Source organism: Rhinolophus sinicus, chromosome 1, assembly GCF_057876585.1.
Source record: "Rhinolophus sinicus isolate RSI-liver-muscle chromosome 1, RSI-T2T, whole genome shotgun sequence".
NCBI classification, from domain to species: Eukaryota; Metazoa; Chordata; class Mammalia; order Chiroptera; family Rhinolophidae; genus Rhinolophus; species Rhinolophus sinicus.
The window spans coordinates 88145862-88217046 of record NC_142501.1 but is presented as its reverse complement, the minus strand read 5'-3'; the positions used below and the strand labels follow the sequence as shown (position 1 = coordinate 88217046).

The 71185-nt window shown below is 48.1% G+C and overlaps 1 protein-coding gene across 13 annotated transcripts; it reads left to right on the top strand.

The window, feature by feature from the left end:
* The first annotated feature begins 29671 nt into the window (after nucleotides 1-29671).
* LOC109438633 (very long chain fatty acid elongase 1-like) lies at nucleotides 29672-60469 on the top strand. Of its 13 annotated transcripts, none has more exons than XM_088801261.1 (7): nucleotides 29672-52345; nucleotides 52997-53183; nucleotides 56430-56493; nucleotides 56937-57156; nucleotides 57271-57593; nucleotides 58259-58373; nucleotides 59623-60469. In XM_088801261.1, exons 2-5 carry the CDS (start codon nucleotides 53094-53096, stop codon nucleotides 57407-57409), a joined length of 513 nt encoding a protein of 170 aa, XP_088657387.1. In that variant the 5' UTR covers nucleotides 29672-52345; nucleotides 52997-53093; the 3' UTR covers nucleotides 57410-57593; nucleotides 58259-58373; nucleotides 59623-60469. The 13 variants fall into 13 exon arrangements, 4 of the variants coding, with proteins under 4 accessions (XP_088657387.1, XP_088657391.1, XP_088657389.1 ...); XM_088801265.1 differs by having other exon boundaries at nucleotides 29672-53183; nucleotides 56937-57034; nucleotides 57139-57156; XM_088801263.1 differs by having other exon boundaries at nucleotides 29672-53183; nucleotides 56937-57034; nucleotides 57139-57238; nucleotides 57446-57593.
* The last annotated feature ends 10716 nt before the right edge of the window (nucleotides 60470-71185 follow it).

Genomic DNA, 71185 nt, shown 5'->3' with positions numbered 1-71185 from the left:
GGAGCTGGGCTGCCATGAGCAGCCAGAGGTCAGTATGGGCTGCCATGGGCTACTGTGAGCGGCCGGCAGCCAGCGTGAGTGGCCGGCAGCCAAGCTGCCATGAGCTGCTGTGAGCAGCTGATCAACTGCCTCAGCTCGGTGGAGCGCAAGGCTCAGAATACCACCATGGGCCAGGGGGCTGCGTCCCACAACTAGACTGAGAAACAATGGCTAAAAAAAATAATAATAAATAACCAGGGGGCGGGTGGGGGCAAAAAAAAAAAAAAAAAGAAAAAGAAAAAAGGAAGATTGGCCCTTTCTGCTTCACATCAAGGCTCCACTTTGAAAAGCATGGGATCCTATAGAAAGGCAATATCTTCGTCTTTAGTCTTTTAGGTCTTTGAGTTAGTGTCTTTACAGTTGGGTTGATGAGTAATGTTCTACATCTACCCCCCTCGGGAGACCAAGCTCATAGTTTGTTGACTAGTGTTAGCAATGTTGTCAGAGGCTATGGAATCAGTCCTTCTTTCCACAAGAACTGAATCCAAAATATAGACCTATTGCCCCTCTCATTCTAACTTCCCAGGGTGGATATGAGTGAAAGGGTGGGGGTTGTCACTATGATTTGGAGCCAGGAATGGTAACATTCTGCTATGCTGCATGCAATCTGCACTGTGAAAAACAGTCCCACCCCAAATACTGAGAAACGCAGCTAGGACGTCACAAAATCACAGAGCGATAGAGATGGAAGTCCCTTTAGAGGCCAGGATTCCAATACCCTCCTTTGATGGAGGAGAAAACCTCCGCCTGGAATGGGAAGGTGTTTGCTTAAGGTCATGCGACTAACTAGTGGCAGAGCTGGGACAGGGCCCCAGCCCTAGGGTTCTCAGTCCAGTACTCCTCTCACCATGCCTCCCTGCCCTGTCAGGCAGCAGAGGGACTGACCACAATGACAGGCCCTCCCAGAGCACGGACTGACCACAGGAAGGCACTGGAGTTGAGCCAGTATGTGCCCCCCTGCGCTCACTGCTGCCAGGACTGGTTTGGATCTGCTGCTTTCTTATCAGTGGGTTGGCTGGTTTTGTGAAGAGTTTCTTCCTCCCTCCAGAAAACATTCCCAAATAACCCCTAGGCTAAGGTGCAAGATGAGTTAGCTTAATGAAATGTAGCAGCTGAGCCTGGGATAGAGGAGTGGGTTCTCTTGGTGAGTGCCCCGTGTTGTGTGCACTCGTGGGAGGATGGAGGGCTCTGGGTGAGTGGGCGGCAGGGGTCAGAGGCCTGTTCTTAACTCTGCTGCTATGTGATGCTGGGCAGGCCACGGAGGTCTCTTGTTCGTCTTTCTTCCTGTCCCCTGCCTCGGGCATTGCAGGTATCTGCTCTTCCCAGTGAGGGGCTGGAGCTGGTGGGGGTGTCTAGATGTATCAGTCAGTGTCCAGGCAGGAAACTAATGAAAGGAATGTTTTCTGAGCAGGTGATCAGGTTAAAGGCACCCAGTAGTGTTGGAGCCCCTTGAACTCCCTCTTGTAGTCTCCTGTTCCTTCCAGTGAGAATCCGAAGGTGGCTGGTTCTCTTCCTTTTCCTCCTCCGAATTCACTCTCCATGCTTCTCCACCTGCCTGTAACCCCAAGGCGGTAAGGAATACATCACCTGGGTCACCCACCGTGCCTCAAGTGAGGGCAGCAGGGGAGGGAGCTGGGAGCGTGTTCCCTGCTGAGTTATTGTTGGTTGGCCTGTTCCTACCAGGTGGCCCTCTCCACACAGCTATTGCTCTGGATTCTGGGAACTCTTCTTTCCCTTCATTGTTTCAGGACAAAGGTTATGAGGGATAGAATCCTGTCTCCCCAGGGAGCACAGAGTCTCCCGGGTGAGGCATCGGCACCCCTCAGGGATTACGGCACATGAGAAAGCCTTGCAGAAACAAGAAGTGTAGTGCTGAGGTCCCTAGCTGGCCATGGAGATGGCAGGAAAGGTTTCTCAGGAGCAGAGACACTTCAATTGCATCTTGACTAGATCCATGTGCAAGATTAGTCCCGAAAATACAGGCAGAAGGAACAGCACATGCAGAGGCACCACTGCAAATGAAAACGACAAGGCACCGTTAAGAACCATGAGTTCTTTTTTGATTGCAAATATGAGGGGACAGAGTCCCAGAGAGCAGTTTCCAGGCTCTCGGCCTCACGTGGAAAGGTTCTGGCTCGGGTAGTAGACGGCCATCAGCTGTAATCAGATGGCCATCTGATGTGGCTGGGTGGCCATCAGCTGTTATGGGTTAGCCATTAGCCACTAATATACCTCCCGTGGCTACGCTAGGGGGTTGGCTGGTTGGGAGAGGAGCGGATTGCAGTCAGCAAGTGGGGTCAGCAAGCACGCACGACAGATTGCTGGTTGTGTGGCTCCTACTGCTTGTGTCTCGCCCGCTGCCAGTGAGACTGGGGTGCAGAACACCCCTCTTTGGGGTATTGGCGGATGTTTACTTTTGTGTCTCGACCAGTTGCCATCGAAAATATAGTGGTATGACTCCGCTATCTATGGCTCCATTGTTGTTCATTTTGGGCCTCACCAAATCCTGCATTTTTGTGCAGGGAGTAGGAGCTGAGACCCTGCATTACAAAATATAAACCAAACTCAGTGTAGTTATAGACCAAAAAAAAGTGCTGGTTCCAGAAACTAAAATGTCCAGAGGCTGCAGGCATGACCGGTTTCAGGTACTGAAATGTAATCACCAGGTGTCTGTCTTTCTCTCTGCCCATCTTAGCTGTGCTGTCTTCTAGGTCAGCTTGATTCCTAGGCAGGCTTTCTCCACTGCAGAAGGTGGGCAGGAGAAGGAAGGGAAATAGTTCCTGTAACATCGGGCTCATGTGTTTCTTTTGACTTGTGAATCTAGAGAAAGATACACACTTCTCTCCTAGCCTCTGTATAGCAAATATGAGAAGTTAGTCCTCCCAACTGGGATGAGAAGGAGAAACATGGGCCAGGCCTCTCCTTGGGCAGGTTGCAGGCCCAGCGTCAGTACACCTGGACCACAGAGAGAAGGTTCTCACAGGAAAGGGACACTTATTTCCTGAAGAAGAGGACAAGGCAAAGCATTCTGGGAAGACCAAAAATATAGCTTCTGCGATCCATTTTATGGGGTATAGTTGGGGAGCAGCATGTGTACGGGGGGGAAGAGGGGCATGTGGGTCTTGGGAGCTGAAGCTGAACAGAGACTAGGGTCCCGATGATGACCTCTTCCCCGTGGGCAATGGGGGCCCCTGGAGTGTTTTAAACAGTTTTCTTAAAAAACGTTTAAAGACTTAGTCGGACTTGTATTTTTGAGGTATAATCTGAAAAGCAAAACCATTCTCCACTAAAAAGAAAATATCTTTAAAAAGCATATACTACTTCCTGAGGCCGAAAAGAAATGCAATTGGGATTACCTGCTATTTAAGTCTCCCTGCTTCACTCCCTTCCCAAACCTCCATTGTCTAAAGACAGAGCACAGGGGCTGACTGTGCATGTTTTCAGTTTGCATTAGAATTCTTACGTAGGCAGGGCCTGATACTTTTAATTTAGGGCTTGAGGGCCAGCCAGGGCTAATGTGTCTATTGCTGGGCCGGGCTCCAGTTCAGCCGTCTCTATGGAGCCAGAGCATTTGCAGGCAGATCCTGGCTGGGACACTGACAGGCAGCCTCCCGGAGCTGCTGCCTTCGGTCCCCGCCATGGACCTGTGAGTCACACCAGGCCCTGTCACACGTAAGGCAGGCGCTAAGCCACACGTTCTGCTCTCCTCACAGTAGGCAATCGCTACTGACACTGTCTAATTGCACAATCATTTTTCATTTGTCAAGACCCACCTGTCTCTGTACAAAATAGAGACTGACAGCCAGGTGGGGGTGGACATTTATCAGCGCGGGGGAAGCACAGACGTTTTGCTAAGAGTGACTGTTGGAGTATCAGTAGCAGAGACTTCTGGAAGAGCGGTGGCAGGGAGAACGGCTAAGGACTTAGACTCTGGAATTGGACTGCGTAGGTTCAACTGCAGACACCAGCCCTTACTGAGCACGTGACTTGGGCAGGATGCTTTAACTTCCTTATCTGTGAGGTATGAGATAACGGGACCTACTTACCTGTGTCCGGTGAAATGGAAGGATGATTATACAACACTGAGCACCGTGCCTGGGTCAGTAAGTGTTAACTCTTACCAGTGTCACATTTTTCTGGCCTTTTCATTAGATAGGTCCCTCTTTGTGATGAGCTCTGTCCATGTCACTGGATGTTCCTCTTCTCAGGCCCTGGGCTATCAGTGGGTGGTCGGATTAGGTGGGCCAAGCCTGGACAATGTTGGCAAGAAGGTTTCTCGGTGGCCTTGGCCTCTAGGAGCACATGCTCTTGGCCTTCTCAGAAAAGACTTCCTTCTCACCACAGATTTCCTGCCAGTCTGGAAGAAGTAGAGATACTTACAGAGCTGAAAGGGACATGTGGGTGATTTCGTTTGCAGAAATAGTTGGTGTGCAAATATTTTCACAGGTTCCTTATTGATTGAGTCAGGCACAGATTGGAAACCTCAGCATTTTAATATACTGCCTCTCCTGGAGTCCTGTGCATTGAAAATGAATGGTGTATTTAACCCACAGTGAGTTTTCATGACGATTTGTTTTTTTATTTTTTATACTAGTGTGACTTTAGATAACTTATAAATGATCTGTCCATCCTAGTGTGGACCAATTGAGAACTAGGATCTCACAGTAGGAAAGGTGTGTGTGGTCCTATGGTTGCATGTTTTACTGATAAAACGGAACGGGAGGACAAAACCTGACTTGTGGGCACGACGGGGCTCCCCGATATTTTCAGTCCTGAGTTACACTTGACCGTGTGGTCACAGGCAGAGCTGGACACACCCAGCCTCTCCCACAAGGTGAAGTCTCTCACCACCTGGAGAAAGAAGGAGAAAGGGGAGGAGGGGCACATGTGCCCTCATCTCGTATCAGCATGCCCAGGCCCAAACCTACTCCTTCTCAGTAAGTGGCACTGCCGAGCCCTCAGTTGCTCAGGCCAGAAGCCTTCAAATCTCCCTGACTCCTCTCTTCCTGTCTCACCTTACATCCCATTCAACAAGAAGATATGCTGAATAAATCCCAGTAATCTCCCTTCCAACCACACCTCAGCTCCACTCCCACCTTCGCCTAATCCAAGCCGCCCTAATTTCTTGCTTGCGTGGACAACCCAGATACCTTCCCAACGGCTCTCTGCTTCCCCTCTCACATCACGGCAGTCAGGGGGATGGTTTAAAACTATAAATCAGATCGTGTTATTCTTCTGGCCCAAACTCATAGTTTCCCATCAGAAGCAAAATCTCAGCTCTGGCGTCTTGCCTCTGAGGCTGTCATCTTGCCTCTAGGGCCATGAGGCCCTACCTACTTCCTTGACCTTTCCTCCTCCCACAGCTCCCTGCTCACCCTGCGTCAGCCACACTGTCCTTTTTGGGGCTATGTGAGCACTTCAAGCTCACTCTTGCCTCAGGACCTTTGCACGTGCTATTTCTTCTCTGGTACATTCTACCCCGTGATGTTTGCTCATTATTTTATTCAAGTCACTGCTCAGCTGTTGCCTCCTCAGAGAGGCCTCCCCTGACCACTCTTTCTAAAACAACTACACTCTCTGTTACTCTGTTTGCCTTTATCTTACTTTTTAAAAATCACTTATTACGCCTTGACATTACATTATGCATCTTTAAATGCTTGTTTAGAACTTTGTTTTATTTACTGCTGTTTTCCAGATGCCTAGCACAGGGCCTGCCATAGAGGAAATCATTCCAGTAGCCTGGCAAGTCTGAAAGAGGAAACCCAGAAGGGGCAGAATCGCACTGCTCAGGCCCTTCCCCCAGGCTCACTTACCAGTTCAGCCATTCCCCCTGTGACACCAAGGCAAGAGGAAGCTTCTCATTCTGACAGTTCAGAGGGCAGCTTGGCATTGTGGGTATTGCTACAGGCCCCATGTTACAGATGAGAAAAGCCCAATTCCAATTCCAACTTGTGTCTCAGCTCTTAAGCTCTCTGCGCTAGTACCTTTTTTGGCTCATGTACTCATCATAGCTTTTCTCTTCTAATCCTCATTACAATCCTAAGAGGCACACATTTTACAGTTCAGGAAGCAGGTAAGAAAGGCATTTGGGGGTTTAAGTGATGTCCCCAGTATCGTACGGTCTGAAGTCACAGAATTTGGATCTAGGCGGCTTGTCTCAAAGCCTCTGCTCCTCATCTACTGCCACTCGCTGGGGAGCAGAAGCCACCACCGGTGCAAAGATGCCCAGTGCTGTCGTGAGGACAGTGAGATGCAGGCCCTGTGTGATCCAGTGGGCGCTTAGTGGGCACCGGCTATGGGCCAGCTGTGCTAGTTCCTGGGGATACAGGGTTGAAGATGACAGAGTCTGTGCCCCCAAGAAAGTCAGTCTAGTAGGAAACACCAGAGTGAAACCCAGCAATTTCATTACAGTGTGGTAAGTACTGCAAAGTACTGAGCCCAGGAGGGAATGGCAGGTGGGAGGGACACTTAACCTGGTCTTGTGAGGTTAATGGAGGCTTCCAGGAAAGGGAACCTACCTGGACAATGGGAAGATGGGTGGACATAAGCCAGCTGAAGGGGCCAGGCGAGTGTGCCTGGCAGGTCTGTTCTGAGAATCCCATGCAGTTCACTATCTTTGGACTAGATTGTTGAGTGAAGGAGTGAAGACAGGTGAGGCTAGAGGGAAAGATATACTCTGAAGGGCCTTGAGTGACAAGTGAGATAGCTGAGCAGCTGAGACCCTGTCCTGTGGGCAATGGGAAGTCTGACTGACTTGAAGAAAGCAGGTAATGTGATCAGACCTGCCTGTGAGACCGACCACTCCCGTTTTAGTGAGGAAAGTGAATTTGAGAGGGAGCCAGAAAGGGGGTAGGACAACCAATCAGTTATGGGACCACTGCAGGAGGGGAGGCCTGAACTAACATGGTAGCTGTGGGATGGAGAGAAGAGGAGAGATTCAAGAATGTGAGGCAGAAGCCTCAGCTAGCATGTTGGATAATTCTATACTTGATAATTTCCAGGCAAGAGGCACTCGTCATAGTCTAAAGAAAATATGGACACAAGGCATAAGACAAGCCATGTGTCTTCACGAGAGCACGATGCAAGCCTATCACAGGGGCTTCAAAGGTGCAATGACCTCCCCTTCCCTCTGAGTGTGTTCTCCGAGGAGGAGCCAGCCAGCTGCAGCCATGCTGTCACTACTGCCAGGCTGCGGCCTCCTGCTGCAGCAGAGTTGGTCTACAGCTGTGGGCCTTCCCTCCTCAGTCTCAGCCCGTGACTCGGCAGAACTCCGCAAACCTTCTGCCTAGCATTTCCCTTCTAAGCCCTCTGACCCATCATGACTGGTGTTGAGTCTTCCACCTTCCTTTTAGGTTTCTACTGATGCTTTCAGGAATCCCAGGAAATTCAGGTTTCAGAACATAGAAGGGTGGGAAGAATCTGCAGGGACTCTGGAAATACAATAAAAGAGAAGTAGGAGAGGGAGAATTACAGCAACATTCCAGACTTTTTTCTTGGCTGCAGCAGACTGTCGGGATACGGCCTGAGCAGGATGGATTGCCTCTTCAGACTGCTTTAATTGTCCACTAGCAAGGTTGCATGGATGAACTAATTAATGATTGCAAACCTTACAAATGCAAGTCTTAAGTATTCGCAGGTGTGACAAGCTGTTCTTTGTTTTCCCTAATTGAATTGAACCACTCCAAAGCTTTTTACATTATAGTATAAAATATAATAATCCAGACTAAAGCAACCAAAAAGTGTGGTTTATTTATTTAGTTCCTCAACTGAGTAAGAGTGGACTTTTTCAAAGCTGGTTATAGAGCATCTGTTGGGAAGTGATGGGAGCCAGTGGAAAATATATGCCCTTTCTTCACCTCACCTCGGACAACTGCAGGGAAGGCACCTTCCCTTTTTCCTCCTACTCCCCCCACACACACCAAAGGAAAAGTAAAATGTAAATATCACATGCTCCTGTAAATATCCTTCCTCATTTATTTTGAGAGCAAAAGGTCATTCTCCACACTGCAAAAGCAACCTTGTTTCTAACACTTCTGGCAGAAGAAACTGTTAAGAGACCCAAGTTTGAGTCCTGTCTCTTTTGATTAAGGCTCTGCCAGCTACTTAATCTCTCTGAGCTCTCAGTTCTCCATCTATAGTGGGGGAATTATAAGAGTCCTTGTTCAAAGTGTTGTAAAAGTAGAACAAAATAATGTACATAAAAATATTCTGTCTGGCACATGGTAAAGGCATCAAATATAATTAATAATAATAGTGATGGTAACAGTCACAATGATAATAAAATATAATAAAGACCTCAATACATTTTACTTTGAGATTAAGACATAAGTGGTTAGTTCCATTTTAGAGATTGGAAAATCAAGGCTTCTGGCCATAAGTCAGCAGTGACTCTTAGAAATGGGGCCGGGATATCCTGGGAAGGGAATAGCTCCACTCTAAGCCCTGCATACCCTGTTCCCTGGTCCTGGGCTCATTCACATTGCCACAGCATGGAGGGGAGGGCTGTGGATTGGTCCCTGATTAAGAGAGGTAGAGCACCAGGCCACTTTCTAAATTGTAATCTGAGACGAACTCTAATGAATCAAGAAGGTATTGATTTCGCCCGTGAGATATATGCTATCTGGAATCAACATGCAACAAAACAAGATTGTGTGTCCTCTCCCCACAAAAGTCTCAAGCCTGTCCTGGGCTGAACAGAGTGGCAGGGAACGGTTATCAGCCCTTTTGACCTGTGCCTCTGCTGCCTCCTGCTGCCATGGTCTGCTGAGGGTACGTTTTCATCACCTTGCTATGGCCAGTGACTCCCTCTCCAGCTGCTCAGCGCCTACCTGATTTCTTTTGATTCACTTTCTTATGCCCTGCGATTCCACGTCTAGTGTCCTTTCCACGGCTCCATGCTGCCTTGTGTTGTAGAAACATTTACTTGCTCAAGATCATGAGTGGCCAAGTTCCCAGTCCGTTGCTCCATCCATCAGGGTAACATTCAACTTGCACAATCAACTTCTTTAGAGCCATTTCTCTGCAAAAGCCAACTGCTCCTTACACTGGGCCCCCATTTAAAGATATTCCTAAATCTTAGAGGAGTAAGGAACCAATCGAATTCTATCACCTTTTCTGTATGTGCTTTGACCTTCAGTGACCTTCAGTGGAAGCTTATGGATGGAAAACAGTTCTCCCAGTTTTCTGACTCTTCCATTTAGTGACCCTGGACTATCAGCCCAATCCACTTGTGCTATATGTTACAACCACTGTTCCCTGCAGGGTCCTCATCGGAGATGAGAACTGTGACTGTCAAATTCCACAGGAAACTTGTGGGGCTGTGAGGATGTTCAGTAGGAACCTCCATAACCATCTCTTCTCCATGCGCCATAATCCCAGTGCTTTCCGCTCATCCTCATAGAAGTCACCTCACAGCCTCTTGCTCACTTCCTTTCTCTTCTTCAGACACTGGGCAAGTGGCCTCCTCGGATACAATTTTGGAGTGACATGGCCACTGGGAGTCTCACTTAGTTCTTATACTTTAATGTACCTGAGACTTGGGACGGGAGCTTGTCAAAATGCAGGTTACAGGCACCCGCCCTTGACACTGATTTGGGAGTTCTGCAGCTGAGGGCAGGAGGCTGTGTTTTGGATCAGCTCCCTCACATTCTGGAGCAGGGCTGGCTTGGAAAGCAGCTCATACTCTGAGGAGTGATTTTCAATGACTGTAGAGGACGGCACGGTTTCTGCCGCGTAGCAGGACACAATAATTCTTGTTGGATAATTCCAGCACAGTGGACTGATACTGAGAGATTTTTTTTAAAGTTACTTTTCTATTCCTACCACACACAGAAGAGGTTAGTTTTCACATGCTCCTAAAAGACAGTGGGCAGAGGGATTTTACCGCAGGTCCACTGCTGGGGAAACTGAGATTTGGTTACCCATAGTATGTTAACTTTCGTAAAGAACGCTGTATGGCACGGCCTCAGCCTCCGTGCAATAGGCTATGTAACTCCAAAATGGAGTACCAAGATGCGTTAAAGCTAACTTCCACCTTCAAGAATTTTGTCCCACATGTAGGAACAATCACTAGCAATATTGCTATGGCATTTCAGTAAAAAGGAGGTCACATTCAGTTGGGGAGTCTTGGAGGGCTTTGCAGAGATGGCAGGTATGAGCTGAGGCTTACAGGATGAACCTAATTTGAGTCGGTGGGAAAGGGGCGTGTGTCCTGGGTGATGGTGTGCGGTGGAGCAAAGCATGAATGTGAGAAAGTAACTGCTCTAACAACAGTGAGTCAACTGGCATGGCTCACTTAGGAGGGTCAGGAGAGGAGAAAGAGCTAATACAGAGGCGTTACACATATATAATCTTCATTTTCATATCAGTTCTACACGAAAGGTAATTGTGTTCACATTATATGGAAAGAAGTTAGTTCAAGATCACACGGCCAGCACAGGGCAGACCTGGGGTTTGAACCCAGCTCTTGTGAGTGGCCAACCCACTGCCAGGATCCTCACTCAGTTCCCCAATAACACTGCTTGAGAGCCCTGAATGCTGAGCTTAGGGTTTTGTATTCAACCTCCAGATAATAGAAGCCTTGTAAAGAAGGGTCTAGAGGCCGGCTTTCATCCCAGAAGTCTGCCCAGATCTCTCTGCCACTCCAGTATTTCTTCTGGAACTGCTATCCTGGAGAAAGCTACAGCCATACCATTTTGACCTGTCAGACCCTGTTGGCTGCCTGTTGTATGTAAACACAGTATCATGGAAAAGCAGGTGGAGAATTTTACAGATTCCTTCTTCAGCAGCAATTGTCTAATTAATATTGTCACCAGATGGCCCAGTTATCTTATCAAGAGCAGGCAAGTGTCAGCAGTGTACGCTTGTGTGTGTGTGTGTGTGTGTGTGTGTGTGTGTGTAAAAGTTGTTGAAAAATCAGCAGCTTTTCCATGTGAACAAAGCCTGCATTTCCAGCTGACATCTAAATGCCTGACATCAGAAAACCTGGGGCAAGGATAACGAAACTTCCTGCTTATAAGTAGCCGACTAAGAAACTCCTTGCCTCCGTGGGGAAAGAATGGCCACGGTTATCGCTTTTCATCGGGTATTTTGTTACTGCTCGCCTGCACAGGAATTAGTGGTGAGGGCACATTTCCTTCCAGTAATGGATTTGGTAGGACTGTTTCCAGACAGGGCAAATGGAACAGGGATGACTTCTGGTTCCTCAATAAAATGTATTCCTTCATTGTGTAAATGAGATACCAGTTTCCAAAGGACTTTTTTTAGTGCTTTCCAAATTGACAAAGTATTTTCCCATTTAATTTTCACAAGAGTCCTGGAAGGTCTCTGTAACCATCTCCGTTTTGCAGACGAGGGAACTGGGGCTCCGAGACACTGAATGGCTTGACCGAAATTTAAATAAGTATTAGTGAGTGTGGGTGGCACCACGAGAGTTGGTATTATAAGTTCTTGTATGTGTTCACACATTTGCTTGTTCATTCATGCTTTCACTTGTTCATTGATTCCTTCAACATTCATTGAACACCTACTATGTTCCTGAGGCATTGAGTTTGTTGTGAGGATCCAAAGATAAAAATGTGCAATACTTTGAGCTCTTTAAATAGAATGCCACTAAAAGAGGGAGCAGGTCAATGACTTCTCATTCTTTGGAATGCTAATTGGTGTTATTTCCACTCACATTTAAATACAAACAAACAATATTAGGAATCCATGAGTCTTCCAGCCAGTATTCCAGTTCCTAAAGATATTTTACTCTCACTGATTCATCTGCACTTTGGTTGTTCTATTACCTGCCCTGGGTCAATACTTGCCTCAGTTCAATATTAATTACTTCCTGGATGCAGTCATTTCCTTTCTCTTGGTTCCTGAAAAGAAAAATTTTAAATGCATCTGAGTGTTGAATCTACATCAGATAACTCTTCTATTTGAATCACCTCCAGAAAGGTTGTCCCCCACTTCCCTTTTCCTAGCCTTCTTGGCAAAGATGATTTCAGTTCACATGGCCATAATTTCCACTTTATAGAATAAATTTTGCTTCTTCTTCCTTGCTCTCCTTTTGTTATTAATCTGTGCCTTTGATATGACACACCACCCAGTGCCCTGGACTATAGGTATATGCCTATATGTTCTATCTTTACTAAATGGGAACTTCTCTGAGTGACAGAATCACAATATATTTATCACTAACTACACCCGTCACAGAATCTAGCACATCCCATGCTATGTTTAAGGGTCTCAATAAAACATTTAAATTGAGATCTTACAGCGCCAAAGCTCATCTCTCCAAGAAACCCCTTTTCAGGGGCACTGAGCAATCCCCAAGTGCCCTCAACCCCAAGAACTGCCATCTTAACCATGTGCCACCCACCACCACCTGACCTGAAGGTTTGTTTTCAGCAGCCCATAACCTGTCCGGCTGAGCATTTGCTTTTCTAGTTCCCATTTGCCTTAAACACTTTTGAGGTCCTCAGGCACTTTGTTGAATAGAATTCCTCCTACTGGGAGTTAGGTTGGAATCTTTGAGCAGAACATCAGGGTACCTGGCCAGGTGACATCTGAGGGTCTGTGCTGGTCAAGCTGTGGTGGATCTGTGTCTCCCAGAGGCCATTTGTGTGGATGTTGAGTGTTTCCTCAAGAGAAGGGAGGGGAAAGCACTCATGCCTCATAGAAGGAGAAGAAACTCAGGGAGGAAGTGGGATATGAACTTCTCATTTCAGAACAAAGACATGGATGGGATTCAGGATCTGGCTTGGGTGCTGCCTGGGAATGCAGGGTGCAGAAGTACTGCATTTGGTTAAGCAGGGTCATGATTTTTATTGCACTGTTACTCAGATATCTCAAAAGGTTTACTCTGATATGTGGACATGTTGAGTCAGCCCCTCCCATGAGTATGCCAAAGCAGACAGTATGGGCCCATTTGGGGACAGTGCCATTTGTTCTGCAAAAGATCTTCCCTTTTGGGAAAGCTTGCCACTGAGGTTATTGGAGTTTGCCAGGTATCAAGAATCTACGTGCATCTTAAGCTATTTGAAGTGAAGCTGGTCTAGAGAAGCCAAGTTTGTTACGACCTTTGGAAAGTATTGGCTTGTAGTGGAATCACACAGAGCGATGCTAAAGAAAAGAAGACCGGGACATGGGCCTCTTGGAAGAGTGTTACGTTGGAACAAGACACTTAAGCCCTCCATCCTTCTGTTTCCCCATCTGTAAAGAGGAGACATGGTTTCTAAATATTCACATATCTTTAGGGGCCCAGTGGGTAATGTCATTGAGAGAAGTGGGCCAGGCGTAGGCCAAAAGGAGTGAGGAGAACCGTAGGTGCAGGACCTGCATAAGGGCTCTCAAATTAAAATTCTTTCAAGCCACCAGTTTTCAACCTCTGTTCTAAAGTGTGTGAGCTTCTTCTTGAAAGAAAGGTAACATACAAGTCCAAGCTGTTATTAACATTATCATCAGTCACTTAGTCAGTAGCATTACTTCATGCTCCCTATGGATAAGGTCCCATACCATGTGCTGAAAAAGAATACAAAAAATTTTACCATGTGATCCCAATTTTTGAGGATTTACGTATTTGGTCTAATTGTGTAGACAGATGTACATTCATTCATTCTTTCTTTCAAACAATATTAATCAGACATCTACTGCATGGCTACCTCAGGGCACAGTGGTGATCAAAAGCACAGGTTACCCCTGTGAAAGATCCTGAGGGACACCATGAAGACTAAGATATAGGCCTTGCCCTCAAGTGGCTCATGTGCTGGTGGGAAGACAGAGACCCATATGACCCCCATGCCAGGCATGAGATGGTAGTTGCTGGAGTGGAGGCATCAACAAAGTTCCACGTCTGATATGAGGAGAGCAGAGAGGAAGGGGGTTACTCCTCTAGGAAGGATTAAGAGACTTTCTAGATGAGGTGATGCCTTCATGAATCTGGATTTTGATGGGTAATGAGGTTCACAGGTGAGTGGGTGGGGGTGGGTTTTAAGGAAAGAAAAAGATATGAGGGAACCAGAGGTGGAAGAGGCAGGGAGGAGGTTGTAGCACTGAGGATGCTTTATGGGAAATAAGGCTGGGGAGAGGGGCCAGTCGTGGACAGTTGTACTTGTGTGTTAAGGAGAGTGGGTTTCATTCCCTTGTCATTGAGGAGTGGTGGAAGATTTGGGGGCCTGATCAGATTCTGGCAGCAGCTCTTCTCCTCTCCTACTGTAAAGGGTCCTTCCCACCTCGGTTGTCTCTCTTGCCTCAAAGAACAAGTGTCCCTACTTTCTGCCCACACAGCCTGAGGCCAACTTCTCCATGGGAACTTCTGACCTTCTCCATTTAGGATTTTTCTGTCATATTTCCTCATTAGATTCTCTCTCACCTGCATTTCCCATTATGATGATCAAATTATAACTATGATTGCTGCTCTTTCAAGCTATTACCTTATCTTTTTCCTTTGGCCATGCAACGTGTTGGTCTAGTTATAGCCATCTGCTTCCATTTTCCTACTGACTCATTGCTTCTTAACCCTTTGCAGTCTGGCATGTGCCTCATGCCCCACCCCATGCCAGGAACTGGCTTTTCCTCCCAACTGCCACATGCTATGGGCTGTTCTCTACAATTGTTTGCCCAGCCTCTCTGATCTTCGAATGTGGTTGGCCCAGGAGCTTTCCTGAGCCCGCAGGGTGGGCTACATTAGTTGCCCTTCACGTGTACTCAGAGTACCCAGAAGTACCTCAGTCTCGCTCTTCTTACTCTATTTGGTTGGAATTGTCTGTATGGCTGTTCTTTGGTCCTCAAAGGCCAGGACCACACCACTCATTTGAGATTCCCCAATACCCAGAACAAGTAATGCTTAGGGATGCCCGGTATGGTGGCCACTAGCCATATGTGGCTGTTGAGCACTTGACATGTGACTCGTCTGAATTTAGAAATGCTAGAAGTATAGTATATGCATGAATTTCAAAGATTTAGTATAAAAAATAGCTTACTAATAATTTTATATCGAATACACATCGAAGTGATTATATTTTGGATATCCTGGGTTAACTAAAGCGTATTATTAAAATTATTTTTACTTGTTTCTTTTGACTTTTTAATGTGACTATTAAGACATTTTAAGTTACATTGTAGCTCCCATTATATTTCTGTTAGACAGTGCTGACCTAGAACATGGTGAGGAAGAACGGGCCCTCAAACTACAAGGTCTGACAATTAAGTTTGCAAACTTTGTTGCAACGATGTTGCTAACTTTTTTTGATATCAGAGGGATTATTCATTATGAATTTGTACCAACTGGACAAACAGTTAACCAAGTTTACTATTTGGAAGTGCTGAAAAGGCTGCATGAAAAAGTTAGATGAAAACGACCAGAACTTTTCACCAACAATTCATGGCTCTTACATCACAACAATGCACTACCTCACATGGCACTGTCTGTGAGGGAGCTTTTAGCCAGGAAACAAATAACTGTATTGGAGCACCCTCCCTACTCACCTGATCTGGCCTCCAATTACTTCTTTCTTTACCTGGAGATAAAGGAAATATTGAAAGGAAGACATTTTGATGACATTCAGGACATCAAGGGTAATACGATGACAGCTCTGATGGGCATTCCAGAAAGAGTTCCAAAATTGCTTTGAAGGGTGGACTAGGAGATGGTGTTGGTGCTTAGCTACCCAAGGGGAGTACTTCGAAGGTGACCGTTGTGATATTCAGCAATGAGGTATGTAGCACTTCGTCTAGGATGAGTTCGCGAACTTAATTGTCAGATGGTTATCAGCCAGAATTGAATTGAATTGGATGGTGTCCTTTCTATCGAACCTCTTTCCCTAATTCCAGTGGTGAGCCTGTGTCTGGTCCTCCTCCCAGCTCTGTGGCCTCTCTTTCTCTGGCTCTTTCATTTTCCTGTTCTGAGTATTGGTCACCCCCAGATCTGAGCCTTTATCCAGCCCCTGGGGACCCAGTATGTGGAGGCTGACTGAAAAGGATGAATAAACGCACAAAGCTATGTCGATTTTTTTCTAAAGCAAATGAATGAAATGAAAAACTGAGGTAACCCATAGCCAATGGCAAGAGTGAGCCATCGCAGGCTTCCGTGAGGTGACAATGGGACCTTCCATGGAGGCTCTGGAGGCAAGGCACAGGAAGGGCTGGCTGGCTGGCACAGCCCTCCTCCACCCATTTACATAAAGGTTGCTGTGAAACTCAAAGTAGTATGTTAAGTGCATCGAAGGTCATGGATTGAAAACTGAGAGACCTTGAAATCGAGATGTGTTTGCTTTAGTAACCGAGGGTGTTTTCTCTCCGGGTGGGACCAGCAGGGCTGCGGGGCCAGGCTCATTATGCACCCATGGCTCCAGGGCTCTCAATCCTGTTCTGGGGAAAGCAGCTGCCAGCAGCTCTTCCCCTCCAGCCTGGGCGGGTGCCCTCCCTCTGCCTGAGTCCTGTCTCTGTTTTGAACAGTGGTCAGATTTAAGAAACTTGGCTTCTCCTGCATTTCACTGGTTGCTGTGAAGATAATTTTGTGAGTACATGACAGTGTGAGGGTCTCTTAGTTTCTATGTATGCATACTCACCAATAAACATGATTTTGTTTTCATTTTGAAAAAAAATAAAGAAACTTGGGTTCTCTTATTGTTGCCTCACCTTGCTCTGGAACCTTAACTAGGCCCCCTAACCTCTCTATGCCATGACTTCCCAGCCCTGTCCTCTGCCTTCTCAGAGCTTCGGAGGATGAGAGATGAAATAATGAAGAGAATCCTGAGTTTCTCTAAGTCAATGTGAGGTCCCAGGTGGAGTTTTACTGCCAGGGAAGCTGGAAAATACTTAGCCAGCTCGGGGTAAACACCCATCTCTACCTGCCGCAGTCAGTGACAGGGTTTAGATGAAGTAAACAGTGATGTTAACAACTAGTGCTTGTTGGGTCCACCCCTTGCTGGCCAGCTACACCTGTCAGCTGGACATTAACATCAGCATCATACGAATGAGAAGGCTGGTGCTAAAATGGCCCTACTGCTAAGAAGTGGAGCTGGATCTGAACCTGTACGTGTCTCATGCTCTTTTTATTGTCGTTACATCCAACCCTCAGAAAAGCCAAAAGCCCTGAGGCTGAATTATGTATTCAGTTCTCATTCAGCAATTTTCCTTTCCAGCCTCATTTTATTTGGCCCAAATTATAATTTAATAGGTAGATAGTAAATGGTAACCCTTAACATTTAACTGTTAGGTTATAGTCCTGACTTTCTGGAAAAGTGAACCGGACAGGGATTTTTCCGCCATTTCACAAATGGCTAACCTGAGGCTAAGCGCAGTCAAGTGGCGTGTTTGAGGTCTTGTAAAGAGCAACTGGCAGGCTGAGGGTCTGAATTTGAAGCAGTGACCATTAGAATGAGCTGTCCCTTCCCTCCGCAGAGTTGAAATTCAGACACAAGTTCCCAGAACAGAGAATCCGGCCCTTCCCAGGCCACTTATGAGGCTGGGGAAGCAGAGGGCTGTTGTCTGCGAGCTGGCGTGCCTCCCTCTCTAATTAGTGCCATCTGTGCCTGCAAGCATCTTGTGTGGTAGCGGCATCCTGTTCTTTCTTGCCTGTATCCTCAGCATGGGTCTCTCCACAATGGGAGGATTGTGGTGGCTTAGAAAACACACGAGAATCTTCCGAGTGGCTGCAGTGTGCTTACCTTGAAAAATCTCCTGGAAACAGATGACTCATCATGCCCTCTGCTTCCAAGCAACATCACACCTACAGTATCCCTGACAGTGTGTTACTATTCTTAATGGTCTATGTGAGGATGACATAACTTAGTACCTCACGGGTAGGCAGTTCTTCTTCACATCAAGCCTGCAACTAAGGAGACAGAAGATGGGACTCCTTACTTGTGGTCTTTAAGAACATGGTGGACGGTGCCTGCCCCTGTGGCTGGCCAGGCAGGCGCCATCTAGGACTGAGCAAGCACCTTGGGACTGTGGTTGGGACCAGAGACATGTTCCCTGAGCTGAGGGAGCACACAGACTGGTTAAGGTCAGGGGCTGGTCTGGAGGCCTTCTGTGGAAGTCCTTCATTTTGCAGCTACAGCAACTGGGCACCCAGGCAGTTGTTCTCCCGATCAACACCAGGCCAGAGGCCAGGTCACAGGGCTCAGTGATCACCCCTTCTCCCTTCTTGGAAAGTACACCATCACCTAGTGAGAGGTTCTTGAGCCAGCCATTGGGAGTTCTGTAGACACATCCCTCTTCACTCCACCCCAGAGATTCTGAGCCAGTTGCTCCGTGGTGACGCCTGAGATTTTGTTTTTAACCTTCATGCGTGATTCTAATGTGTGGCCAGAGTTAAAAATCACTGGCCGGGGTGAAGGCTGAAAGGCCAGCAAGTGAAATCAAACAGAATGCACCAACATTTAGTGAGAATCAGCTGTGTGCACAGCAAGGTCTGTAGTACTTAGGTGGGTTCTGGGAATGCACAGACATGTAAGACACAATTTCTGCCTTTGAGGAGATCGAAGCTTACCGATTATTTGGGAGGGAGATAAGGCAAACATGGGAAACACAAGAGGCACACAAGAAATGTGTTGTCCTGGGTTGCTAGTGTTATTTGCCTGTTTATCCTTGACAAAGCACAGCATGTCACATATGGTGCTATGTACATGATATACATGAAATAAGATCCTGAACACAGTGGCAACAATATTTCTGTCTCAAGGTCTTCGTACTTGCTGTTCCCTCCTCCTAGAATGTTCTTCTGCTCAGCCTTGGCTTGACTGATTCCATATCATTCTGGTCTCGACTCAAAAGTCACCTCCTTAGAGAAGTTTTCTAGTGTAGTCCCCTCCCCCGTCATTCACTCTCTAGCACACACTGGCTGATTCTCTTTATAATACTTCTCTCTGACTGGAATCTTATTTCTTTGCTTATTTTCTGTATGTTCCCCGTGGAATATAAGCTCCAGAAGAACAAGGATCCTGTCTTTTTTATTTCCCATGGTATCTCATCACCCGGAACAGAACCTGGCACATAGTAGGACTTCACGAATATCAGCTGAGTGTTGTTAGAGAAGGAATCTCATGGTGAAGGTAGCGTTTGAGCTGAGTCTTTGAGCATGAGTAAGACTTCGAAGGAATGGGAAAAATGTGGAGCATGTCAGATAGGGAGTGGCGCCTGAGCAAAATTGTCCATATGAAACAAAGGGTGAGTGTGAGTGTGTGGGGAAGGGTAGGGACCTGGCAGCTAAGTCAGATTGGCTGACACAGGGGTGTTCTGTAGGGAGTGGTGGGGGACATGCATGGAAGGAGGGTCTGAGCTTGTTCATGGAGGCTGTGAAAGCCAGGCCCAGGAGCGTGGCCTTGGCCCTGTGGACAGTGGGACCCATCAAAGGCAAGCAAGGAGGGGAGGTGCATGGTCATTTCGCAGCAGCATACAGGAGTTTGAGGTTGAGAGCGCAGCCAGGGACCCCTGCCTCACAAGGTGATGAGCTAAGGAAAGGAAGTCTTTGCCACTGTGCCTTGCCAGGTGCCAGGTGGCCTAAAGCTGAGCTGGAGCCCTCTGCCTAGGAGCTATGTGTCCCCTGCTGTGGTGTCATTGTGCTCCAGAGGAGTACCCGCATGGGTGGTGGTGCTGCTCAGGCGAGGGGGAGGGGCAGGAGGCCATGTGGATGGGCTGGCACTGCGCCCTCACTGCTGTCAGAGAGTGACTCAGATCCCCTCCTGGCACCAGCCCGCTCCGGCAGTGCAAGCTGTTCCTTTGGCTCCTGGAGACTGGGCTGGCTCTTCACTTCTCCCCCAGGACTGAGGCCAGGGAAGAGGGGTGCTGGTGTCTGTGTTCCTGCCCCCTTCCCTCCTCCCAGCACAGGGGTGGGAGAGGAGGAAGTGGGGTGGGTGCTGGGTTCTGGGTGCATTGTCTGTGGTACCTCCAGGCTATCCCAAGTTCTGCCCAGCACGGACACAGCAGGATACCAGGCATGCTGCACAGATGACCAGGTGATGTGCTACTTGCATAGAAGGCTTTCCTGAAAAGTTACCATCACAAAATGGGTCAGATGGACAAACGCTGATGGAACATTGGCAGTGACTAGCTATGAGTAATGATGTGACCTAAGATTATGCAGCAGAGAATGTTTGTAAAGCACTTTATAACTTGCAAAATCTTTTCACATCCTTAATGTCAGTGTCTTCACAGTCACCCTGGAAGCCCGGTGGTGTTCCTGCCTCTTTTTTCTCAGAGGCTCAGAAAGCTTAAGTCACTTACTGAAGGTTACATAATTGTTGAAAGCAGAGCTGAGAACCCTAACCTGGGTATTCGGGTTATGACATTTTTAATAAACCATACACGGTGCTAGTTTATCTGGACTCTGCAACATAAGCACTTGTCATATTTTCACTTGCTTGAAATGTCACGTGCTGACAAGGAGAGTTCTAGAGACCATTGGTATCTTACAAGTTATCGACACTTTTGAAGGGATAATGTACATGTGAGTAAACACTGGGAGTCCCTAAAGTTTGGGGTTGAGTAGTCATTCATAATCAAATATTTCCTATTTATCTTTTTCATCATATGTTACCTTTCATACTTAGCCAGACATATTATATTAGGTTGAACCATATGAAATTGCCATTTTTGTTAGTCAAAAATGATCAAATATCAGCAATATTTTGAAATTTAACCTAATATATCAAAGGTGCCAGATAAACATGTTATTTGATTTGAGAGGATCTAGAACATCTGGAGGTTCATATTTTCAAAAGCAGACTCCACTTCCCCAATCTATATTATGGGGGAGTACCACCTCGCAGTGTTGCTGGAGGATTAATTGGAAAACATGTACACAAGAGCTTCTTAGTTCAGTGCCTGAGATTATTTCTAAGGAATCTTTACCTGAATGGGCATAATAAGCCTTTGTCCTCAAGAGGCTTACAGTCTGACAAAGACAAATTCTGACTTACCCATTGAGGAAGATGCCAGATAGCCTGGAATCTAGTGATTGGACAACTAATGTTAACCACAAGGTCCCAGGGTCAGAGTGACTTGGCTGGAATATTGGGTCTGCCGTATGCCTGCTCTGTGACCTTAGGCAAGTTACTAATCTCTCTGCTGCTCATTTTTCTCATCAGTAGAACAGAAATAACATACCTACCTCACAGAGCTGTGAAGATTAAGATAATGAATGCAAAGGGCTTAGAATTGTTCCTGGTATACAGAAAGTACTCGGTCAGTTTTAGTTGCTACTGCTACTTTTATAGTTATTCTAATATTCTTATCCTTTGGATGAGAGGAAGGCTTAGAGTCCTCTTGGCACAAGGTGGAAGATCCTGCTGCCTACCACCTCAAGGTTAGGTCTCCCCTGTCAGCCTCCGTGGGGGAGATCCTAAGAATCGGAGGGTGGAAGCCAGCAGAATTATCCTCAGCCACCCAGAGCATCTGTTGTCCAACTACTCTGGATTGAGTGAGGCTTCTCATATCTCATATCTCTGATTATATGGAAAGCTCTGCAACATCTGAGGGAGCACAGTCCTGATAAGACTAGCCTCATTTCTGACACCAGCTGTAAGTTCAGGGGTCCCCAAAATCACCTTCAAGTTTGATAATTTGCTAAAAGGATTCACATACCTCACTGAAAGCTATTATACTCATAGTTATGGTGTATCACAGGGAAAGGATGGATACCAGCCATAGGAAGAAGTGCTCAGGGCAAAATCCAAGAAAAGTTCCAAATGTGGAACTTCCAGTTGTTCTCTCCCCATGGAGTCAAGACAGCATTACTTTCCTGACATCGATGTCTGACAATACACACATAATATTGCCAAACAGGAAATTCCTTCAAGCCTTGGTGTCCAGAGTTTTTATTGGTGCTCTATCACCTAAGCATGGTTGACTTCCCACGTGGCAAATCTCAGTCTCCAGCCCCTCAGGATGTTGAGCTCATACCAAAGCCCCCACCCTACATCACGTTTTTGCTGTGGCTCAAGACCCACACCACAAATCACATTATTACTATCTGGCTAGCCCAAGGTCCCCAGGCAGATACACTTCCATTAGCCACAACATTCCAAGGAGTTAGGGATTACCTCCTAAAAGGTGAGGGCAACGACAGACCTCATTTGGGGCAAGGTTAAATTCTTTACTATATAGGTTTTGCATAGGTCTGGGGACAGCAAGATATGGGACATAGCCCTTATCCCAGGAAGCTCAGAGTCTGCAGGGAGAAACAAAGTAGTTAACCAGTGCAAAGCCAGCTGGTATGTGGTTGTACAACTGCCCATGACCTGAAGGGAACTGCAGTGAGGTTCTTCCTTAAAGAGCTGGCGTGGCCTGGCACCATGGGAATTATGTCGGCTGATTGGGAAGTGTGCGTCCCAAGGTTAGGCTCATGTAGCATATCTAGATTAGAAATTATTGACTGATTGGGGCATGCTTATCAGTTCCAGAGGATCTCCCTATTAAGCTGACCTCAACCACTCACTGACTTTGGGAGCCAGGGGAAGTTTTGAACCCCCTGGAACAAATGGGAAGCTTGGAATCTCAGTAACGGTTGAGATTGCTGTTAGACTGAGCAGAAGTCAATGAGTATTTGGGGACGAAGGTGTGTGAACATGATTACATAAACTATCAGAGACCTGTCCACAGATAGCCCTCACTTGGAAACTGCTCTCTCCAATGATTGTAATGCCTACACAGGACACCCGTGGGATCAGGAAGAGAGCACAGCCATTCACCTAAGCCTTTTCAGTGGCTGTCCTGGCTTCTTCTGGGTGGGGGGACAACCTTGGATGCTCTTTGGCCCAGCTGCCTGATGGCCAGGGCCATGGTCTCTGTCACACTCATTCCCATCTCTCACCACTCCTGGGAATTTGCTTACCCTGCCATTGATCTCACCATCAACACTCTGATGGAAAGCTAAGCTCACTGTCCCATTTCCCTCCACCCACATGCATTTCATGTTCTCTTTATGGTCCTCACATTCATTCTCTGTGTCCCTAGGGATCAGCAGGGACCATCTCCATCAGACCAATTCAGAGGGACGGTCACATATGTCGGCCTGCAGAGAAATAGCCTCACCAAGAAGGTTGCCAAGTGTCAGTGGGAACCATAAAGACCACATCTGGACGTGGACCTCTGCAGTGATGCCCCATGATCTTATGTCCCAGGAAGTTTCACCCCCTGCCTGAACTTAGCCTCTTTTAGGAGGCGGGGCAGCACATAGCTTGCCACAATCCTTTATTCGTTCAAGAAGAGAAGCAGACTCCTGCTCTCATCTCAAAGCACTAATATCAGCAGCCATCTTTTCATAACTCAGTAATCACTGATGCTTTTCTGGGGGCAGGGGTTTCTGAGTAGTTTCACATTTTGACATTTTGTGATTTTTTTTTTTTCAAAACCACAATTTGGCATCTCTGTATATGACCCCAGGGCAACAAGAAAAAGGAAACTTGGTTCCTTCAATTCACAAATGTTCACTGAAAATTTACCGTAAGCCTAGCACTGTTGGGGTGCTGGGAATTCCAAGATGACAGAGATAGGGTCATGGTGCTTGAGGAAAACACAGTCCAGTGGGAGAGACAAGCATGCAAATAATGAACTGGGCAGTGAAGGGACTGATGCTATCAAAGAGGAATAAACGATTCTTTCACAAGGAGTGAGGATCAGGAACAGATTCCCAGAGGCGAGGGTATTTCAAACGGGCCTTGCCTTGAAAGAACGTTAGACCTCCACAGATTCAGGAAAGAGAGAAGTTGTTTCGGGAGCCACACAGACAAAAGCAAGGAGGTATGAGAATACACATGCATTCATGGAAGACACAGAACAGCTAAGGCCACCAGCCACAGCTGCAGCAGCTGTGCACTGCACAATTCGAGGGGAAGTCAGTTATCCAGACTGCAATGTGAAGGGTGCAGCCTGGAGCCGTGCAATATGGCGGCTGGAGAGAGGATGCATGGGAGGTCTGGGGAAGGCATAGAGAGGAATTATGGGAGACTTTACTTTCATTTCATCTGTCACCTCAGCCATCACTGTGGAATTGTTCAGCAAACATTGGTTGAGCAACTACTGAGTACTTGAGATTCTACCATACCTTGCCATTCTCGTCTACGGCACCAGCAGGGGATATTGAAGAATATCTCCAGGGACACTTAGCTGTCTAGTAGAAGGTCATCACTCTTCAGATCTGGGGCACGTCATTAGCCCACATTTCAGTGACAGGTGGGTGTTAGTCAGTGGGACTGAGCCCCTGTTGCCTAGCATCATAAACGTCTTAGAGCAGCAGGGGATGGTATTGACCATGTAGTTCAAGACCCTTATCCTATAAATCAGGAACTGAGGGCCAGAGGAGGAATGACACCTTCAGAATCACACAGCTTGCTAGTTTTAGAATCTGGACCGGAAGCTAGGCTTCCTACCTGGAATCTCAGTAATCTGCCCACCAAATATGTCAAAAATTACAACTGAGTACCCTGTATTTATCCTTCCTAGACTGGGGGGTTGTGCCTGTACTAGTTAGAGTAAGTAACCCCACTGCTATGAGATGTAACGCTTGAACTCTCAATGACCTAACAGTAAAAGTTTGTGTCTCACCCTCGTCCCAACCCAGCAGGGGTTGGGCAGCTCTCCCGGTAGTTACAGGAGTGCAGGAGGGTTCTAGCTTATGATGGAAAGAACGGAGAAAACACCCACTCTCACTGCCTTGGCCTAGGCGGCGATGCACACCTGTTGGTGAGAACAATCACAGATTGCATCCAGATGCCACAGGGCTGGGAAATGCAGTTTGCCTGTGTACCCAGGTATAGAAAATGAGCCCCAACCAGCATATGCCACAGACGTAATATGAAAAGTCCATGTCATAGCTCGTATCCCGAATTCTAGCAACACAATGCCAGTCAAGAGAGTTGTTATTTGGTCTTTACCCCAGAGCCATCACCTCCTTGTTCTGTACCTCTTGCCATGTTCTATTCCACAAGGTGGAAACTGTCACCCAGAGAATGCAGCGACCTGTCCAGGGTCATACCCAACTTCAAAGGTCCAGGACTTAAACTCAGGAAATCTAGATTTCAGGGAGCATTCCTTCTCAGTTCTGGTACATCTGACGTTATCTTCAGGTGGCACATACCTTCTCGCGGGGACCTATATTCATGGCAGCACACTTCTGCACTGGCTGTGTGCAGTGAGAGGAGGGGTGGGCGGTGAGGCCCTGGGGAGGAAGAGAGAAAGGAGAGAGGAACAGCCGGCTTCTCTCAGAGCTCTTGTCCCCCATCTGCCAGCCACACTTCCCTCTTACTCTGCCACAGAATTGTTCATTGTTCTCAACAGTGAGCACCGCAGCCCAGAATATTTGTCTGCAGGAGAGAGCAGCAGGGACTGACTCCTGGGCCGGATGTATGGGGGTGTGTATGCTGGCTCACGTGCTTGTCCACTGCTTTGGTGTCAGCCGAGCCTCCCCAAGGTATAGAGCAGAAAGCAGTATTCCTTTCCACCTCCAGGCACCCCAGATATCAATCAGTACCCGGGGAAGGGGATTTTGCGGGAAGGCATTGAGTTGGAAAGAGATGTGGGTATTCAGTTTCTCCCCTGTGCCCACTCTCTGAAGGCCCTTGAAATAACATCAAAGTCCCTTCACTTGGGGTTTCGGGGCTCTTCCTGGGTACTCTGTATACATGCCTCCTGAAGCCTGTTCATGCACCACTATTATCACCATCTCAATCTTCCTGACAGCGTGTCAGACTCATCACTTACCTCCCTTTGACATTCCTGCAGGCGTTGCGAGGGCAAGACTAGGGCGTGGAGGATTTGATTTGAAACCATTTTGACAACATGCAGCTGATATTGCCTCAACCAACAAATTGTTTAGAGCTACAAAGTTATGGTTTCTTTAGAAATCATTTTTCAGTTCCTGGGTGACCACAACATAATTTTAAGCCCTTTTTATTAGCAGCCTTAATTCAGGCTGTCGATGAAACAAAGCTTTGATACAACTAACTTTTTTTTTTTTTAGCAAAGGGATATTAAAATTTATTGGCCTCCTTTGTGAAGGCACTAATTGTTTTCATTACCTCATTATCTCATTTTTGCTTCCATTTACCTTATTATCTCATTTTTATCCCCAAAGCAAAATGTATCCAGTTACTGTGTGCAAGGTACTTGATTAAACACTGCAAGGGTCAAAGATGATTTTAAAATGGCTCCATTCCTGCAGGAGCTCAGTCTAGTGGCTGTGATCACTTACAACCATTGTGACCACTATCAGCAGGTCACGGTTACCGAGTGAGCTCATATTTCGTGCCAGGCAATGCACAGAACTGCCACGCATCACCTCATTTATTTGGCACACCGTTCCTAGGAGTCAGGTGCAATTATTCTACCCACTTTACAGCCAGGTAAGCTGAGTCTCAGAGAGGTGAGGTCACCTGCCCAAAGCACTGAGCTAGTATGCAGTAGGGCTGGTAGTTAAGCCGCTGACTCTGGAGTCAAGACACTGACTATCACAAATCTGGCAACTAGAAGCCAGAACCATGGAAAAGGCTACAGCAGAGTGACAGATGGAAGGAGAGGTTAATTAATTCTCACTGGGGAGCCTGGGAAGGTGACCTAGATGAGTTTGAATCTGAGCTGGTCCTTAAAGCCTTGGCAGGGCTCCCAAAGGCAGAATTATATGGGAGGAAGTCCAGTGGGAGCGAAGCTCACTAAGGTGGCACATTCTGCTTAAGGAAGGGCCCTGAGGAGCCCACTGGAGCAGGAGAAGGAGCCAATTCAGGTTTCCCCCAGTTTTCTTTCCTGTTCTCTCAGGTAGAATCATTCCAAAGACATTTATATGATCCTGAAAATGATTCCATTATAAAGAGCAGGGTTGTCCCCTCCCACTTTGCAGATGGAACCCTTTTGCAGAGGGTTCTGCTCAGAATGGCTGAGGGACAAAGAAAGCTTCCAGGCCTTTGTACTGGAGGGCTGAGCCACATGACTTCAGGGACCTCTGGCCTGTGGTGAGCTGGCAAAGCCTGGAGCAGCCTGTGGCCCACTCTGCCTGGGCACGGGAGCCAGGCAGCAGCCCCAGCAGGGAGGTACAGGGCATTCTCCTGCCTGATTGCCAGCATCCACCCTCCGTTCTTTCCTGTGCTCTAACCCTCCCAACGCAACAAGATGACTCTATGTGTTGTAATCTCAGGCACAGCTTGAGCCATCATTCTAGGAGATCTCCAGGCCTTTTTTCCTGCAAGCAGAGTCTACAGGACCAAATGTTGGGAGAAAAGGCCTGGAGTCCTACTCCTCCGTAACTATGCTCTGCTGACCGTGGCTCCCTGCCTGCCCTGCGCCCGGCTCTGTACCCGGGCCTGGGCACACTGCTGCCCCTGCAGATAAAGGCCTCAGGTTTCTACTCTGAAAACAACCAAAAATGAGCCAGGAAACAGGCAGCAAGTCACTGTCATTAAGCAAATGAAGAGTTTTTAAAGCAGTGACATGCCGAGGATGGGGCAAGCGTAGTTCAGCCGCAATCACAGCAGGAGAGGTGAGGCAGGTAGGAGAAAAGTCTTCCTGACCGTTGGGATGGCCAGGAGGTAAGGGCCACGTGGCATCTTCTTCTGTAGAACCAATTGGGGGAAGGGGCAGTCCATCCTGAAGGGAGCGTTCACTGTGATCAGGAGCCCGGGTTTAGTTCTCCACGTTGGAGAAGGCGGTGCTCAGGTCACCTGGGCCCAGGTGTGCCCCATATCACCTGGGCATCCTGTTAAAATGCTTACTCAAATTCAGGTGATCTGGGCAGCACCCACGAATGCATTTCTAACCTGCTCCCAGGAATGGCTGCTGATTCCGTCCAGGCTGCGGACCCCACATCCAGAGCAAGGTGGCAGAGGAGGACGCAGTAGGGTTCTCCGTGAAGCAAGTGGGATGAAGACCCAGGTGTGACTTTCCAGTTGTAATTTTCTCTTTTAAAAACCCTGAGGTATTTATATGGGGGGGGGGGGGGAGGCGAGGACCAGATGTGGGAGGAAAGTATATTCTGTTGGTGCAGGAGGAGCAGCAGACGACTTCAGAGCCCCGTTCAGACCCCAAGTGGCTATGCAGGACCCAATCCCCAGCAACACCTGCTGTGCCCTGGTCTCCAAGAGTCAGGTCAGGCCTCGCTCCCCAGGGGACAGAAGGAGTGACCTCACTGGGTGGAGGTGGGAGTAAATGATTCTAGCTTTTCTCCGCTAGGGATACCATTCTGGCCTCACTTGTTAAGACTAACATAGCCTGGGGATAGTAAGATATTCCGATTCACGACAAATTCAGATTACAGAGTTTGTCGAGAGCCATCCTTCAGTGACGTCTGAAATGCTTGCACCTAGAGGGCCTGGGGGTCTCCTCAGTGTCCTGAGGAGACTGTCAATAAAACAAAGTCCAGACCTAAAGTAGTGTTTGAAGAGTTTATATGAACAAAGGTCTGAGGACCAGCCTGGAAGCAAAATCTCAATAGATTGAGAAAATGCTCCGGAGAATGGCAGTTTGCAATTTCTCTTATACACTTAGAATCAAAGGAGGAGGTGTAAGCAAGGTTTCATGAAATCCATTGGTGGTAGATTAAGGAGGTGGGAGGAAGCAAAGTGGGGAAATCTCTAGGACTGGATGAAAAGGAAAATGGAAAGACACACACTTCTTTTACACTGGTTGGCACAGGGTAGGTAACATTTAACAATACAGGAAACAGAGATGGTATGCGGGCAACAGGTAACGGGGAGGAGTCTCGGTGTCCTCTGCTCGGGTGGCAGGAGGTCTGTTTTAGAGGGATTGGAAAAGAGAATTTCCCTGATAATTTAAAGGTATGTTACCTAGATGCACAAGGACAATTGACAAGGCTTACTTAAGGTAAAGGGTAAGCTTTCCCTTGGGAAGCAAAGGGCCTGGGGCGTGACTACCCACCATGACCTGCCCAGTTGGGAATTTATGATCAGACCATCCTGTGTGGGTGCTTTAGGTCACTGTGCTTGTCAGGCCTGCCATGTGTGCCCCCCTGAGATTGTCAGGTCTGTTTTGTAGCCCCTTTTTCATTCAGAAGACAATCTCACCTGCAGCCAGCACCACCATGCTGGAGGTACGTGCTGCTCAGGAACTCAGACGGTTCCTTGTGTGTGTGTTGGGGGCGGGGGCGGGGAGCGGTGGACCCTTTGCTGTCTTTTTTATACCACTCATCATCTCAGCTAGTCCTCCCTTCAGCTGAGGAAAAAGGTAAACTCAGCCCAGGTTGGCCTATTTGTCACCAATTTCAAATCGCGCAGGCCAAAACTATAATCCACCCAGGAAACAGAAAGGGTTCATACCATTTACTTACATTCCATTTCTGCAGCCCCAGGGCAAGAGACTGGGGGGCTTATCCCAGAGAGATCGTGCTGAGGGGCCAGGCAGTGATCAGTGACATGGCTGCTTGAAACCCCCTTTCAGTCTGGGCTCCCCTTGGCCAGGTTACTTTGTTTGACACAGCAGTCTAGCACCCTCCATCCACCCCCTTACAGCCTCCACTTACTAGCAACCCTGCTGCAGCAGGTTCTCAAACTGGCTTGATTTTGCTCCCAGGAGACAATTTGCAATGTCTGGAGATATTTTGTGGCTGTCAGAGCTACGGGCAGGTCCTATAGTCATCTAGTGGGTAGAGGCTAAGGATGGTAAAAAACATCCCACAGTGCACAGGACAATTCTCCCCCCCCCCCCCCCCCGCAAACACACACACAAGAAAGAATTACCAGGCCCTAAGCATCATTAGAGCTGAGATGAAGAAACCCTGCCCTAGACAAGTGCCCAGGACTGACCTGGGACAGCTGGATACACAGGTAGCTCAACTAGGACTTTGCTAGAACACATGCCTTAGGATGAGGTGTTTATTTTCTTAAAATGTGGATCCCTGTAACTTGCTCTGTCATCTACCTGCCTTTGTCTTCTTCCTTTCACGTTGTCCTCAGGTCTTTTTGTGAGCTCAGCATTGAAGAGGTTTTGATAGGTGGCTGCGATCTAGCAGGTGAATGGCTGGGGAAGCCAAGGTCTTTTCTTGTATTACATTCCATCTGGTCACCTTGCATTACATTCAATCCTTAGCATCACCCCAGAGTTAGGGCTGGGCGGGGAAAGGCACAGGCGGTAGAATTAGGCAGTCCTGGATCTTGGCTGCATGCCCTTTGGAACTGAGTTAACCTCTCTATCCTCAGCTGCCCCTCTTGCAAGGTGCATGTAACCATGCAAGGGTTTGAACATGGTGGGTATTCAAGAAATGAGAGCTAGGTGGCTGTAAGCACCCAACACGTTCATGACACGCTTGTTTTTCCCATCTAACACAGGGTAACCAGGAAGAGAAATCAAGGCCCTAAAGTTGAGGAGTAAACACACTGAAGATGTCAGTAGCCAGAGGCAGAGAGCGAGTCAGGATTCATGCTAAACAAAACGGTGACGTTGTGACTGTACAAGCAGATGACCTTCTCATCTGTGTGTGTGCTGAGAGTTTGCCAAACATCAGGTCTGAGGCAGAGACTATTGGAGGAGGGGCAGTCATGCAGGTCAGAGCCGGTGTGTGTGCTTCTGGGGTGCCGTGTGGCTGTACATGTTTGTGGCTGGGTGTGCAAGACTGTTTGTAGTCACATGGATTGGATTCCTAGGCCATATGTAGTGCTTTCGAGATTCGCCTTGTTTTGTATTTTTGTTTTTCTCAGGTAAACACGCTGGCATTAAACACCATGCTCTTATTCATCTGTTTCTGCTTATCTACTGCCTCTTTCCCCCAAAAGGCTCTATCTACACCTATACTCACGTACACCCATACATATAGGTGTGGTCAACTTTCTAAAGCAGGAATATGTTTGTGTATCAGGATTAAAAATTATGCTAAATCTGTAAGCCAGGCTAGTCCCTCCGATGGGTTGCCAGGTTTGTCTCTGAGCTCCCTTGCCAGCTAAGGTAAAAAGGAAACAAGGACAAAACTACATAACACAACATTTTTGTGTGTGACCTTGAATGATGTAGTGGACAATTCTCTCGACCACGTTGTACGACCATGGCAGAAGTGGTTTTCACAACAAATCTCAACAAAAGCTGAGGGCATAGCATTAAACTGCAGATTAGTGAAGACAGCTCCCCACGGCTCCTGTGGGGACATGCTCTCAGAGTTTAGATGATATGGAATAGAACTTAGGATGCCCAGCGGAGTAGATGTGTCACCATTCCTCATATTCTCTTCCCTAAGTAGAATTTCTCTGGCTTGGCTTTTTACCAGCAGTTGCTTACAGATAATTTGAGGTGTTACTTCCTTATGAGCATGTGGCTGCTACTTTTCTAGATCATAGCAGATACATAACTTATATAAAAGTGCCATCTCTGTTACAGGCATTGAGTAGGCATTCTGTATTCGTCTCTTTGTTTATTTGTTCATTTATTCCATTTATTTATCCATCCATCCATCCATCCATCCATCCATCCATCCATCCATCTGCTGAACCCTCCCGTAATTTTGGAAAACAGAGTGGGAAGGTGTAGTAGTTGACGTTACTTATTTAGATGAGCTTAGAGCCTGCGAGATGGAGGCTGCCATTTATCCATCCCCCATGAATGACATGGTCCTCACCTGGAGTTGTAAAGGCCTGTGGGATAGAGTGGAGATGAACAGGCCTGGGTGTTTAGCAGGGAAGCTGTTGGTGATGTACGGGCAGGCCAAGCTGTGGGAGAGAAATCTGAAAGGCCATTCATGGAGTGTCTAAGTAATTAAATGAGTTCACCAACTGAGAGCCATGCTGTTAAAAAGGCTTCATGGTGTCCCTTTCATAAAAGGAAAACAATCCCTGGCTTCTTTCATTCTTATCTATATATTTGTAATTGAGACCATGCTTGTTTGCACAACCAATTCTATGGGTACAAGTCAATTTATTTTGTTTTTAGCACTATGCTACTCAGTTGCCAAGAAACACATCAATTGCTTAATGGTTTATCTAATTCATCCTGTTGATCCTTTGCAATATGATCCATTTCTTTGTTCTTGGTTAAACCAATCATGTGGCTAGATTCTAACTAAAATCCATCTCTTATCATCACCACCCTCCATCTCCTGGGCAGGTGCACACACATCTATGCACACACACTCACATGTACACATACGAGTGTATACAAAGCTTCAGAGAGATAGAAAACAGCTTAGAGCAGGAACAAGAGTCCTCTAACCCTCTGAAATCTCCCTTGTGACAACCTCAGAGCTGTCATATCATGAGGACCTGAATTTGAATTCTTCAGGAGCTGTGCTATTCTTGCTAATAAACTTGCTGGGTTTTCTGAAAATTAACCAGAACATCTTTTTTGTTAGTTGTATCATGCTACTGAAAATATTTCTATAATGCATTAGACCCTTTTCTCACCTTGGTGAATATCACAAATAATTGAACCTACCTTTGAATGATTAAGACTCATTGTAGTCAAGGATAGAGGCTCATTAAGGTATAAAGGAAATGGATTTTGGAATGAGACAAATCTGGAGTTGGATTTGGGCTTTGAATACCACTCACATGCCTTGCGATTTTAGGCAACTTTTGTTAACCTCGGCTTTATGTACTGGTCTGCAGAAATAGAGATGATCACATTTACCTTGTAGGGCTGTTATGAGCATTAGAAATGATGTAGGTAAATTGCCTGGAGCTTAGTAGTATCCTGCATAGGATAGCAATTTTGTTTTGGCTTTTTTTTTTTTTTTTTATTCCAGAGCATGCCAGAGGAACATATAGTTATAAAAGGTGCAGGAAATTGAAACTGACTCAAACGTGGACTGTCCTTGGACAGCCTTCTGACGAGCTGAATTCTGGTGCCAAAACCAATGTCCTCCCTGGGAACAAAAGTGGGTAAAGATGCACATCTGATCTGTCCATTTGGCTTCTCACTGCAGAGCTGCTGTGTAAGTGTTGTGTGCAGTTCTGAAGAGCCTGCATGGGCGAGGCTATCACCTAGCTCTGCTACATCCCAGGTGAAATACAAGAGCAGAGGGACTGGGGACTTCAGCCCAGCCACACAGGGGAGTGATGGGGGAGGCTGACTTGGACTTCCTACCTCAGTTCTCGCAGCGGCGGCCTGGTCCTCAAGCCACACTGGTACCACCCTTCACTCAGGGTGATGGGGGGTCACTTATGTCTGGCAGAATGTCCTGCTGTGGAGCAGAGAGAAACTCAGAGAAGCAAACAAAAATATGCTCCTAGAGCATCTTGGGTCTCTAGTAGCTTTTAAGGCAAAGAACATTTTGATGAAGTATCAGCGAATTGTACATATGGATCGCAGGTCTTGGCCTCAAAGACACCTAGATGCAAACTTAAGGAGGAAGGTTTTGGCAGAATGTGTTGTTGGGAAGCTACCTTCTCAACCCCAGGCAGTTGAAAAGCCACGAGGGGAAGATCTGGAAGTTGGTGGCAAGAGGGACAGTGGCTCCCAAGAATCACAGCCCTGCCACATTTCTAAGAACAGAATTGTATTCAGTTGGCTCTGTATTTGCCAACCCACAATGTGCAGCCAACCCCTCAAAGGGTCCACTGGATAAGAAAGAGCCGAGGCCACTTAAATGCCTTTCCTTCCCTTTCTCTTGTTCAAACATCATGAAAGCAAACCCTGACATGTTCAGCTAGGAAGGTGTATGAAGGATGAAAGTTAGGGGGATGAGGAAATCCCCAGCCTATTCCCAGTCTCCCAGCCAATTGGAAACAAGGCTGGATTTTCAATTATTAATTAATCACAAAATAGTAAATAATAAAAAATAAACGATAGTAAAGTGTTATGATGTCTTCCGTGCTTCTAGAAATGCTAAATGCTAAATGGCAATCCCCATAATAGACTCTCAATAAATGTAATTAAATGCCTACTAACGCCAAGTGCTCTGCCGGGCACATTGGAAATCACAGAGAAGCACTGGGTGTGTCTCCAGCTCCTCCAAGGGATCTGAGACTGGTGGGGATCACAGGGAGCATCAGGAAAAGGCCGCTGGCCATACCAGGCAGTAAGTGCCAAGTGTCAGGTGAGCAGGAGGCCTTCCAGCTCCAGGAGGCCACTGGACCAGCAGACAAGATAGTTGGCATGTGTTTCCTCCTTGTGGGTTTCATGGCATCAATTTCACTGGGAGAAACCCCGGTTAGATATGTTGTCTTCCAGATAGTAACAGTTTTTAAAGCCCAAGGAAGGAATTTTTAAGGGGGTCAGGAGAGAGGTGGGGGAAGAGGGATCATTCTCTCCCTGGAATCTTTGATCCAACAGACTTGTATTTGTTAAGGGAAAGGACCATGCTGCATTTGTCCCAAGATTTCACATCGGTGACATTAAATAGCTACCTGCCCCAGGACTGAGCACCTCACACTCACATGTACCGTCACAGCTGGACCCTGCTTCCACCAGGAGCCTCCGCCCTGCCTGGACCCCTCATGGGCACCCGCCAGACACACTCAGCCCTCATGTGGCCTCTGCTTTTCTTGTGACCGTTCTGCTCTGCTCAGCCTCTTCTCTGGAGTGAAGCCCCCCTTTCTGAAAGGGGTACCCTAAAGTTGCCTTACAGGTCTCCTTTCCTTCATTCCTCCGTTCGCTTCCCACCACCTTCTTCAAAACCCTATTTGAAAACACAAATTGTGTCCTCCCCTAAACGTCCCTGAGCGTGTGAAGCACTCACGTTTAAAGGGATGAGCTTCTCTCATGGCTAATCTATCTGTCAACAAAGTGTATTTCTCTAGGTACATGGCTTTAAACTAAGTTGTGAGGGAGGCAGACAGATGAAAAGACAAAGTGCTGGTTCTCAGGGAGCCCAGGTCCAGGAAAGGCGGGGATGTCAGAGAGAATCCTTACCAAGCTCCAGAGGAACAGACTCCAGCACATGTGATGCCGAGTGGGTGTGGCTGCACAGAGAGGTCAGGCAATGAGGACAGTGTGGCCATGGGGTCGTGAAGGTGAGCTTTATGTGGCCTTAGAAACAACATGGCCACTAGAAAGCAGAATTGAGAAAACAGCCCCAGAATCAAGATGGGCGTATTTCCATACTGAGAACCAAAAGGAGCCTTTTGAAAATTAGGACCATGATAGATAGAAAGGAGAGGGGAGGGGGATGGCATGAGGGAGAAATGGCTACCCTGAGTATACAGACAAGAACCTGGAAAGTCTGTTAAGTGACTGAGAGGATCCTGGTGACATAACTGGTGACAAACTGAAGTGACAGTTTGAAGAAGTAAAAACAAGCCCTGGGCCCTAGTCTGAGTTCAGGTACTGACTGTCGGTATTGCTGCCCAAACGTAGACAGGTCATTCAACTCTCAGCCCCAGCGTCCTCTCCTTTGTGGTGGGGGTGGGAGTCATGGTGGCAAAGAACGGCAAGTACAACAGCTCCATGCCTCTCCCTTCCCCCCTCCAGCTGCGGGCCCTGACTTTTGCTGCCATCGCTGCTTCCTCTTCTACCCAGGGCCACAGGGATCTCATCCCATGAGTCACAAGAGACGCTTGGAGGAGCAAGTCCTCTGACTTTCTAGGAGGAGGCACCCTTCTCCCTTAGTGGAAAAAGCCCTAACTAACTGGGCCTGTGCCAAGAGGGACAGATGAAGGGATGGCCCCACATCCCAGCCTGCAAGGCCCCAACCAGCCACCCTTGGCCCCTCGCAGTTTGCTTGTGGATGGCCTTTACCATTTCTGGTGCTGTGGGACCCAGCGAGGTACAGTTTTCCTCTCCTTAGGTCTGACCCACTTCTATTTAAGAAGTACTTAGATTTCTCGTGGAAGAGAAAATCAATAAACCAACTTTATATTCCTTTCTTGTGTTTTTTAAGAAATATTACAATAGTCCTTTAAGTGGGCTCCTTATTTTTTTATGGTAAACTGAGGCACAGGGAAGAGTAGCCACAGGCTTTATCGCACAGTGAATCAGAGTCAGGGTACTGGGGTGCTGAGCTCCAGTTCCTGACGGAGGTTTGGGAACCCTAATGTGCATACGAATCCCCACGGCCGGTTACAAGCAGACCCTCTGGACCCTCCCTGCAGAGTGACGGGTAGGATGCCTGGGGTGGGCCCAGGGCTTCCCTGGTCACAGGCTCCCAGGACTTCTGACACAGGTGGCCCAGGGACCATACTGGAACCTCTGCCCTAAGCCTAAGAGGTTCCTGCTTCCTCTGTTCCTTCTCCTGTGACAGAACGTCTTTCTCAGATGTTCTCTTTCTCTGCCCTGTTCAGGCTCCTGGCCCCAACATGGTCTGATGGCACCCTGTGAAAACCCCTGCCCTGGCCTCTGTCCCTGCCATAGCCAGACTGTGGATGGGGACCGGCTGGTGAGCTGCCTGTGGACGGGGCAAGGGCAGACCACTTGGAGGGCTCCCGGATGTGTGAGCCAGGCCGCAAGCACAGCATCCAAGCCAGGTGCTGTGAGCTTGCCCCCCTCTCTTCTCCCTCCCTGCAGTGGCTGGTGCTTAGGGCAAGCCTGAGCCAGCGTCCTATAGCCCGGAACCTCTCCACTGGGCACAGCTCAGCTGCCCTCTTTCTCCAGGCTTCCTGCTTTGGGGCCCTAATCTCTCCTCTCCTATCAGTCACCCCATCTCTTAGCTCTCCAATTCCCTTGCTATGTCTCCCCATCTCCTGTCTGATCTCACCCTATTGAGATTCCCCAACATCCAGCCTGTCAGAATGGAGCTGGGAGGCTGTGACTAATGTGCTTGAAGGTGAGTCATCAGCTAAATATAAAAATCCACTCACTCCTGGGATGCAAAAGCTGCCGAGAGGCTCCATGTCCTTCCCACCCAATCCATCCTTCCTCAGGGGCTGTTAAATTCCCCTGAAGTTTATTCAAGAACAGCAAACAAATAAATACCAGTGAGTGGCAGCAGCGCCTTGTCTCCCTACCCTGCAGCTCTCTTCTGCAGAGCTGAAGGCGCTGCAGGAGGAAGAGGTCCAGTTAGGAAGACGGGGGCCTGGGCCCTCCACGCTATTGTGAAGGAGGCAGGATTTACCTTCAGGACGTCCCCTCTCTTCTTGCTGCCCCTGTCCTTATTCAGGAGACCCCAAACCACCCGTCCTCTTGCAAAGGTAAAGCTGAGCCTTGTAAGCACACCTGTATCTTGCAGGAATCAGGTGATGCTTAACCGTCTGGGACTGAATAGCTGATGGGTGGGGGGTGCAGGTATAGGCCTCCTTTTGGACAGGTGCCCTCCTTTAGTGTCACTCAATTCCCTCCGCACGGATTGCTTTCTGTTTGGGCTGATGTAATGTCTTTGTTGCCCTTAAAATGTGGGCCCTTATTTTATTTATATATATATAAATAATATCACATGTGTATTTAATAATCGACACTTATTTTGTGTCAAGTACTGTGCTCAACATCTGGCATGGATTATTTCCATTAAATTCCTCAATCCTATAAGGTAGGTTTATCGTTATTCTCAGTTTACAGATGAGGGAAGAAGAAAAAACAATGTTCAGAAGATGAAAACGGTTGTTCAAAAGCGCAGCACTAGGGGTATTAGAACCATGATTTAAGTCATACTTTATACTTGACCTCAAGCTACACCAATAACTTTTAAACTTCCTTTGATGCCAGCCTGACCCATATAGTAAGAAAAATATTTTATGCCATGATTCATTGAATACACACACACACACACACACACACACACACACACGTATCTATGTCCATGTGTGTATTCACACACATACACATGAAACAAATGTTTGGGGAAACAACACTTACTATTGCTGCCTTCTAATTCTATTCTATTTTGTATTGGTCTGGTTTAATTTTATTTAAAAAGTTAAATAAATTTGCAACCTACCACATTTCTTTCATGACCCTCTACAGGTCATTATCTGCAGTTTGAAAACTGAGCATTACATACTTAAACGATACTAATTGTTCCACGGGACAGAGTCTGGAATGCGGAGCTCTAGTCCTGGGATAGGAACTAACTTCTGTGACTTTAGACAAGTGTCTTCTTCTCTCCCTGGGCCTGATCTTCCTAAAGCCTGTTGTGTAATAGAGTTGTACTAAATGACCCTGGAGGCCCCGCTTTCTTTATTCATTGCAAACCATTTGCTTGTATTTCCCTCTCTGGGGAAGCAGAGCAGGCGCCCCTCCCCCCCAGCTGTGCGTCTCACATGTGTGTACCTGTGCGGACCTGCGACGTAGGAAGAAGGACTGAGTGATGTCCTGGCGAGTAGTCACTCCCGCTTTGATGGTGTGCTCAATCACTGTGCTCATCACAGAACAAAGAGAAAATACAGTTTCCACCAGTTTGGGATTTATACTCTCCTGAAAAGGCACATTTTCTCATATGCAATGTTAATTTGACACCCCCCCAACCCCCACCCCATTTTCACCCCACCTCCGCCTTTTCCTTTGTCTGCTTGTTTATCTTACTAGGCTGTTTGAAAAGCAGAGAAAAAGCCATTTCGCTGGAGATTAGACCCTGTGAGTGGCAGCACAGGGAAACAGAAACAGGGACAACTGGGGTAAATCAGAATGCTGTGTCTGACTCAGCAGGACTGGGTCCTGGTCTCCCGTGGGCCACTGAGTGGCTATCTGACCTTGGCCATGACACCTGACCTCTGTGGCATGTACTGGACATGAGGGCCTTGGATAAAGTCTCATCTAGCCCAGACCTTCCAGAATTATTAGTTTATACAATGAGGCAGGGGGAAAGAGAACAAGCCTTCGGGTGATGCTGTCCGTGAATGATCCATCCATGAAAACACTGAGGATGAGAATCACTTCGTTTTTAATAACAAAAATAACCAGTCATTCTTCTCTTGACCTCACTCAAAGGCTGTTTATCTAATTCCCATGAGTTTCAAACTTCCCAATTGGCTGCTGTGGTAGGTGAGCTCCTTGCGGACAGGTCACACGCCATAGGCTAATGCGGGGCTAATGCCATAGAGTTACTAGAGCAGATCGGCACACGGGCAAACCCATGCCGTAGATAAAGCTTTGGAGGAGAAAAGCTTTGCTCAGGTCCCAGGCTAATCAGTGACCTGACCGTGTAGGTGATGGTCACTGCATCTATCTCCGCGGCAGCCCCACCACAGCCCTGGGTTTGGCTGGGTCACCTGCAGGCCTCTGTCTCTCTGACTTTTGGATAAGGATTGTGTGGGGCTACTATGCATCCCAGGCCCACTCATGGTAGGCAAAACGTGCTCTTCCTTAGAGCCTGGCTCTCCAGAACACAGCTCCCAGGAGGTGGTTTGGGCAGGAGCATGCCCACAGCAATCCGTGCCACACCACCTCCAGGCCTTGCTCCATGGGCGTGATGGGCATGCTTCCTGTCCAAAGGTCCTGTTCACGCTCACCCTGCACCTTCCTGGGAGGACACTCAGGCCATTTGGCCTGTGCCCTTTGGCCTTCTCCACCCTTCTGGGAGAGGGAGCATCCTGGAGGTGGAGGCCCAGGGCACACAGGAAATAGAATCCCTTTTACCTGCAACTGGGCTCCTCCTTCCTTCCTACTGGCAGCCCCACTAGAAGCCACGTGGAACCTGGCTCTCTAACTGAATCTCACAGACTGAAGGAGGGTTTGAAGGGTGGTCTTGATCCCCTGCTTAGGAAGACGCAGACCCCAGTGACCACAGCCTCCAAGGGCAGAGGACAAGCGGCCGCTCTGGAGAGGCCCAACTCCCTGCCTCTGCAGTCCTCTCCCATTTGTATTCTCCTTCCTCTCTTCCCCTCAGCAGGGGATGCTGCCGCCTGGCCTCTCAGTGGCAGAGTCCTCTGGCTCCCCTTGAGGAGGCAAGAGGAGGGTCACAGCATCACCACGCTCCTGAGCAACAAGGGCCTGCATTTCTGGTTGTGCCTGACAACTACCTTGTCAAAACTGAGCCAGTGTGCCTCCAGTTCCTTCATCCAAGCCTTTATAAGCACCTACTATGTGCCAGGTACTTCCTCCACCCTCAAAACGCAGTTTACTCACAGCAGCAGGCCTCTGTTTATCGTCAGCTCAGGAATGAGATGCAGGGCCTAGGGGTGTGGGACCTGTGTGCTCCCACCCATCTGATCAAAGGCACATGGTAGAACACACGGGGGCTGCCTCCTCTCCTTCCTCCTCTGCCCCAGTTAATCGGGGGGAATAAGGCTGCGTCCTGCTCAGGGGTGAGTAGAGGACATTTTGGGAGCTTCCAGAGCCTTGGAAAAAGGAGCATCTGCCTGCAAAATGTTTCCTGCAATTGCAGCAGGAGAAGGAGGCATTATTATACTAGCTTGATGTGGCTTCAGAGCGGACACTGCAGGTAAGGAAAAGGGAGTGCTGTCTTCTCGGGGTCTGCTGCACTCTGGCTGGCCAGTGAGCCCATAGTAGGGAGGGTGGTGCAGGCACTTGGAAACCCATCTCCACCGTGTCTCCTGGGACCATGAACATAGCAGCTAGCGCTACAGGCAGTGACAGAGGAGCAAGAACTCTCCGGGTCTGGGGGCCCTATCGTCCAAGGAACCTATGGCTTTATGGGCATGGGGACTTTGCCTTCCAGAGCCTCACCCTAACATGCAGGTCATCTCAGAGCTACCAAGTGGAAGAAAGGCGCCAGACTCAAGCCTCGTTACGACCCCGGCACCTGCATTCTGCGCACGCGCTGCTCTTCCATCAGACGCCGAGCTGCTCGGGCCAAGGGACGTGTGCGCCCTTTTGCTGCTCCCCTGCGTGCCTCGCACGGGCCCTCTGCCCAGCCCATTAGCTCCTGTTGCCTCGAATCGAAGTGAGCGAGGGGCTGAGGAGGAGAGAAAAAAGGGAAAGGCCTGGCATTTGTCCCATAGAAACACGTTCATCTTTACAAAAACATTGATAAGGAGAAGCAGAGTTTACATAATATTTTTTATGCCTGCCGTCTTGTTTTCTTTCTGTCCCCAGACTTTTCACCTCAGGCTCAGAGTGAAGCGGGCTAATTTGTCTCTCTGAGAGCTGGGTCAAGGATAGAGGAGGTCACCACCTCCCACTTTATAGGTGAGGAAACAGAGACCATAGAAGTACCTGCACCGGTGTCATCCCCCAAGAATCAGGAGACGTATTGGAAATGCGGCCCTCACTTCTCAGCCACGGGTCATGAAATCCAGTAGCTTCTGGCACTGCTCAGACTGCCCGGAGGCAGAGGGCCTGTGCATGGTCAGCAGTGGGCAGGAGCTCACCTTGCCCAGCCTCCCTCCTCGTCTCTACAATGGGGATTAAGCTATGCACCTTTGTAGACTTCTTGTGAGGATTAAATGAGATGAGAAATGTGTGATAATCAGGAAAATTCTTTACAGGTGTTTCTCTACCCTGGGGTTCCACTCCCTTCTCCATACTGCCAGACTCTGCCCCTTCTCCAAAGCCCTGGTCTCCTCCTGTAGGGAAAATTGAAGCCGGGCCACCTTGTGTTTGAATCCCAGCTTGGTCACAGACCAGCCATGTGTCTTTGGGCAAGCCAATCACTCTGACCCTCAGTCTCCTCATCTGCAAACTTGGAATAATAATACCTACCTGTCCCAAGTGCCTTGAGGATCAACTGAGAGAAGGCATATTTACAAGCACCCAGGACAGCCTGACTGTGGAGACAGAGCCCCAGAGAGTAGTTTACAGGCTCTCGCCCTCACGTGGAGGGGTGCTGGCTCGGGTGGTGGATGGCCGTCGGCTGTGGCCGTTTGGCCCATTGGCCGCTAGGATAACTGCTGCGGCTACAGAGGAGAGCTGAGGAGAGCCAAGGAGAGCGGAAGAGAGTAGAGGAACAGAGTCGAGAGAGTGGAGGAGAGTCGTCGGTCGGTTGGCAGAAAGGCGGATGGCAGGTCGCGCATCCGGTGGGCCCAGCCTCCAGTGAGACCATAGTGGTATGACTCCCCTACCTATGGCTCCGTGGGTGTTCCTTTTTGGCCTCACCATATCCTGCGTTCTTATGTGGGGAGCAGGAGCAGAGACCCCGCAGGCTGCCTCGCACGACACTGATCCTGGTCGGCCTTTACCCCAAACACACCCTTGGGCACACACTGAGATCTTCCTCCTCTCGTGGCTCCTCAGATCTGCTTCTACTCATCAGCAGTTTTCCAGTTTGGAACATTTGCCTTCTTTATTTTGGGAAGTGGGGTGCAGGAAGCGGACTCGAAGCCTGTGACTCCACAAGGTGACATTGCCTGGGATCAGAATGTGGAGGTGCTCAGAGCCCTTAGTTTGGGGATCCCCACTGCAGAAAGAGCAGAGGAAGGGAAGCTGACTCCAGTTTCACCCCTCACAGCCAGGATGAGGCCACAGGACTTATGTTTTATGCCTTTCTCCACTTGGTACCTCTGAAGTGCTCTCTGAATTACACATGTCTTGGCAGAGGCATTTAGCATTCTGTTCAGCAGGGAAGTCCAAGGTGCCTTTGGAGCCTGGGTGCAGAGCGGAGTGGCGTTGGCAGAATCCACAGGGCTCGGCTGCCCTCTAGTGGCTGGATCGGGAAGGGCATGGGCAGCCCGGCGCTAAGCTTGCCTGCCAATGAGACCGACTGCCCTGAGTTACCGTGATGATTGGTGAGTGTGGTCGCCTGGAGACTCAGCAGCAGCAGGAAGCAGCAGCCTAAACTAGGGCAACACGCGGAGGTTATCCCCGGACACCCTCTGGGCCCTAGATTTGGGGTTTCACTCCCCCATTCGTTTGTTCATTCAACAAACATCTATGGAGTGTCTGCTGGTGTGTGTGGTTTTTTGGGGGTGTGGTTCTAGGCAGTAGGGACACAGTCGTGATCAAGACAAGCAACTGCACCCACTCCTGGAGTTTTCATTCTAGTGAGTGTGATGTCTGTTGGGCACAGGTAGGGGGCCTCTCAACACCACCCCACCCCTTGCCTCAGAGTCATGAAATCAGCAGACCAACCAGGCACCTGATTCATGCCAGAATTTCTCATATCTGTTCTTTTTTTTTTTTAGTGGTCCCAGCAATTAAATGATGCAATATAACAGGAGGAGCGCTGAGCAGACTGTTGAATGAACTAGGTCCAAATCCTGGTTCCTCTACTTACTAGCCCTGTGACCTTGAGGTCATCATTTAAACCCTCAGCTTGGCTTGTGTGGGGACAGAGTCCCAGAGAGCAGTTTCCAGGTTCTCAGCCTCACATGGAAAGGTGCTGGCTCGGGTGGTAGATGGTCATCAGCTGTGACTGGTTGGCCATCAGCTGTAACCAGTTAGCCATTAGCCACTGATATAACTGCCATGGCTGAGCTAGCAAGCGTGGATTACAGTTAGCAAGTGAAGTTGGTTGACAGAGAAGTGGATGGCAGATTGCGGATCGTGTGGCTGCAGCTTCCTGTGTCTCCAACCCAGCCGCCAGCAAGACTATAGTGGTATGACTCCCCTACCTATGGCTCCATGGGTGTTCCTTTTTGGCCTCACCGTATCCTGCGTCCTTATGCAGGAGCTGAGACCCCGCATGACACCCTGCGTGACAACCTGTTACCCTCCAACAGTGGGCCAGGGGCTCGTGAACCAGTAATGGACCAGAGCATGTGGTCCCTTGGGTTCTCCAGTGATAATGCGGGCACAGTATTCCCAACTGACCTGCAGCCACGTACACCAAAGTGACTTACCTGGCATTTGGAGTGAGCAAGCCAATACTCTTTTTGCTTTATTAAAAGAAGGAGATAAATTCATAAAAATTAATTTGATACAATGTATTGAGCTTCACTGTGTGCTTGTGTCTGTTACCTGTTGTTGCATAACAAACCACCCCAACACTTAGTGGCTTAAAACAACAATGTCTCATATTTCTCGTGATTTCTGTGGGCTGACTTGGCTCAGCTGGGTAGCTTTTCTGTTTTACATACTTTCTGCTGGTGCTGGACTGTCCAAAGTGGCTTCTTCATGCACATGTCTGGCACCTCTGCTGGGATGGCTGGACCTGCCGGGGAGTGGGGGGTGGTAACCGGGCATCTCTAGCGGGTGCCTGGACCTCTTCTATGGCGGCTCAGGCTCCAGGAGCTCCTACGACCCAATGAGCAAGTCCTTGTCCAAAATGATTGCACCCCATTCACCGAAGGAAGTCACATGGCCAAGCCCAGGGTCAGTGTGGCAGGGAACCACACTGGGATGTGAATTCCAAGAGGCATGTCCATGGGGGCCACCAACGTGAGAGTCCCCAGCAGCCAGTCCCAGAGTGGATGGAGGAACATTTCCTAAAGCAGTGTGGCTGTGTCCCCGCTCTGGAAATCAGGACGCGTTTGCTGCAGCTGTCCTACCCTAGAAGGGCTTTTAACTGGGAAATTGTAATGCTCCATAATTTGGTGTGGCTTTAGAGGTTTTAATAGCTGGCCAAACACCCCTCCCACCAGCTTGAGGGGTGACACCCCCTCAGTAGGGTCACTATTTCATTTCTCTGAGTGGAGGCCGTTCCAGCAGAGAGGCTGTCTGCACACCAAAGGAATACCATAAATTCCTCGTTTATTTCTGCTTTTCTATTTGTCATTGGTAAGAAAATGGTGGCATTGTAGGTGTACGACATAACAGCACCAGGGTTTTGTGACGGCAAGCACATTACATTTTAAGGTCACCGGGCTCTAGACACAAGCTCCAAAAAATAATTGCCAGCTGTCAAGTCTTAGCTTTATTTTCTGTTTTTATCTCTGGTGTAGAGGTTTGGGTTAATCATAGTTCTCTGGTCATTAAACTGCCTTTGTTTTACTTATTTTTATGTGAATATATGTATTTACTTATTCTTTCTGGCTCCCATTCCCATGCCCCACCCCACAGGCAAACATTTTAATGTGACTCCCGTATGTCCTTTTATTTGTGTGAATTCTTCCAAGCTGTGTATCACTTTTTTGTATGCATACATGTTTAATTTACATAAACTGTTATGTTATAAATCTAATTTTGCTTTTTACTGTTCCCCTTTGTTCTGTGGTTTTGAGGTCCATCCATGTCACTCCATGTTTTCCTAGTTTGTTGTTTCATGGTGCGCACTCACCCTATGCCATTCTCACCTCTGCCATTCGACCTGGCCGTCCTCCCAGGGGCACACTCCTGGATAACCTCGGCTCCCACCCTGCAATGTCACTGCTAGGGACCTCCTCAGCAGACCTGTGAGCATTTCTCGGGGCTCCATGTGCAGGCGCAGAATCGCTGGCACATATGAGGTGTGTGTGACAAATGTGACAAGAGTGCTTTCCTGACTGGACACCGCAGGCTCCGCTCCCAGCAGCATTGCTGAAAGGCAGACCTTGTCTACCCAACCCAACCCTGGAATCAGTCAAAGCAAGAAGACGCAGACACAACCCCAGTTCACGAGGATCCCGTGACATTACTCCTCCCTGCATCCCTAATGCTGGCCCTTGTGGACTTTGGGTCACTGACCCAGGCAGCCCCAGGCCACATCCACCGGCTTTGGTACCCATGCCCCACCGCCTGCCCTCCTTGGCTCTGTGTCATGGCAAACACACCGAAGCAACTGGGAACTGATTTACTCAAAGAGAGGAGCTCAGTGCAGACGTGAGATCTCACCTCCCCAGTCGCCTATCACATGACAGGTTTAGCGAGGTGCTGGCTCCAGGGACCGTGCACTGGCGCACAGGCACTGGCAACAAGTGGCTTGTTTTACCCTTGACAGTGACTCCTGATAGCCGACTTCTTGGTTGGTTAGTACAAACAATGGTACTGTCATGCAGTGACACAGGCCGGGAGGCATGAAACCCTGGAGACCTAAACCAGAGCACTGGTTCTAGACACTTCATTTCACAAGAAAAGACACTGAGACCCAGGAAAATGGTCTTCTCAAGACCACTGGGTAATTGAGAGGCAAAGCTGGGGCCAGAACCCAGGGGTCCCGTCATCCAGACCACTGCCCTACATCCTTCTCCACGTCAGGGACCCCAAATCCACAGACAACCCCCATCTTTATTTCATGAGGTTGAACTCTTTCTTCCCCAACTCGGTCTTGAGAAAGACTCAGAAATACGAAACTGGCGTTATTGGTGGCTTTCCTTCCTTTCCCAATTCAGTGTAGTGAACAGTAAAATAAATTCAGAATAAGTAAGATAGAGAGGGAGGAGAAGAGCAGAACAGGCAGAACTGTTTCTCAGTGATGGAATAAGGGACTATCCTCCTTAAGGATGGAGGCCAGTGGGTGTTTGCCCGCATTCTCCAGCTGGAGAAACAGAATCAGAGAGACACCTCAGGATGGCTGTGAAGGAATGTGATCAATTATTTAGCAAATATATCTAAACCTGCACACAGAGCTCCACGTTCCCCTGTTCACAAGAATCACCAAAGCATGTTTTATTCCTTTGTAAATGTCTCCTCCTTGTAGCTCAGAGCAACAGTTAATGTCCTCACAGTATGTGTTTCTTCTTTCATCTGACATTCCATGAAAATAATAACAATAGTAGTGATTACAGAAATACTTAAATAACAGGTATGTTATTTGTAAATAGCATAAAATGTGAAATTGACAATATTGGACATAGGAAAACAGGACTGAGAAAAATCTTACTTCTGGACAAATGCTTAATCACGTCGGATGACAGGAGTTGAAAACGAGGGTGTGAGTTCTGGTAATAAATAAACCAATATCTCGTTGGACATGTTTCAGTTGTGCTCCTGGGGGAAGGCCTGCCTCTGCATTGCAACAGCCCGGAATGCCCCAGAACCTTCCTATGCGAATTAGAACCAGCCAGAGGGGCAAGAGTCCTTCAGAACTTTGAGCTTCTTTGATTAGCCCCCCCCTAGGAGAAATGTTAGAAACACTGAGTGCTTTCTTGTGATCCTAACTCACCCCAAGCACTGGTTTTGTAAACGGGGTGCACGAGAACCCTTTACGGGACCATGACACCAACATCCGTGGAGCCTGTTTGGTTGTGTTCCCAGGACGGTGCCAGGGAGCAGTGTCCTGGCCCTGTGAGTCCAGCACGTGGCCGCCCACGCCCTGCCCCATGCTGTGCGTTCCTGGAAGATTTAAAAAATTTTGAATTCATATGCTATTAGATTCACCCTTTCAAAGTATAGAGTTCAGTCGTTTGGACATATTCAGAGTTATGTAACCATCACCACTCTCTAATTCCAGAATATTTTCACCACTCCAAAGAAACCTCGTATCTAGCAGCAGTTACGCCCAATCTTTTCCCTTCTGTGCCACAGACCCCGGCCACCACTAACCTACTGTCTGTCTCCCTAGACATGCCTATTCAGGAAATCTCATATAAGTGGAATCACACAACTTTTTGTGACTGTCTTCTTTCACCTGGCATACTGTTTTCAGGGTTCATCCATGTTGTAGGCTGAATCCGTACTTCATTTTTATGACTGACTGATCTTTATTGTAAAGATATAGCATATTTCATTTATCTATTTATCAGTTGAAGCCCTCGGGGAGGATTGTAGTACTAATCTGAGCTGAACTTGAAATCCATAGACAGTAACTTTTGCCATTTCCCAATCTGATGGCTAACATGACAAAATTAGCATTTTAGGAAGATTGCTGTGCTGGGCCCGTGAAAATGAGGTGTGTGGTGTGTGGTGAGGCAGAAATGGGGGCTGGTGGAATGCGGAGCTTCCTTCTACCAAAGAGAAGAGAAAAGTTAAGCGTTCCTAGGGAATCTTTGTGCAAGAAGCAAACCTGAACTCTCTCTGTCTCCAGTTCTGACTCTGAAGCCATAAAGCCACAGGCTTAAAAGAGCAGCTCATTCTGGGGGTGAGAGCCCTGTGTGGTAGTTTCAACCTTGTCTCATATTTCTCCTGGAAGCTCCGTGGAAAATCAGCCTGCCACGCTTCTTCCTGGAATGGGCATAACTGTTAATTGCCTCTCGCACAATTATCTGCCAAAACCCTGTTGTTAATGAAATGAATGATTTGGTTGTCCTTCTTAGTAATGGCCCATGGTGTGCCAAGACCCATTCCTCCATCCACGAGACTGGTGGGACTGCCCTGCCAGGGCTCCATGAGCGATTCTTACAAGGAGCTCTTTCAGCTCCGCTGGATTGGGGTGGGGAAGGCTGCCTGAGGCCAGAGGAGTGCGGCCTGTCCTCTGCACACACACCCCACGCCACGATATGTCAAGAGCGGGAAATGAGGCCAGACCTCCGGTCCATACACCAATTTTGACTTGCAAAGCCCAGGGCTGCTTCCTCTCTAGCGTGTAGGGAAAGGGCACACTGCTGGACCATGGTGACATGTCAGGTTTACAGAGGTCCAGGGAGAAGGCTGGCTGACTGGCAGACAAATGTGTCTCCATCCACCCTTTCCCCACAACACCCCCTGCACGGCTTCCCGTCCGTCCTCCTCTCATCTTCCCTTTGCCTATAATGTTAGGTTTCCACTCTGCTCCCTCTGTCTTTCTTCCCAGTGGTGACTGCCCAGTGCTGTGCCTCCGTTTTGTCTGGTCCCATCTTCCTCTATTGTTCATGCTTATTGCTTTTCAAGCAAGGGAGGCAGAACAGAGAAAGAAAAGCAGACAGAAATGGGTGTGGGTGCAGCAAATAGGGCTGTCGAAGGCAAATGTATATGGAAATATGGACAGTTACTTGGAGAATATTGTGTTCAATATACACATGTGGGCATATGTACACACACACATTTGCACACCCACGCACATGCACACACACACACTTGCACACACATTTTCTCCTCCTCTTGTCTTTAGAAATATTCTATTCAGGAATGAGGTCCTCAAGTCTGGAACTAGTTGCCTAGAGTTGTGTGGAGAAATGTGCCTCAACTTTAAGGAGACTAGACTTACATGTAGTTGAGACCCTCTCAGGAAATCAGCAGAACCAACTTCTCACCCCACTGTTCACCAGAGAACAAGGCTCTGGAGGTTGTGTGGAGGAGGTGGGTACACACGGACCCAACTCCAGGCCAGCCACTTACTCCCCAGCGATATGGAGCAAGTGAGAAAGACGCTTGTGTACGTAGTTAGTGTGACAGCTGCCTGTATGCCACTCTAAACATTTTGCAGCAACTTCAACAATGACAATGAAACAGAAGGACAAACTAAATTATGTGACAGGAACATAATATATGAAGAACATATAAAGTCAAAAATAAGACCAGCTGCTATCGCAGCAAGTGAGGCTATAGATTTGGCCCTGAAAAGTGCAGCCCTTCCCACGGTTGGAAGTGAGAAAGGAATTGCCCCTGGGTCCTGTGAGGAGGGCATGTGGGGCAGAGGTGGGTGCCTTGGATAGCTTCCCTGCAGTGGAGAAAGAAAAGGTCTGGATGAGGGTCTCCAGGGGTATCCCCCTCATGGAAGCTGGGGGGAGGGTGCCAGCATGACCATCAGCACAAGCAAGAGAGAAAATATGGCAACCCAAACTATCCAGGTTGAGCTGACGGTAAAATTCCCATCAGATAGTGCAGTTATATTTCTTTTGGGGGTGGATGGGGAGGAGTATTTATTTATTTAAGTCTCAATATCATCTTTATTCTTTTTTTATTAGTTTCAGGTGTACAAAACAATTTAATAATTAGACATTTTCACCCCTCACAAAGTGATAACCCCCCTCCCCCAGTCTATTACCCCTCTGACATCGTATGTAGCTGTTACAATTCCATTGACTCTATTCCCTATGCTGTGCTCCACATCCTGTGACTGTATATATATAATTATAGTTGACATTCAGTATTATTCAACTTCATTCATGTTTAATGTTTTTGGAAAAGCAGTGGTATTCTTCTATTCCAATAAAATCTTGTGAGGGGAGACAGAGAGAAAGGAGAAGAGAACCTTCTTTGGTTCAGATGGGGGTGGGGACCTGGCCATTTTCCAGGGGCCTCTCCTTCCCCACATAGAGATTGCTGAGACCTCTGCTATGAATCCCAAGGATCTAAAAACACCTGGTCTGCTCTAGGTGACTGGATGAACATCAAGAAGGAAAGAGGAAAGGAGGGAAGGAGGGAAGAAGGAAGGAAGAAAGAAAAGAAAGGAGGGAGGGAGATTGCCTTTTATTGCTAGTTCCACAAAATTACTGTGAGAAGCAATAAGAAAATTTGTATTTTGACTCATAAATTGGAGCTTCCTCTTCTTGTTGGGCCAGGCCACACTTTGATTCTTTTTCACCCCAATACAATAAACCATGATGCACCAAGAGATTGAAGGGGCAGTAAGCTTATGGGCTCTGGAGCCAGAATGCCTGGATTTGAATCCTGGCCCTGCTACTTAGGAGCTGTATGATGCTAGAAAAATTACTTAACTTCTCTGTCTCAGTTGCCCCCTCAGTAAAAGGGGGTGTCAACAATACCTCCCTCATGTGGTTGGAGGGTTCCATCTGTTAGCGGGTGTATGGTGATTCGAACAGTGTTTGGCATGTGGTAGACTTAACAACCTAGCTGTTGTTATGTTATAGGTATGGAAGTGTACAAGCTATGTTTCATGCATGGGATTTACAGCCCTCTGCCCTCAGGGAGCATCCTGTCTCACCTCACAGCCCCAGAAGTGGCTTAGCTCTCCCACTGAGGGCAGACAGGCCCTCGTGATGCGTAACTGAGGAAAGGGTGAGATTCTTACGCCTTTTATTGGGACAGAAGGAATCTATAGTGACACCCAGTCACCATCTTGTTGTACAGTTGTGAGACATTGAAAGACAAGCCTTTACCCAATCTCCATGAGCTAATGATCTGTAAACCCAAGGGGCGTTTAACAAGGTGCAGGGAGCATCCGAGGTGATAAGTGGACTCCTTCCTCACAGCACATATGTGCCAAGCTTGGAGAAAGGGCACCAGACTTGTGAGTCTTGCCTAAATTCATAGTCCCGTACTCTTGATCCCACCTGCTTCCCAGGCATAAGGGGTGTCTTGAGGTCTCATGTCCTTTATAGGGGATTTTCCACGGTTCTCCCCCAACAAGAGTGAGGCTCTCTATACGTGAGGGGTTGGTATTATGAAGACACAGGTGAGAGCTGCCAGCAGAGTAATGACCACCTTTACATCCTGTGTTTACATCTTCCTGATGTCACCTAGGGTTTCCATCAGCCTGTAAAATGCAGTGTGGGGTCATTTCCCACAGTAGTTTGCCATCTTCTCTGGATACCCGAACTCACAAGCTGACCTCTGAGGTACAGACCGCGCCTGTTGTGGGGGAGGGAAGGGCGAGTGAGAAGCTCTGTGGCAGAGGAAGTGGAGGGTGGAGGGAAGTGAGGCCAGTCACAGACATGGAGCTGGGTGTGGCTGTGCCTGGGAGGTCAGGGACACCAAAATCACAGCAGTGGCAGAAGTAGCACACTGGGCTGTGGGTGGGAGGGTCTGGCTGGAGAAACAGCAAACTTGAAGTCCCAGCAGAATCCTTTTGACTCGATTCTATAGGAAATGGCTTGTGACCTACATGGGAGGCGAGGACACTTTCCCAGATGGTGAGAAAGGCAGGGGCTCACTGAGGGTCCTGGCAGCTCGTGCCAACACACAGGCTTGGAAGCAGGCATATATGGCCAGCACGTTCTAAACCACAACCTCATGACGGGGAGGATCCCACGTTTTCTCTTTCTTCAAGCCTCTTCTGAATCCCCGTGGCCACGAACATGGATAATCCCGGGCTCAGGACCACTCAGAGGAGAGACTGAGGCACTGCGCTCTAAAGAGCCTGGCTCTGGGAGCTGCCCTGGAATCCCTGTGGAGTGAGACCTAGCACATGGGCACTGGCCAGTCACACAGCCATCTGGCTTCTAACGTTGGTTCTTTGCCCTGTATCTCATGAAGAGGAAAAGGGTCTGCCTAAGAGAGGTTATTGGGCAAACAGCCAGTTTAATTGCCTCTCGTTAGGCACGGCTGATAGATTCAGGTGGTAATTTGATTCCCCCAATGCTCCTTTAGCCTGCTGGTGAGCAGAGGGCTAGAGGACGTGTGAGGAAAAGGCAGCTTCAGAAAGAGATACACTTAATACTTAACCACATGGGAAGGGGGTCGGGGGAAGAAGACTTGAACCTGAGACAAGAGGAAGAGGCCTACCCCGAGAAGGCATGAGATGTGTGGTGTCCCATGCACACCTGCTTCTCTGAGAGGGTCGCCTTTGCCCAGAACGTAGAGTGGGGGGCACAGGTTAAGCAGACGCTAAGGGGGGACGGGCAGCCTGCCTCTCCGTGGGTACTGACCATGCTGACTTTCTCCCACCCTCTCCGGAGCCGCTGCCGTCATCCTTTGCCTCCGAGTGTCCTCCACCCACCAAGCCTACCTCTGCTTCTCGTTCTCCCCGGGGCAGTGAGAATGGCAGAGTGTGGACTTCAGCCTCAGTTCCTGGTCACCAGTGTGTAAGTGTGAGGGTATGTGAGTGCGTGTGCAGGGGCTCGGGCTGCGGGCCATCCACAGCACAGATCAGAACACAGGAGTAGATGGTGACCATGCATGGGTGATACCCTACACCCTGGAGCCCAGAGGACCTATTACTGGGACCCACCACCAGCCTCAAACCTGCGTGGCCAGAGCAGCGTCAGTCACTGACCGGAGGAGCACAGACAGGGTAAGTTCAGCCATGGAGGGCCTAGGTGTGGTGGGCCTCAGTGAGAGGCGGGGAAGCCAGGTAAGAGGGAAATCAGAGCTCTGTGCCTCTCTGCCCCTCCCCCTTCTTGGTGCACAATATGCACGTCCCTTGGTCCCTGCAATCTGGGGGAAAATGCAGAGGCTGGCGATCCCAAATGGAGCGACAGAGGGTGTGAGGATTGGACCAAAGTTATAGGCAATGAAGTCTCCCCAAAGGTGCACAGCAGGTGGTCATCCAATGTCCAAGGCAGGGAGGGAGAGTAGGGAGGCCAGGAAGCTGGTGGTCATGGGTAGGGGGAGGGTACTGGAGACCTCAGCTGGCCATGCTGTGAGGGAGGGAGAGAGTAAGGGAGGGTTGGAGGAGACACAAGCTCTGCTTTTACTTACAGGTGCCCACGAGGGCCAGTGCCCAGAGAAATCTCTGGAATAAACACTCCGGGGACTTAGAAAATGGAGGTAGCAGATGGTGTCATCTGACAGGAGCTCTCATTTGTTTCTTCAGTCTGGTGTCAGACTTTCTGAGGCACAGGGGTTGCTGACAAGCGGGCGAGGAGTTGGCTAAAGGGAGGGCTTGGGGGCAGGTGGGCATGTGGCCAGCTCTACTGTCCGCCCTTCCCCTTGGCTTTTCTAGACCCGAGCACAATTCCTGGTTCCTGACACACTCGCCACTTCCTGTCACCCTCCTCTTTGTCTTCTGTCTTCTCCTGGGGGTGGCAGACCCTCACATCATGTCCCAACTGGAGCCTCTCAGGCTGACAGGATCCCTCGCCACCTACAACCTGGGCCTTGCAGTTCTCTCAGGATACATCTCTTATGAGGTAAGGCTGGTGGCGGTCCTGCAGGGTTCTAGGGTCTCTTCCTTTTTGGGGTGCTCAGGAGATAAATAAAACCATGATCTTCCTATGCAGAAAGCTGGAAAGCCTTGATGGGGACACAGGTAGGAGCGGGGTTCTGTTTCCTCTTTGGCTCTGCTGTCTTCCCTGTAGAGACACCATTCATTCCCTGTTACCAGCTCCCATTTTTGTTTTTCTTTTTCTTTCTTTTTATTACTTTCAGGTGTACAAAACAATGTAATGGTTAGACATTTGCACCCCTCACAAAGTGATAACCCCCCCACCCCCAATCTATTATCCCTCTGACATCGTATATAGCTGTTACAATTCCATTGACTCTATTCCCTGTGCTGTGCTCCACACCCTGTGACCATATATATATATATATATATATATATATATATATATATATATATATATATATATATATGAAATTATAGTTGACATTGATTATTATTTAGCTTCAGGTGCACACTGCAGTGGTCAAGCACCTACACCATCCATGAAGTGGTTTCCCTAATAAGACAAGTGCCCATCTGACACCCTACAAAATCTTTACAACATTATTGATTGTATTCCCCAAACTGTCTTTCATATCCCCGTGGCAATATTGTAGCTTCCGCTTGTGCTTTCTAATCCCTTCTCCGTCTCCCTCATCCCACCTCCCTCCCATCTAGCAACCATCAGTTTTTCCTCTATATCTCTGAGAGTATTTCTGCTTACTTTGCTCATTTATTCAGTTCTTTAGATTCTATTCTATACATATAAGTGAAATCATATAGTATTTGTCTTCCTCTGTCTGACTTATTTCACTTACCAGCTCCCATTTTTCTCTTCCTTAATTGGAAACGTCCAGGTCAGTGACAAGTAAGATCAGAATTCATCAGCCCCCTCCCACCTAAAAGAAGCCCCCACTACCTCCTGTTTCTATCTGCACCTGTTTCTCCGTTAATCTCTGCCCCCAAGCTGGTGTCCCTTGCAGACGCCCGCTCTCGGCACGTCATCATTCAGCAAGTGTGCACGGGGCATGTACTTCATGCCAGGCTGTGGCAGGACCCACAGAATCACTGCTGGGTGAGGCACCCTTGCCCTCCAGGAGCTCACGTCGAAGAGGGGAGATGGCTGTGGAAACAGGCGACTACAATTCAGTGAGAGCAGGGCAACAGAAAGTATGCTCCAGGGACAGGCAGGAGACGCAGAGACCCAGGCTCTGAGCCAAGGCTCAGGGTGTGGGGAGAGCTTTTCAAAGGGAGTGTTCATACTCGTCAACATTCGTTATGGTGGGGCACGCTGCTCTGAGCATGTTCTGAGGATCTGCTTTTCTAATCCTCATGACAGTGCTGTCAGGAGGCACAGAGGGTACAGTAAGTTAGCACATGGCAAGGCACCCTGAGCTTGCACTGCAGCTTCTCCCCTTCCGCCACAGCGCTAGCAGGGAGGAGGTAAGGGGAGCAGCCTGAAGTAGCAGGTGCTGACACTACACCTCTTTCACCTTCTCTCCCTCATGGATTGGTCTCCCTTCCTTCATTGTATTGAGATATAACGGTCCACCCTCTGCACTGCTGACATACCATCCTCCCAAAACACCAAATGGATGGGCCTCTGTCTGCGGGCCTCTGCCTGTGTGGCTTCCCTGCCAGCTGGGGCTGAGGTAAGACTCCTCCGCTGAGCGGGCATATGAGGCTTTCCACAGCCTGTTCTGGCCTCAGCTTTCCTTTCCAGCTTCACCTCCCTCTGCTCCCTCAGCAGCCCTGCTTACTTACCTCACAGCCAAGCTTATCAGGCAGCGGGCCTTGGCACATGACTGTTCTTCTCCCAGAAATTCTGTTCTCCCCTGGGGCCCGGACAAATTCATGCACATCCTGTAGACTCAGGCCATTGTCACCTGTCATGAAACTTCCCTGACTTCCCAAGGTCAGGTTGTTTGTTTCCATCCTTGGGTTTTCACCTCTACTCTCTGTGGTGGATGGGGACAGACTCCACCAGCTGGCAAGCAACTGAGGGTGTGCCTCTCCCAACTCCATCTCGCAGCTTCAGTAACTTCCCCTCAGTAGCTTGAAATCAGCCACAGAGGGAGAATTTACACCATAGGAATTGGTAAACACTACAAATCAGCCCCCCTCTCATCCCTCTGTCTCATTATTTGCATATTTGTCTGTCTCCTCTCCAAACAGCAAGTGCTTCAAAGGCAGGGCCACACCTTACTTATCTTTTTAAAGACTGGCCCAGCATAATGTCTGGTATCATGTGGAAATGCAAATAACTTGTGAGACATGAGACATGCCTTAAAGAACTTGTCATTTAATTGTGGTGACAAATTACTCTGCTGCCACCATAATCCTCTGAAAACCGGCCATGCCCAGATCAGCTTCCTGCTCAGAAGTCCTGCGTAGCTCCCCTTGCTTATATGACCAGAATGTAGAGTTGCTCCAGGTAGGGATTTTTGTCCCTTTCTTTTATCGAGGTGGCTCTGTGCTCAGACCAGACCTCGTATGAAGGGCTTGGTACCCTTCGACACATCGTTGTCAAATGATTAAATAAATGATAAAATTCAAGCTCCTTAAAACAGGCTTCATGACCCCTTGTCAACCGGTTCTCCTCTCTGTCTCTGCTTCTGGGGCTGCTCCTCCCCTAGTAGAGACCCCATTACAGTCCCGCTGCTCTCTCACTGGTCCCCGGTGAGCTAAGAGATGTCCAGGCACCAAGCACTCTTCTCCTGGCATGGGGCTTCCTCTCCCTCCCTCTGTGTGCCCAAGGCCTCCTCGTTCTCCAGTCCGATACCGGCTTCTATCTCCAACCTCCTATTTCCTACTGTTCATCGGGCCCCAACCGTAAAGGTGAGGACTGTTTCCTACATCCTCAGTGAGGCTTCAAGCTCCCTGGGGGCAGGGCTGAGGTGTGTACAACTCTGTGTCCCCTCCAACACTTTAGCACCTCGCTTAGAGTCTCACACCTAGCAGGTGCCCAATGTGGGTTTGCAGTCCAGATTTGTCTAGATTAAAAATGCTGGAGACCAGCAAGATGTATGCAAGCCCCAGCCTCTGATCTGGCCACTCTGTGGAGTTTATCTGATTAGCAATCACTCACCAAGTGTCAATGAGGTTGGGAAGGATGGTGGTTTCCAAAACATGACCGGAGGAGGTATTAGCCCTTCGGGCCCTGACCAGTCAAGTCTTGCCACAGTGGGAGCAGGCTTCATGACTTGGTCTTTTCCTTTTCCCTCCCTCCCAGTTTGTGGCCACCTTGCTCCTGGCGAACTCCAGCTATTTCTGCCAGCCAACGGACTGCAGCCCAGGTGAGCTTCGCATGAGGGTATGGCTGCCAGTGGGAGTGAACCCACTGGGTCAGCACAGGCTCAGAAGGCTTCAGCTTGAATCTCACCTCTGCCAATTACTTGCTATGTGACCATGGGTTGCCTACTTACCTTTGATGGGCCTCAGTGTTCTTATCTATAAAATGGGGATCATAGTGTCTACTTTGTAAAAGGAAACAGGTGACAGAAGATTAAACTAGATAACGTATGAAAGTGTTTAGCCCTGGGCCTGGCACACACTGAGCGCTGGCTAAGGGGTAGATATTTCAGTATTTTTAGCTGTTCTCTGTCTCAACTGGAAGCAGAAAGAAAGGTTTCCTTGCAGCAAAATATCTAGCGGAGGCTTGACAAGTTCCCCAGGAGTGATTGGGATGCTGAATCAGGTATGTTGAGCAACGAGCTAACATCTGGTCCCGGGCCGGCAGCATCAGCACCGCCTGGCAGCTTGTTGAACATGCAGAAGCGCATGTCCCACCGCCAGCGCGCTGAAGAAGAATCTGCTTTTCAACAAACAAGATCCCAGGTGATCCTTATACTCCTTAGATTGCACGGCTGCGGCCTGGGCGCGTTTGGAGAGTCCTTCTATTATCACTCCAGTAGCTCCTCCCCTCTTTCCTGTGTTAACAGGCGTCTTCCTGGAGACAGGTGGGCACTACGGGAGCAGAGGGCGGCTCAGAACACTGAGTACTGGGGCTGAAGCCAGAGTGAACTGCGCCCTAGGACAGAGGTCTGACTGCACTCCCCCTTCCTTCCCAGCAGATGGCGAGCGTGTGCTGATAACGCTTCTTCTCAAAGGCCTTTGAGTTGCTTGACCCACCCCGCTAAGCGCTTAGGCGCTTGTGCTGAGTTTCCTCTGTCTTCTGGGCTTGGGGTGGTGTACGTGCAGTGTCCTGTGTGAACACTTCCCTCCAGCCTCCCTGTCGGATGTCCTCAGGATTTGCCCAGGAGGCCGCGGCTGAGGCTGATGTCAGAGCAAAGCCTTGGTCCCAGTACCTGGTGGAGGAAGGACGCTCACCGATGCAGCTTCTCAGCGCCACAGGCTCCCACGGGCCCCCACACTTCACCCATGCACTTGCATAAAAGTAGGCATTTGCCCCATTAGCAACCAGGTTCCAGGGTACATGAAAATGAAAGATAAATACATTTTTAAAAATTAATATTATGTGGCAAGGGTCATCAGACAGCAAAAGCTGTCCTTAAGTGTTAATGAGGAGAAGAAACCCTGCTTATGAAACCAGAAGGCTCACAGGATTGAGTGGGGGGGGGGGGGGCATGGTCATGATTTGGGGGTACTGAGGAAAGGGAGGGTGCTCTTTTTTTATCAATTCCTTACCAAAATGGAGTAAGAGGAGAGAACCTTTTGGAATGGTTTGGAACCTTATGGTTGTCTGGGTCCTAGGCTGAATGTTCAACAACTGAGTTCTCTCCTATCCTACCTGGGGGGTGACTTAACCTTGGGCAAGTTACTTAACCTCTCTGTGCCTGAGTTTTCCCATCTGTAAAATGGAAGTAAGTATAAATCATATAGTATTATTGTAAGTGTTTCTATGATTCTTTTATGCATACAAAGTACCCGGCACACAGTAGGTACGGTACTGTACAGGTGTTTGACTAGTGTTATTTCCCTTGAGTTTCAGTCTCCCCTTTAGTAAAACAGAACCACTCCCTTCTTGGTACTTGAGGTCTCAGGAGAAGAGTCTAGAGAAACAAGGCCCCACAGTTGACACTATCTTTTCTTCCTCTCCAGGTCTTCTTTACATTATGAGAGAAACCAGAGCACATCACCTTTCAGCACATCTACGACCATGACATCATGCTCGTCAACTGGTGGGCTGGAGTCAAATATGTGCCAGGTGGTCAAGGTACGTGACGCAGCAGAGGGCAGCCCTACCTAGGCCCTTGTGAGGCAGGTCTCTCTCTGCTGGGCGGAGTTTCCAGCTTGGGAGGTGTGCATCCTGTAGTATCACTGTTTGGCTCTAAGGTTACCCTTCTCTGTGGCCATGACATCAGGCCTCTGCTCCCTGTTGCTCCTCAGAGCTTCCTGGCCACCCCTCCCTGCTGCTGGGGAAGAGGCTGTGGGAGGTGCTGATAGCCATCAGCCCAGGGGATGCAGAGGAGGGTATAAGCACTCCTGTTAATCCCACGACTGAATCATGACCTGAGATGGCTCTTGCCAGACTTCCTCAGGATAGACCCTTCCCAAGGATTTTCCCTGTAGGATGCAGAGAGGTGTTCTCTGCAGGGCAGAGGATTGGAACATGAAAGAGAAAACCCAAAGCACAGCCAGGCCCAGCTCCACTTATTTCCCTTGATCTCCCCTCCCCACTCTGTAGTCAGGATGCTGAATTCTTTGGCTCATGTCTGTGTGTACCTATGCTAAGGACTGGCTAGTCTGAGTCTCAGCATGCAGCCCTACCTGTGGTGAAAGTGCCATCTTATCACCCTACAGCTGGTGAAAAGGGCCCCGTAGCTCCAGCGGCCTTGACTGAGCCTGGGTTCTATTTTTGGCTGCACCAATAACTTGATATCTGACCATGAACTAGCCTTTCTCATCCCTGGGTCTTCCTTAGTAGCTCAACATGCAACAGTCTCAGCAACCATTTCAAGTCCTAGAACCAACTCTCCCTGACACGATGTGGGACCTGGAGCGAATGACTTCCATGCTTCAGACCTCAGTCTTATCATCTGTGAAATGAGGGAACTGGGCTAGACGACCTCAGAGTGCTAATATCCTATAAGCCTGTGATCACTAAATGACCCATCCCCCGGTGCCTTGTGGTTTGGGGAGCCTGACTGCCAGATGGTAGTGATAGCTGAGGTGTCCCTCAGGAGACTTGGGATGGATTGAGTTCATCATCAGTGTCAGCATGACGTAGTTGGATTGGGGCAAATGGGGAGCCAGAACCAGGAGAGGGGTCAGGAAGATTTTTAGAAAAATGTGTTAGGAAAAAATGGGAGCAGGCGTCACCAGGCTTCATTGTTTTCCCAAGAGAAAGACTGAACTGTAGGAGGTCTGCCCCCTGCTGGTAGATGGAGGGGTGAAGGGGACCGGGTGTGAAGATGGCTTCTCACCTCTCCCATCGCTTTCTTCTCCGGCTTTCTTTCCCCCAGGATCAGTTTGTGGCCATTGCTGCCCACTCCTCCTACCGTCTCTTTGCTGAGTGCTCCTTTCTTGGTGGATTCACCATGGCTGTCCTCCTGTATACCCCAGCCTCATCACTCTTTTCTTCAACTTCTACCACCAGACATACCTGAGGAGCAAGAGGGAGAAGCTGACTTAAGTGGCAGGATGTGAGAACTAATACTGGCTGAGCCGTCCTACAGAGAGTTGGGTAGAAGACATCAGGGCTTACAGCCTACCTGCACTGAGCAGGCACCTCTGGGCCTGCATTTTGTCCTGTGAAGGAACGAGGAGAATTGCCTCTTGTCCAGAGTTCAGGAGGACAGAAATGGAGTCAGCTTCCTGTACACACTTCTGTGATGGCACTTCTCACATGGATTTATGACTATTTGCTTCTTCCTCTGCTAGACACGAGCCTGTCGTGGGAGAGACTGTCTTATTCTCAATGTTCCCCACACCTGGCACAGCACCACCATGAATGTGTGTTTGGATCCTTGTATTCCATGATTGGCAGTCATGATCTCTGGTGAAGATCGGGGCTCGGGGCGTGGAAGAAGTCAAGGCTGGCTTGATCTCTTACAGTGGGAAACTATGACGGAGAATATCCAAGAGCAACCATGGGTCTGCTTGGTTGGTGATGTGGCTATGTAAACGGTTACCCTGCATATCTTCTTGTCTGTTCACTGCTGCCTACACGGGTATTTCTATAGTTGTATGATTCTCTGTGTGTGAATGGGTTACAGAGAGGGCTATGTGTATATGTCTAAATACTTATTTTGAAATATATATGCTGTTTATATAAACACAAATATATATATATGTTTCCATTTGAGTTACTCTCTGTGTGTTTGGTTGTCTCTTCTGTAAATCTCTGAAAGTGCCACACTGGCAAATAAAAGCCACTGGGATTAATACCTCTCTTGTCCCAAATGGGAGACATTGAAGTCCACTGAGAAATCTCTGAGTACATGTTTCAGTGGGAGCCTCCATAGAGGGATGTGAGAAAAGGAGAAATGGGGTAAAATGGATACAGCCATCTACTTCACAAAGAAGGAAACTGAGGACGAGCAAAAGAGAATATACAACCAGGATCGCCTAGTATGGCAGAAGCAAAGGTGTGCTGAGCCACTTAAAACCAGAACTGGATATGTCTCTGAAAAGCAGTTTGCCTGGGAGCTGTCTCTGTATCTCCAGTGTTCTTATTCTTCTTTATAATCTCTCCCCTTAGCTCTTTTCCTCCACTCAGTAAGTCCCTAGTCAAGAACATTAAAGAGCTGTTGAAGTTTATGCAGTGCTATTTATCCATCAGGTCCTCTAGTTAATTAACTCCAGGCAGGCAGGGCTGCATCCTGTGGACACAGAGAAGTAAGTTATACTGGATATGAATGCATCCCACACACTTTTCCACATGCAGGTTCAGTGCCTTTGGAGATGGGTGCCCATTCTAAGGCAAATATTTAAAAAAAGAAAAGAAAAAACACATAGGTATAAAGTCTGTTCATTTGCTTAGCAGCCAAAAAAATCAGTCATTTCAGAGTTCAGAGCTAATATTTGTCTTGTCCTTTGTGGCTGCCTCTGCCTGATTCAGCAGCCCAAGAGGAAGTGATGGGTCCCAGGTCATGTGTGAATGAAATAAGATTTTGGCTGGGGAAAGCCTGGCGTGAGCTAGTGTGGTAGAGAGTTTGGGGGGAAATGCTCAGTGAGCTGAGGTGCGCCTCCTTTTTGAAACTGCGCTGTGTTGTAAGGATGCTACCTGCTTCAGGAGTGCTGCGCAGGTACTGTTTATCAGTGTAGAAAGGTTATGTGAATATCATAAAGCAAAAAGCTATTTGTACGTGTCAAAACACAGCCAAATTCCAAATTATATTGTTGAAGTTCAATTCTATAAACTTTTGAAATAATGACAAGCAAAAATGATTGCTCGATTTTTAAATATACGTATAGCAGGGTTGAACTGTTGTCCAGAGAAGGTCTGTTTGCCAAGAAAGGGAGGCCCAGAATACCTGGTGGGAAGGTCCCATCAACAGAAGTGAGGAAGTAGCCCCCTCACTCCCCTGTCTCCCATGAGGGTCCAAGAGTTGATGGCCTGGGTTCCTGGCTAGTGCCTCTTAAATCAGAGTATATCTAATTAAAGGAATAAAAAGTCCCCAAAATGGAGTCGTTGTTGTCCTCTTTCAGCTCAGAATTCAGTAATGACCCCTGCCCCCGCCTGCTCCGTACACACTCCACTGTCCACTCCGCTGACCACATATCCCCAAGGGCTGCTGGGCCTGAGCAGGAATCAGAAGAAAAGACCATGTCCCCGTTCGTTAGTCCCCCTCCCTTCTCTCTTGCAGTTCTCCGTACAAATGGAGGAATCCCTCTAAGAGAACATAGCCTCTGCCTTTTGTCCTCTGTCCCTGGGTAGTCTCAGGGCGAGATGTCTGTTCCAAAGGAGGACTTTAATTAGGGTTTTTGAAATTCAAACCCTCACAATCAAGGTCTAAGATCTCAGGGACCAGGGAGCTTCAGGAAGTGACAAAAGGCGCTGCAGGGATGTGTGGTGGGACGAGAAGTGAATAAACTATCAAAGAAATACAGAATTGTGACTTCAAGCACCTGCATTTTAGTAGGGATAGGGGAGAGGAGGATGTGTGAGTACCACAGGGAAGATTCACTGAAAACACGCCACATACAGCGTTATGCCAGGGGACGACGTGGACAGCACCCCCAGGAGACAGCCCTGGGTTCTCAGAAGCAACACCTGAGTCCAGAGTCCGCCTCTGCCCTCTTGCTGCCTGAGGAGCCCGTGGGGCAGTCCCCATCCCCTTTTAGTGCCTTTTTAGAATTCAGGATAGGAGATTCTTTCAGCTCTAAAAACTATTCTCTGATAGAGCTGGAATAGTAATATATGGTCATTAAAAACCCTGCCTTTAAAAATACTAGATTTAGCAATCCAATATTAATAAAAATGTAGAATCCCAATTTTGCAAAGAATTACATATAAAATATAAACACAAAAGTGGTAACAACAATCATCTCTAGATGGTGTGTTTTTCTGTTTTCTGCAATGCCTATTCTTTTTTAACCATAAAAATTATAATGAGATGAATTCCAGATACCCAGGCTGTTCTTTTTCTCTGAGAATGACTACAGCATATATTTGATCTCCTCATGATGTCTTCGTTACCGACATGGATGGCACATTTGACCCCACTGCTGACCTCTCAGTCATTCAACAAATATTGAGGGTTTGCTGCATTCTAGTCACCGAGCTCAGAGTTAGGATCTGACACACACCGGGCTTCATGTGCACTGTGAGGGCCACGTCAACACTTAGGAGGCCATGCCTGGAACCTCTCCCACTGCTTCTGGGAAAGTTGGGAAGAAAGCCAGTCTTGTCCCAGTGTGGCAATGGAACTGGATTTTGACCAGATGTATACACAGTGTCAGACGTGAAAATCGGGCTGCTCCACATCTGCCTGAATCCAGTTGTGGGGACAGAGCCCAAGAAAGCAATTTCCAGGCTCTCGGCCTCACATAGAAAGCTGCTGGCTCAGGTAGTAAATGGCCATCAACTGTGATTGGATGGCCATCAGCTGTGGCTAGTTGGCTGTCAGCTGTAACCAGTGAGCCATTGGCCACTAATATAACTGCTGTGGCTACGCTAGCAGAAAAATGGGGGCTAGCAAGAAGATGGTGGCTGTGCTAGCAAGAGCGGATTGCAGAGAGGCGGGTGCCACCAGCGAGAATATAGTGGTATGACTCCCCTATCTATGGCTCCGTGGGTGTTCCTTTTTGGCCTCACCGTGTCCTGCGTTCTTATGTGGGGAGCGGGAGCAGAGACCCCGCCGGATGCCCCCACGACACTGAGGCAGCTCAGGTGTGGAACTTGTAGTCACAGGAGGAGGAAAGGCTTGCTGAGACCTTGGTGGAAGATGCCAGTGAGGTCAAGGTCGTCCCTCACCCCTGCGGAGAGGGCACACATTGTGAGGTCAACTCACAGCCCTGGCGAATGACTGTGGACGATGGGGAATTGCCTTCCATCCCAGATTTGATGGACCGCTTGACTGTTTGCTTGGGAACATACCACCATGTGGTGGAACTGGTAGATATTTGCTTCCTGTGTCTCGTCTGGCAGCCAGCGAGACTGTGATGCAGGAAGACCCCTTGTTGGGGTGCAGGCGGATGTTTGCTTCCTGCATCTTGGCAGAAGAGGACAGCAGGTTGCGGATCGTGTGGCTCCTGCTTCCTGTGTCTCCAACCCAGGTGCCAGCAACAATACAGTGGTATGACTCCCCTATCTATGTCTCTATTGTTGTTCCTTTTTGGTCTCAGCATAGCCTGCGTTCTCATGCGGGGAGCGGGAGCAGAGACCCTGTGTGACACTTAGTATCTAAAAACTTTCATTTGGGAAGTGAAGGAAATGTCTTCCAGAGAGAAAAAGAGATTTGCCCTGAATCGATATACTGAAGCATTGGGACCTCAGCTTCTTGACACCCTACCCAGGGCTCTGTGTCCTCTAGGACTGGGTCATGAAAGGAATTTCTTCTCGTAAATAGGGCAGTTTAGATATCCCAGGTCCTGGACCCCAGCTTGTAGCTCATGCCACTGGAAAACAATGCTAAGAAGCTTCTATAGGTCACGTCTCCCACCATCCTGAGTCTTCTTCCCCCCCTTTCATGTCTAGAGTTCTTCTGTGGTGATTGCACTTCCCATTTAGCTCACTGGTTACAAAATATCAAAATGAGATCAGGATGAAAAGAGGGGAAGAAGGAAGAGACACAGAGGAAAAAAATGTGAAAAAATAGCCTTCCTTTAAAGGAAGAAGGAAAAATGATACCTGTCAGTCTTCAGATTTTCCAGGAGCAAAAAAGGGAAACACGGATGTGACTATTGGAGCTCCAGCATCAGATCTGAAGACAAAAGCCTTATAGAGACTGTTTAACCAGGTCCCACACTTGTGTGGGGTCCAGTCCCTGCAGCTCGTTCCTTATCACATATACATCTCTGATATCCAGTTTCTACAACTGACCACAGGTCATAGATGGGATTTATGACTTCCTCTTCCGCTGCTACTGCAATTCCTGTGCCTTATAGGCAGTTAGCAATGGTTCTTAGACCCTATGGAGAAACATATTTCCTACCCATTCCCTCCCACCCCACCCCTCAAAAAATCTCCATTACACTTTAATTAAATACCTAAATGTGTATGAGTGGTACCTCAGTATACACCGTACAGCTGAGGTCTTCCAGGATTCACAGGGATCCAATGTGGCATAAAGTAGAAGAAACATTTAGTTCTAACAAAAATTATGGTTTTTATATTTGAATTTGTGAATGTTGTGGCTTGTGAAAATGTGAATTCACTGTAAGGAGCTCATTTAGTGTTTCACACAATTGCTGTGAGGGCTTATTTAACCAGTCAAGCAGGCTAGGCTGAACTGTTTCCCAGAACTTCCTTCCCCGCATTTTTCAGGTTAGATTGGGAACCAGAGACATGTTTGCCTGAGATGTGAAGGGCAGAAGTGGAGCAGCAGCTGCATTATTTTTTACTGGCAGAAGATTGGGGTGTATGCCTTTGCAGCTCACGTTGACGTGGGCAACGGGGGGCCTGCAAGCGGCCCACCTTCCCCTGGCTCCCTAGGTTTCTCTGATTCCTGGGCCAGGTGTATGTTTTTGCTCCATGACGGAAGGCGTCAGCTTCTGCTGCAGAACCAGCTCATCACCAAGGCCGGAGGCCAGGAGGACTGATATGGGTCCCAGGCTGTCCTGACTGTTGCAGCTTGTCCTCGCTCTCTCCCACTGTACTTGCGTCTTCCTTTCCCAGCCGCCTGCCCTGGGGACACAAACTCCAGTGTCAGACAGCAAGACAACAGCCTTACTGCTTCACCAGCTCCCACCATTGCACAGGGTCACGTCCCTGTGACTAGTTCCTTATTACACATACCCCCTGGTGGTTCTGCTTCTCTGATCAAACCCTGACTGCTGTGGCCTCCTGCAGTCTATACCAGCTCCACAAAGTCATAGAAAACCCTAAGTTAAAAGTGGGGAGAAGTCATCCTCAGGCAGTTAGATTCTGCACCCTGGGTGAGAACAGGAGCAAGCAGAGGCGGTGGACGGCGCAGCTTTGCAGAGTGAGCGCCTCCTGCAGGAACCAAGAGGGGCCTCCAGGACAGGGAGGTGGAGACCTGTCCACATCCAGGTTTGCTCTCCCCACTCTAGACAACCCTTGGGGGCCGTTCTGATGACCCAGACCCTGCTTACCTTCTCTCATTAGGGCAGCTAGATAATGGGACACTCATTGCTTTAAGATTATCAACTAAGAAATCTAAGAACAGAGATCTCAAATTCTTCTTATTTTTTCAGGTGAAAAGTCTCAATTCACATGTAAGGAAAGATTGGAAAGTATATATGTGATCAAACAGGGCCTTTCTTTCTCCATTTCTTCTTTTTCTTTTCCTTCCTTCTTTCTCTGCCCCCCCCCCTTCTTTCTCCTCCTCTTCTTCTACCCCCCACCCAATAAAACAAAGAGAGGAGAGAATAATTGGAGATTACGCAACAGAGTTAGATGGGAGTATGGAGACCCTGTGCCATGCCCCACCCTCATTTAATCTGGAGATCTGAGAGAGGAGAGACCATGGCGAAGTCCAGGGAGATAAGTCCTGTAGATGAGACACTGAATGTGCAAATGGACAATGGCCAGACCATATACAAAAATGGATCTCTGACCCCCGGTCTGCAGCGCCAGCCCAAGAAACCAGCCCACAATGTACAGTCCCCAGCCCAGGAAGTCCGCCTGCTGTCTGTAAGTCGGGTTTGTAGGAAGTTACGGCACTATCTCTAGCACCTGGTCCAGGAAGCCAAACAATAACCCCTGTAACAATGTTTCCCAAACAATCAGACTTAGATCAGTAACCTACAGCTTCCCTAATTTTTGTCCCTACTTGCAACTTAGTACCAACCAGAGAAAGCTAACTATGCACTCCTAACCTATCTCATAGGATGCTCCATTTCTAGTGCACCTGCAGCTTCCCCGCTCCAGCAGTCTCCAATCAGAGCACACCCAAAGCCTTCCCTTTTTCCAGTATCAGGTTTTCCCACCTCTGTGAGCCTTTGAGTCTGTCCCAAAACATGAGTGATGGTGGCGGACTCCCTGCTATAGCAAGCTCTGAATAAATAGCCTTTCTTTGTTCCCATTGGGATTGCACTAACCCAAAAAGCAGGGTTGCCAGATAAAATGCAGGATGCCCAATGACACTTGAATTTTAGAAAAACAATGAATAATTTTTAGCATAAATATATTCCATGCAATATTTGGGGCATACTTATGCTAAAAAAGCATTCGGTGTTTATCTGAAATTCAAATATAACTGGTGTCCTATATTTTTATTTGCTACATCTGGTAATCCTACTAAGAGGGCAGCTAAAAGTTCCCCCATGTCCCACCCCCACAAGTGGAAACAAAAAGTTAAGAAAAAGAAGGAGTGAGAGCCCTGTTGGGGCTACAAGGAATTTCAGAACAGGAGGAGGGAAACACATCAGAGGTGATGTGCGTCTCCTTCCCAGCAGTGGATGAGGGTGAACCTGTATCTCAGGGATACCCAGGGTGGAGGAGGCATGCTGAAGAGAAAGGATTGTCCTGGCGCAGGACTAGGGCAGCAAGACACATCTAGGTGTGGGCGTGAGTGCCTAGTGTCACCGTCGCTGCAGCTACATGTGTGTGAACACCATTCTCCCTCACCCCGAACGTAACATCAACCCCAGGAAAAAGAAAAGGGGATGCAAGGAATATTATGAATATGTCTGAACTATCAACCTAAAATGGCCTTTTAGGACTTCTCAGGGAGCATGTCTACGTTGCGGAATTTGACTGGCTTAACCTCGAAGTGACTGTATTAATTTTCTGCATCAGTTAGAATGGAGCCTCGTATTAAAAAGAAAAGTCCAGCTATCAGAGAATTTTAGTAAATGAACGTTTTGCATATGAGTTCATTGTCTGTGAGGCTTTCAAAACTTCATGCTCACCATATACGTGAGCTTCTGGTCATTTTAAGCATCAGCTAGACAGATGTATGGCACCTTTTGAAAAATAAAAGTCTCCCCATCCCATCACCCAACCCTCACTCATTAATCCATTTTCTCCAGAGAGATATGTTGAATCTCACTTTATTTGGGCTGTATTATGAAAAGAGTAGTCTTATTTTTCACTTTCCAAATATCAAATTACATTATTGTATTGAATGTACTTTTCAACCTTCATATTTTCCTCACACCCTTTTAAATGTCAACAGCTTTCTAGACACTCCATGCTTAGAACCACCGACTTACAGGCTAGTTAGATTTCCTGATTCTTCCTCTACAGGAAATTGGTGATGATGATGGTGATGATGATGGTGGTGATGATGGTGGTGATGGTGGTGGTGATGATGATGGTGGTGATGATGATGGTGATGATGATGGTGATGGTGCTAATGATGGTGGTGATAATGATGGTGATGGTGGTGACCATGATAACATCAGAGCTGCCCCACTTGAGGGCCTGTTGGATCCCACTTTCCATATATCATTGATCTAGATGATGATCCTGCAAGCTAGAGATCATCATCCCCATTTTACAAATGAGCTCAGAGAGGTTCACTGATTTGCTGAAGGTAACACAGTAAATAGGTGGTGGAGTAGGGTTTAAATCCAGAGTTGTCTTAGTCCAAAGCCTGTGATTTTCCCACAGTGCCTCACTGCCCAGCCACCAGTTTCCTAATTCACAGGAAATTTCTGATTCCTTTGGTTGCCTCTAACCGTAGTCTTTCTAAAGAGGAACGTGCTGGGCCCTCTTCCTGGCACTGACTGCACCTCAAAGGGAATGCTGGCCATCTTTAAATTTTCATTTGTTACTAAACATTTATATAATGCTTGCTGTTGCCAGATACTGGCCTAAGCAGTTTACAAATATTAACTCATTTAATTTTTATAACAACCCCAAGAGGTTAAGCACCATGATTATTACTACTCTCATCTTACAGACAAGGAAACCAAGGCACAGAGAAGTTAAGTAACTGCCCAAGGTCACACAGCCAGTTACTTTTACAGAGCCAGTTTCATATCTATTACCACACCATACGGCCCCGTTTTCCACAGAGCTTTGATTTCTCATCCTAACCTGTCCCCTAACTAATTCCTGTGAGTGCTGAGAGGGCAAGGGGTCAAGGGCTCAGAGTTCCCCAAATGGAAGGTCCTCAATAAGCAAGCCCCAGTCTTTCAAAATACCCATCATAAGGTGAAAGCTGGCATGGCCCAGCTATGGATCCTGGCAGTTATCAGTTCTGTTTAAAAAACAGGCCCTTCTTTATGTCCAGTGTTTGCGAAGTGCTAATTGCCTCCAAGAAGTCTCCTTTTTGAGACTGAAAACCAAACTTAGAGTCTTGGTGATCTTTACTTTCCTCTTCATAGCTTCCTTCTCAGCCTCACTCCCTCTTATCTCTGCCAAGCTGCACAGGTGGGCCTGGTGCAGGGAGAGGGAGGAGCCGACAGGGGTCGCTCTGTCTCCTCCGAGTCAGCAATCCAGCTGCCCCCCCTACCTGGGAAGTCACACACCAGGCATAAAATCCCTGCCTCTTCGAGTTACTTGATTTCTTCCGCAAGATGCCGGACATCCCACACAAGAATCTTTTAGAGACTCTTCAGGGCTATCAGTCATTCATACCTTTGTCACTGGCTTTTCCCCAGCATGGACTTGACGTGCCCAGAGGGCAACATGGGAGTAGGGTATAGAAAGTTAGGAAGAGAAACCCAGTGAAAATCCCTCTCTGTTCTACACTTGTTCAGAGAAGATGCTCTAATAGTGGCATAACAGTGACCAGCAGTTTCCAAGGCTTCTACCACTCACCTCATGATAAAACCTTTAACAATTTACTTAACTGCATTAACTCTCAGTGTCCATGTCCAAAAACTAGGATTCGTAATAGCAGCTACCTCTATGGCTGTTTTTGAAGACTAAAGGCCATAGTGTATGTAAAAGGCATAGTTCGAGGCTGGGCACATAACGAGAGCTCAAGAAAATGTTAACTATGTAGCTGTGTTATGATTATATAATAGATTCCAGTTTAAATGCACTTTGCTGTTTGACATAAACTCCACTATAACCTATGAACTCAATGCTGTAGTTCCCATTTGACAGATTTAAAAAAAGAATTAGAAAGGCTAAATTACTTGTCCCAGACACGTAGCTAAGTCAGAGGTGCAGAGTGGGACTCAAAGCCTTGGTTTTCTGCCTTCCAATGTCATGCTCATTTCATTTCCTATAAACAGTGTTAGCAGTTGTCGTCTTCTTCTATCTCAGCCGAAACATATACGCGTGCACACACACACACACTCACTCACTGTGACTTTGCCTTGTTCCTGAGCTCTAGGAAAGCAGCCCTCATGATTTGGTAGTTGGTTTTAAACTCCTCCAGTCCAGTGGAATTGTACTAGGGAGCTGAGAGTATCCAGGCAGCTCACGAAGTCATTGGAGGTGTTTGCCAGTCATTTCTCGGCTGGCAGAGAAAAGGGCCCTGCAGCTTCGTTTTTAAAAATCCCCTGGGTCTCAGTGGCTGAGCTCCAGCTGAAAATGTGCAAGTCCTTATTATGAGCCTCAGTATCACATTCCTACTAGTGGCATCAGCCTGCTAAAAATATGGGAGTTTCCCAAGATTAATAAAAAGAAAGGAAGAGTCTTGGTGTTTCAACACTTGTCTGGGGAAGGGAAAATAGAAGGGAAAGACATTAATATAGCAGCAAATGCAGACCATGTAATTTCAAACAGTCAATAATGTCCCACTGCAGGTTGGTAGTTTTACCAAGATAAGTGCCCTTCCCCAGATGACTATCTTCACCCGAGAAATAAATGATTGCTGTGTGTGAGAAATCACACTGCTTCTCGCTTTGTGAGATGTGACAGTGATTAATAGAAACCAGGTTTTAAGTTTGCAAATATTTCATCCATGCACAGGAACTTTCAGGAGTGGAGAGATAGCTCTTAAAGAAGAAAACATGATAAACTCTTCTTCCACAGACAGGAGACCGAGATCAGTCTTTAGCTTGTTGAAATCTTCCAACAAGTCTAGGTCTGAAAAAGTGTCTGAGGCAATTGGCTGCTTGTGGGGTTTCCCCTGCTGCAGAGATTGTCTGCTGGAGAAATCTCTGCACCTGGACTCTGCAGGTCTGGGTTGGAAACCAGATCTTGGGTTGCTCAGCCTGTGCTCCTTCTCTAGGGCAAACCTCCCATTGTTTGAGTGTAAAATGAAAGTATTTGCCTAGCTAACCACTTAGGTTCCTTTCTGCTCTCCAAGTCCCGTCCTGGGAGTCTCCCTTTGTGCCAGGGAGGGGCACAGTGTGGCAGACGGAACAATGGTCTCTCAAAGATGTCCAGGTTCTCATTCCAAGAACCTGTGAACATGCTACCGTACATGGCAGAAGGGACTTGGCAGGTGTGATTAAATTAAGGATCACAAAATAGGAAAAGTATCTTGGATTATGAGTGAAACCAGTGTAACCACAAGGGTCCTCAAAAGATGGACGAGGGAGGCAGAAGAG

Coding starts and splice junctions, on each gene's coding strand:
- LOC109438633 (XM_088801261.1), top strand. CDS start 53,094: ATGTCCCAACTGGAGCCTCTCAGGCTGACAGGATCCCTCGCCACCTAC. Junction 56,494..56,936: donor GCCAACGGACTGCAGCCCAG/GTGAGCTTCGCA, acceptor CCGGGCCGGCAG/CATCAGCACCGCCTGGCAGC. Junction 57,157..57,270: donor AGGCGTCTTCCTGGAGACAG/GTGGGCACTACG, acceptor CCTTCCCAGCAG/ATGGCGAGCGTGTGCTGATA.